Source organism: Natator depressus, chromosome 9 (genome assembly GCF_965152275.1).
Source record: "Natator depressus isolate rNatDep1 chromosome 9, rNatDep2.hap1, whole genome shotgun sequence".
Lineage (NCBI taxonomy): Eukaryota > Metazoa > Chordata > Testudines > Cheloniidae > Natator > Natator depressus.
The window spans coordinates 36,114,856-36,186,944 of NC_134242.1; the positions used below are offsets into that span (position 1 = coordinate 36,114,856).

Genomic DNA, 72,089 nt, shown 5'->3' on the forward strand with positions numbered 1-72,089 from the left:
TACAGCTTATAAATTGACTAAAAAATGTCCTTGATTTGGTTGCAATATTTTATTTCCCAGGTAGCTCCCCTGTCTCTTCCCCATGGGTAAGTCATACAAGCACCCTCCCACCTTTCCTGTTCTCTCCCTGCAGGTATCTGCAGCTGCTGTCCCAGACTCGGATTCATACTTCTCTGGGATGATCTCTGGACCAGGCTTCTAGCTAGCAGCTGCTGGCTAGGGCAGGGGAGGAGCAAGTGGAGAGGAGGGCGTGTGGTGCAGCAGGCTGAAGTGTGACTGGCAAGTCCAGGCGGGGGTAGTGAGGTTCTTGCTGGCTCAGAGCACTGCACCGAGAGCTGCTCTCTAGAGGCCATGCTGCTGTGAAAGAACATCCTCCTGCTGCAGCATGAGTGCCCGGGCTCCAGGGCAGATACTGCAGGGTAGGTGGGGGCTGCTGCTCTTGTGTCTGGGGAGGCTGTGGGGTGTAAGCTGGTTACTAATGGGTTTGTTGTTTGGTATCTAGGTGGCAGAGATCAGACAGTCCTTTCTCTTGGACACTCACTCCTGCTGCTGGCGCAGCTTTACATAACATACGAATGGCCATCTAGCCCAGTATTCTGCCTTCTGGCAGTGGCTGGTGCCAAGTACTTCAGAGGGACTGTACAGAACAGGGCAATTATCTAGTGATCCATCCCCTGTGGTCCAGTCCCAGCTTCTGGCAGGCAGAGGTTTGGAAGTGGGCAGAGATGAGTGTTGTGTACACAGTATTGTAGAACAAGGATTTCATGCCAGTGTGAGTTTAACTCTCTCTGTACTTAAATTTCTTTCTTTGCAGAGGGGTGGGTCTAGTGGGTGCTCGGTAGAACTAGGGAAGGGGGAATGGATGCAGGACTGGCTGTGGAGTGGAGTCCCTGAGTAGTGGAGCTGTCTTCCTAAAGCTTCACCAGCCTCTTTTATCTCTTTGCTACTAGACTGACAGACCTGGGAGCGGGTGTGGGGAATGGAGGCTCTGAGTCGGACAGTAAACTCTTCAGGACCGGACTCTTGCCTTGTTCTGTGAAGTGCCACGTTCACTTCTGGCGCTCTGTAAACAATGGTTATCAGGGGTTGGATCACTAAAACAGTTCTATTACTAAAACTGACAAGTATCTGGTGGCTGAAGCTGGCTCTGAACTGGTCACAAAATATTCACAGACCATGTCCTAGCCCAGCCCATGAATCTTGTGCGGTGGGGACTTGGAAAGCAAAGAATTTAAAATGTCAGACCCAATGCAGCAGGCATGCTATTGTATTTCTCCCAGGAAGGGGGCATTCAAATGGCTAGGTAGATTTGCTATGGGGATCGTGTTTCCTCTTTGCCACTCAGGAAGTTTATTTTAGTGTGTGTGTCTGTCTGTCTCCCACCCCAACCCCATTGGAACTACCTGGATGTGATCCCACTGTTGAGAGCCATCTGAGCACACATAGGATCTTTCCCAGCTTCTTCAGGTTTTACTTTTTAATCAATGAGAAATAATTGTCTTTATTTAAAAACACCTACTGTATCTGTTTCACCCCCTTCTCTAATACTTCAAAATGCAAGGACATTTTTGGCGTTGGGGAAAACTTTGTTCATGTGGGATCAACTAACTGGCTAAGAACATAAGAGGTTACCACGGTAACAAGCTTATTCATTTCCTTTCTGGGGTATTTGAGAAATGTGCCCTTTTGACTTGTGTTTAACTTCCCCTGCTCTAGCGCTTCTCTTCTCTCAGCCCTGCCCTGCAATCTGAGGGTTAATGTAAAAACAAGTGATAGGGCTCTTCACTGATTGTTTTGGCATTGCTCTTGATTGTGAGAATGAGATACATGTTGGAAGCCAGTGAAACCAATTAGTTCACCCGTTGCTGCTCTTGTTGATGTCAAATGCTTAGTGTGGTTTTGATGAATCCAATAGAAATACGGTCTATGCTGCTTGAAAGAGAAGTGAGCTTTATAGTTAAACAACAAAACCAGCATGTGGGGAGAGGACTTTATTAACCATGTGTTAAATTAACAAATTATAAAGCACAGTTTGCAACGTAAGCATGTAGCTGACGCTGTATGTACAAAATATCATTGCAAAACTAGTGTGATACTTAATTGCATGCAGTTGTAGAATGGGCTATTTATGGGGCTAAACCATGTCATGATCTATAGAATCACAGACCTTCTTATACAGGAGGCGTTTATTAAAGAAAGCAGCTAAAACTAAAGACCCAAACAGGCTTCCACTAAGCTTGAGTTCCCACTTTGTTGACCAACTACCACACTTTGGAACTCTGTCCAGCACACAGAGACATCTAGTGGCTGAATAATATACTGCAAATAGACATTGTATTTAAAGCCCTCTCCTCCATAAGTACAGGAAGCCCTGTCTGCAGTAGAATCCCTGTTGAGGAAGAGGGAGAGGAAGGATTTCAGGAGCTTGTGCAGGGACTGCAGAACCCAGCTCCCAAGGGACTATCACCGAGGCTGACCATAGCTCCTCAGGGACGAGGCCAGTGTATCCAGTCCTCAGGCTGGAGTAGTGGCTACAGAGACGTTCCCATTCTGTTCGTGCTCTGAGGACTGTTGAGAAGATCTCTAAGCCAGGTGTTTGGGCTGGTGTCTGGAAACAGGATTTGCCCCTAAAATTAATTAACTAAAAAAAAATGCCATCCCCCACTCCTACACCTACCTGTGCACATGGACTTAGTGTTGCTCAGAGTAATATGGACTCAATTGTGAGTCTCAGCCGCTTACAGAGTAGGACCCTAACCGTCCTAAGGGTGGTGCCCAGAATATGTGCTGAGGGAGCCAAGGACACATTTGTTTAACTGATTCCAGAGGAAGCAAGTAATTACTTCAGAGCTACATGTTAACTCTGCAATAATGGGCTCTTCCTCTGAGGAAGGCATTTGCCTATGAAGGATGTATACTTTTGTGGGGTTATTTCTCAGTGACGGGAAATGTTTCCCAATGGGCTTTTATTAAAATGCTCGTATTTCAGCTCATTTCCCCCCTCACATAGACCCTGTGCCCTAAGACAAGGATGTCAAGACAAGGTGAACAGGATGACCACACGGGTGGCTCTCTTCAGTGGGAAAATGTTGCTAGTGCTGGGGACCTTGTCTATGTTATGCTGGCTTGTCTCCGTCCCTTAAAGAAAAGGTATATCTTCCTGTTGGGAGCAGATGATCAGCCTTTGTTTCCTCCTATCCATGCAAGTTTAACATGTTTTTCTTCTTGCTAAAACCCATTGTAATGTCCAGTCGTATCCACTGTGAATACCTCGGACACCTTTTGAGGGGCTTAACGTACTTCACCTCAGTTATGATGACGACGACAGTTTTTCATTATTTGTATTACAGTGCCTAAAGGGCCCAATCAGGGACCAAGGCCCCACTGTGCTAGGCACAGTCCACACATGTAATAACAAGAGGATCCTGGCCCCATAGAGCTTATAATCTTAGCATATGATAAGACACAGAGAGGCTACAACTAAATGGGGGTAAGGACAAGCTAACAGTGAAATGTTCATGCTTAATATAACTAGCAGCACTTGGAGCACACCACCAGCAGGCTCAGATTCCCCTGCTCTGATTTACGGGACAAGTGTGCTGGCCTCCGAGCTACTCTACATGTGCTTACCGATAGAATTCAAGAGTGAAACTGAGTTGCTCACATGAATCAGTTGTTTTTTCATTAGTTCATGTTATTTTTTCTTGAGCCTGTCAATCAGGACAGTGAGTAATCAGACACGTGCTCTTCAGTAATAATTATTTTAACAGAATCGGCAAGCCGCCAAGCTGCATTCTCTGTGTTTATATCAGGCTTATTAATCACATCAGCTGAAGCATTTGGTTCCTGCATACTGACGTTCCATGACTTTTCGCAATGCTTCCAGAGTTTCTGTGCTGTCCTGTAATTTGTTGCGAGGCGCTGAGGCCAGTTCTGCCTTCAGATACATGAGCACATCTCTCATTAACTCCAGCGGAAGCAGTGCCCAGGTAGCTTAAGTATGTGAGTCTGAGATGTTAGAATGGGCTTCTCCAAAGAAATTGCCCGCCTGCCTGCCTGAAAATTCTCTTGTGTGAAGAGAAACATGTTTCAGAGGATCAGTCTGATGACTAGATTAGGGCTAGGCCTCCCCGTAATGTGTTAGAACTTGTAAGAAGGTAGAAAAGGTACAGAAGGGGTTTCTTTGGGGGACTGGGCATGCGCCAAGCTCTGCAAATACATCCCTATCCCTCAGTTCAAAGGAGGCCACCACAATCACATCTGAGCATTGTTCTTCCCTGCCAACTGTGGGGCCACTGCTGTCTACAGTGCCCTGGCAACATGACTCCAATGGAGTCGTGCTTTCAGGGTTTCTTTCGTTTACAGCAGCCCATGGTCCCATCCATTTGGGGACATTCCAATGGGAAGGGACGGTGGTTGCCGAAAGTTAACACAGCTTGTGGAGGAAGGATGGTCTTGTGTTTAAGACATTCAACTGAGTCTGGGAATCCATTCCCGTCTCTGCCACAGATTTCCTATGTGACCTTATGCAAGTCACTTAATTTATTTCAGCTTGCTATCTGTAAACAGGGTTAGTTGTACTTCCATAGCTCCCAGGGGTGTTGGGAGATTAATGTTTGTGAGGTGCTCAGCTCACTGCGGGGGCAGTATAAGTACTTTGATGGAATATTTTGCCGTGGAGTTCCTCCTGGGTGCCATGCTGTGGTCAAGGGAGGGAGGTGCCACTGAGATATCTGTCTGCCTCTCTCCTTATTCTTAAATCCATACATGGAGGAATGGTTCTGGGAGAATGATCTCCCAGTAACAGTTCTCTGGAAGTGCTTTGGGTTAACTGCCAATCTAAGGTAGTGTCCTTTCTCTGCTTTCAATCATAAGGTAGGGGGGTGTGTGTGTGTGTGTGTGTGTGTGTGTGTGTGTGTGAGAGAGAGCGCGCCTCATGAATGTTGGTGAGGAGAAATGTAGGTAGATATTTTGTATATCACCACAAAAACTGTAAAATGTGCATTCCCAAATGCCATCCCCTGGGAATCTGTTTTACTGATCCCACTTGTTTAATATTAAAGATTTTAATATTGGGAAATGAGTAGTATGAAGGGTCAAGTTACTTAAACTTAAAATGTCAGAGCAAGTTGGTGGTAGATTGGAAATAGAACCCAGGAGTCCTAAAACTCAATCCCTTGCTCTCACTACAGGACATGCTACCCTGATTAATTATTATGATATTGTATTCATTCACTGACCTTATTTCTTACCCTTCCATAGCTAGTAATGGGTGAGAAATTTTGAAACTCCATTAAAAGTGTTCACATTAATTGATTTTAATTGGTAAAGATTTTTTTGCACCTGCTGTGACCTTCTTCCCTTGATGAAATTGCAGGGGCTTGGTAACCTTTCTGAGACAAAGTACATAGCTGTATTGGCAGAAAATGCTATTTCCAAGGTGCATAAGGAACTTGGACCAGGATTAGGGAATTGAAAGCAAGAGGTGAGAACAGACATTGAAAATGGAGTCAGACCAAAAACAAAGTGTTTCGAGCTCAGTGCATTCCAACAGTTCATCTGCAGCTGTGTGACGTGACTGCAGTTGGGAAGCTTCCCACTGTAGAAGGCTTCAGAAGGGAGCATTTGACACTGAGCGCAGATTTTACTTTCCAAAACTGCGTGAAAAATTGAAAGCAAGCAAAAACAGTGGTATCTCAAGAGTGTATAATGTAAGTGATCAATTTTAATAGTGAAGATAGCTATTGACTCATGCAGCTATAATTCATAGTTTGTAGAAGCTTTTAATTTCAAACACAGTTTTGGTCAAAATAGCATTGACCCTGAATTTTGTTTTCACAGATCTCACTGCAGTGGAGTGTGATCAACCAGCAGTAAGTAACTTCCCCCTCTAGATAACGCACTTGTTTATTACATAAATTTAAAAACAGTGGGGGGCAGGCAAGGAGGATAATGCTAATTCAATTCTTCCAAGATTAACTTTCTAAGAACCTTGCTGTACTTACTTGGGCTTTTTCCCTGCTCAGGACTGCACCTTACCAAAAGTAATACCATTAAAGTCTTCTGATGTGCTTCAATTTATGGGTCCAATCCTCAACTGCGTGAAACACCTATTGGAAACAATGGGAATTCAGCACAAGTCAGAACTGCAGGATTCAGCTGTGGATTCTTTGCAGAGAGATGTGTGTTAATAATTCCTAAGCTGGAATGTGTTATGAGGGGCGCTGTAATTACAGTAGTCAGAAAACTGGCAAAACTTTACTAAAAAGTGAATAGAAAAAACAACCCTAAACCAAGGCCATCTTGATCCAAATTAGGGCATGTCTACACGGCGGAGTTACAGCCCCACTCAGAGAGCGTTGAAGGGAAACCGCTGTTGTGTGTTCACACTGTCAGCTGCCCGCTCAATAGCATGTTCACAGTTGTGGCACTTGCAGCAGTATTTGGAGCGGTGCACTCTGGGCAGTTATCCCACAGAGCACCTCTTTCTCTTCTGCTGCTAAGAGTTGTGGGAAGGTGGAGGGGGTTGCGGGGCACACTGGCTCCTGTCCCAATGCCCCATGATGCATTGCTTCACATCCCCGCAATCCCTGTGCTTCTGTCTGCATTTGGAGCCCTCTTTCAAGGGTTTGTGTACTGTGCTGTCTGCCTCTTTGGGCTGCAGGAATGGATCCCGAATCGTTGACCAGTATGCTGCTCGCTCTGACCAACATGTCACGAGTCGCAGTGGAGTTATTCCTTTAACTACAAAGGCAAGAGGAGTGCGACATTGATCTCGCCACACGTACTAGTTAAGACACGAGATTGCTTGTGGCATTCACGGAGGTGCTGACCACAGTGGAACGCCGCTTTTGGGCTTGGGAAACAAGCACTGAGTGGTGGGATCACATTGTGATGCACGTCTGGGATGACGAGCAGCAGCTGCAGAACTTTTGGATGAGGAAAGCAATGTTTATGGGACTGTGTGATGAGCTCGCCCCAGCCCTGCGGCGAAAGGACACGAGAATGAGAGGTGCCCTGCTGTTGGAGAAGCATGTGACAATTGCACTGTGGAAGCTGGCTACTCCAGACTGCTACCAATCAGTCGCTAATCAGTTTGTAGTGGGAAAGTCAACCGTTGGAGTTGTGTCGACGGAAGTCTGCAGGGCCATTAATCGCATCCTGCTCTGAAAGACAGTGACTCTGGGCCATTGTGGATGGCTTTTCACAAATGGGCTTTCCTAACTGCGTAGGGGTGATAGATAGCACGCATATTCCAATTCTGGCAGCAGACCACCTAGCCACCAAGTACATTAATTGCCAGAGGTATTTCTCAATGGTTCTCCAGGCGCTTATGGATCACCATGGGCATTTCACAGAAATTAACGCAGGCTGGTCCGGAAAGATGCATGACGCACGCATCTTTCGGAACACTGGCCTGTTCTGGAAGCTGCAAGCAGGGACTTTCGTCCCAGACCAGAAGATCACCGTAGGGGAAGTCGAAATGCCTATTGTGATCCTGGGAGACCTCGCATACCTCTTAATGCCATGGCTTATGAAGCCATACATGGGCAAATTGAGAGCAGCAAGGAGCTGTTCAACAACAGGCTGAGCAAGTGCAGAATGACTGTTGAGTGTGCTTTTTGCTGTTTAAAAGCCTGCTGGCGCTGCCTCAGTGGGAAGCTGGACCTGGCTGCTTACAATATTCCTATGCTTATAGTCGCGTGCTGTACGCTCCATAATATTTGTGAAGGGAAGGGTGAAAGCTTCACTCAGGACTGGACCACAGAGGCTCAGTGCCTGGAGGCTGAGTCTGAACAGCCAGAGACCAGGGCTATTAGAGGGGTGCAGCACGGGGCCATAAGGATCAGGGATGCCTTGAGGCAGCAATTTGAAGCTGAAAGCCACTAATATTCTTTATGATGTTTGGGAGTGCAGTGCTTGTAATGCTAGGAAGTGATTGGTGCAGACGATGCAATATGTGGATTTAACATAATTGTATGTTGCTTTGCAGTGCTCTTTTTGCTTTCAATTAATAGAAAAAAGATTGCTTTTAAACCAACACAATTATTTCATTAAAAGGCAACAACCAGAGGAGAGAGTCAAACCAAAAAAACCATTTGCACTGAGGGGGAAGGGAAGGTCCCAGGAGGAGGAGGGGTCCTGGGATGGCTAAAGATTTGTGTATGTCCGGGGATCATATCCAACCTCCTTTGGAGTACAATGCAGCGGGTACTGTACTTCAGCAGGGCCAAACTGCACAGCGATGGGTGTTGAGTGCAGTGGGTACTGCGAGTCCGCAGTGCTGGACTGTGAGGGGGGAGGAGTGGAATGCCATGGGTATAGACTGGAACCAGGAGGTTGATAAGAGTGTGTTGGCAGTCTCTGCAGGGCACATGGGAAAGTGTTTTGCGACAGTGGCTGCAGGGGAAGGCGGGTGCAGAGCTGCTTGGTTTGAAGAGCTAGTATTGCCCGGAGCATGTCTGCTTGGTGCTCCATAACCTTTAAGAGCCGCTCCGTGGCTTCGTTCTGGAGTGCCGCGTGCTCCTTTTGATCCCTCTTGTCACTGTCCCACCACTCCTTCAATTCCTGTTTCTGCATCATAACATCACACAGAAAGTCCTCCTTAGTTCTTCTTGGCTGTTTTCTAATTCTGCGCAGCCGTTCAGTCACCAACAACAAAGAATGAGCCTGGGCTCCCAGTGTCATCTCTGTGAAGTTTAAATGCAACATTTTACAGAAGCAGTATTGTTTGCAACACAGAGAACACTGATTCAGTGATTTAAATCAGAGCCAGTACTCTCACACCTCTCACTAACTGGCTGACCCCAGGCAAGCACACATGAGCCACAAGACCCGCAAAATGGTGAGTAGCCGCAGGGTCAGGGTAAATCACTCTTCCCGGACTCTGCTGTACACTGGGAACATGGCTCTTGGGGAGTGCCAGCACTGTAGTCGGGGGCTGATAATCATTCCTGTCCCCACACTTTCCACAGGATGTGATCATCATGGAAGATATTTCGCTGCTGAGGGTGAGCAGGGAATCAAGGGAGGATCTTCTCCCAGCCTGCAGCTTCCACCCCGGCCCTTATGCAGCTCGCCTGTGTGCAGCAATGGTTCCCCCGCCCCCCGTGACATCACAGTGGCATGGGAAAGTTACTGTTAATGGGGCAAGAAACAAAGCAGCTCTGCCAAAGAACCTGCAGCAGTGGATTGCCCAGTATCTCCAGGAGAGTTTCCTGGAGATCTGAGGGATATTCCCGTGAAGTGAGAGAGTCAATCAAACAGCCTGTTTTGCTGCTGAGACTAGGCATACGGTGGGAGACAAGCCTGGTTTCTGCAACCCTCCTGCCCCCAACAACTCACTTCAGCGATTCCCAAAATCAGATCCACTTACCAGGGGCCTCCTCTCCTGTTTGCACTTCACCATTCTGTGACAGCTGTGACTGGCTACCCTCCTCTGGGGTAGAAAAGAGCTCCTGGCTGCATGCATCTCTGGCCTCCAAGTCATCCTCTGCCTCTGGGTCTCCCTCCCGCTCCACATTCTCATCCAAGATTTCCTCCTCCTGGCTCAGTCCACTTTCGACTGGCACTTGAGCCACCGTGGAGGTGGGGTCACCACCGAGTATCGCGTCCAACTCTTTGTAGAACCGGCAGCTCGTGGGCACAGCACCAGAGTGGCGGTTTGCCTTCTACGCCTTGTGGTAGGCGTTCCGCAGCGCCTTCGCTTTGACCCTGAACTGCAATGTGTCCCAGTCATGGCCCCTTTCTGTCACGCATTGCGAAATCTGTCTGTAGGTATCATAATTCCTAGAGCTGGAGCGCAGCTGGGACTGCACAGCTTCCTCTCCCCAAATGCTGATGAGGTCCAGCAGCTCAGCAGTGCTCCAGGTGCGTGGAGCAGGCATGGCCACCTGGCAAGATGCGCTGAGAGCACTGCACACAGCACCAAGCAAACAGGAAGGGGATTTTCAAAATGCCCAAGGAATTTACGGGGTGGGGATGATGGTTGGTCACCTGAGCGCAGGGCAGTAGAATTCAAACCGATGAGCAGAGAGGTGAGAACAGGCATTGTGGGACCTCCTGGAGTCCAATCGCAGCGCTGTAATCCACCAGGGTGTCTACACCGGCACCGCAGCGCAGTAGCCCTGGCGCAGAAAGCTCAACGCCTCTCGTTGGGGTGGGGTTTTTTTACAGCGCTGCAACTGCGGAGTTTCTGTGCACTAAGTGGCTTTGCAGTGTGTACACCTCAGGAGTTACAGCTCAGAAAAACGTAGACTGGACCTTAGAGCGCTGCTGTGCTTTGAGCATTCAGCTCATGAGCTGTAACAGGAATTGTGCAGAACTCAGCCTATACCCCAGGAATGGTAATGCCTTCTCTTTGCCATTATCTTCACTATAGTAGTTTCTTCCTCTTTTTAATCATAATGATATAATATTCACATTACAGGAGCAGCCAAAGGCCCCATCCATGACCCCATGGTGTTAGGTGCTCTATGAAGAGAGAGGTGTAGCCATGATTCCTGCTCGGAGCAGTTTTCTGCCTGCTATTGTGCTGGCCATACAATGTGAATTTCTTTGGTTTTATGGCATTTTACATTAGGCCAACTCTTAAAGGGTCAGCAAACTACTAAAGCATCAGGAAATAGAGAGACAGAGGGAATAACACAGTGCCAGCTGTGTTGTAAATTATCTATTGGACAGGCTGCCAGACCCTCCTTTCCACTTGGACAAAAAGTGGATTTAGTTATGCACAGTCACAAGTACAGCATAAAGAAAGATCTGGGTGCTTTTTGCATACGTTTTCTAATGCGTGGAGTGCCTAAAGCTTGCACAGGGCTCCCAGGATTAGGCCAATCATCCTGTGTCATGAGCCCAATTGCTAAAAATGGCTATTTCTCACATGGTCTGTTGGCAGAGGTGGTGAACTACAGGCTTCTGAGTTTGAAACTTCTACCTAGTGTGGAACAAGTCACCCCAAACATTCTACACAGTAGTATAATATATTGTACCAGTTCCACCATCTAAAGCTGGAAGATCCCTGTCCCTGTTTTTATGTAATTCTGTCCTCTGCCCAAACCTTTCTTTAATGTCATACACTAAAGAATCCCAGGGGTTTTGCTGTGTCTGCTGCAGAAGCCATTCTAGGACCCTGCAAGTCACTCCCCCAGATGCTAATTTTCAGGGTTTTTCTTGTGTTTTCTGGTTAGAAGCTGCCCCTTTTAAAATTCCCCTCGAAGGGGTTAATAATCTCTACAGCTTCTCTATCATGATGTTGGCTTCAAGTTAATCAGTGACAAGATCTTAAACTTCCACATAATGTAGGATCCATGCCTGTGTTTTTAAATTAGAATTATAGTCTGGAGGAGTTGACCTGAGGAAGGGCAGTAATCTGGAGTCTCACATAGCATGGATCTCAATTGTTTCTTAAAGTGAAGGCTAGATTGACTGGCGAGCATGCCGTCTCCTGGTGACTTGCTCTTATTAACACTTTTTAGGGTGCTGCAGATTTCAGCATCAGTTTATTGGCCTCTTCCAGACCTGAGGGAAAACTCTGTGTGGCTCGAAAGCTGGTCCCTTCCACCCACAGAAGTTGGGCCAATAAAAGATATTACCTCATCCACCTTTTCTCTCTCGCTGGCTTTTTAAGCATTTCTCTGTAAATCGCCTTCAATGTAATTAAATTTAGTGTTTGTTTTTTCCCCTCCTGATTCTAATTTACTTTGTTTACATTTAGCTATTGAATATAAGAGAATTTTCACTTTAGTTTGGAGTCTTTTCTCCCTGCCAGGTCCCTGTGGATTAGCCCAGTCTGCAGATACCTCAAAGGAACATTGATTTGTTTGTTTAAAAAAAAAAAAAAAAAAAAACCAACAACCCACTGTTTCCACTAGAATTTGGAGAAGTTCCTGGAGCCGTTTCTGTTGGCCTCAGGGTCTGGAGAAGCTCGTTTTAGGGTAGACCTGGCCTTTTACATTTGTCTTCTAGGTGGCCATTCATTCAATGCTGCTTGTCAGTACTCTCCTAACGTCCCCCACTGTCCAGCCCCCCCTGCTTTCATAAAATCCCAAATGGCAGGCCAGAGCATGGCCTGCCCCTGCATGGGTGCTCTGGAGAACAGGGCACAGGAAGCACGTGCCATGGTGTCAGCTGCTGTCACACTCCTGGCAAGTTCTTGCCCCCATCTCTGCACCAGCCAGCAAAGTTAGCAAACCCTGGTGCATTCCTGTTAGGGTATAGCAGCAGCTGCACTGTCCCTGCACATCAGGAAGATACAGGGATATTTTCAATTTTTTCCTTCTACCCTGACATCTTAGTTTTTCACTGATGTAAAGATATTTTTCTAATGGTACCATTTTATTTTTTTAAATTTATTTTTCTTTTCTTAGGAACAAAAATCTTTAGTCCCCAAGTCAACGAGCAGGAGCTGGACACAAAGTCCTACTCCATCCTATTACCCCCCGCAATAGTAGATCTGGAACTGATATGGTAGTTCCCTTACAGATGTCCTCCATTTGTACTAAAGATATTATAATGTATAATACCCAGCTATGACATAGCACTTTTCATGTGTAGATCTCAAAGCACATTACAAAGAAGGTTACTACCATTTTACAGATGGGAAATTGAGGCATAGAGAATGGACACGATAGGCCCACGGTCACTCAGCAGGTCAGTGGCAGAACTGGGAATAGAAATCCTGGTTTCTCAAATCACCATCAGTTGCTCTATTTGCTACACCACTTTGCCTCTTATATTATTTCACAAGTAGAAGTAGAAATGGTTGAAATTTTTTGAACAAGAATTTTCACTGAAGAATGTGGGGTCTTATTTAAACAAAATGTTGTGGAAAACTGTTGACTTTTTTGAGGTGTTTCTTTTTTGTGATTTTAGTGAAAAATATTGATTAAAAGTTGTGAATATTTTAATAAAAAGGAAAAAAAGACCTCATTGGAACCATGTAAAATAGGAAAAATCTGAAATTTCAAATTTTTGGGAGATTTTTTTTTTTAAATTGAACCAGCTCTAGATAGAAGGTGTTTTTCCCCCAGAGTTTTACTGAGCCTCCACAAGGCTGATTTGTACATTATAGGTTTTAGGTACTTAACCTTTCATAAAAAACAGTTAAGAAGAAATCTTGGAGCTGGTTTAAGACTATCTTTTGGAAATGCCACCCATTTTGCTGAGGTAATATAAACCAGAATTCTTTGGAGTTGGTATGTGAAAAGGGAGGGAAAACTACCTTGATCAGTCTTCTAACCATTTGCCTATTTTCAGCTATAATCAGGTTAGCACGTACTTTAGTTACCCCTGTTTTATGTTACTCATCAGAGGTTAAAATGGGCAAGCTATATTTCAGAGCTTTAAAAAGGCATAGAGTGTGACTACTCAGAGCTGAGAGTTGGGATTTTGAGTCGCCAGAAGCTGGGGCACACAACCGTTAGCATTTAGTCAGGAAATCCCAACTTGCTGGGGCTTGAGAGTGCAGGATTTTCTGCAGAGTGCTCTGTGCATCTTTGGTTACAGCAGTTCCCTTGATGGCTCTCCACCATTCTTGTCTCTGGATTGTTTGGAAAGCACACATCAGGAAAGTAGTTCATCTGAAGGACTGCAGAGATTTCCTTCTTCACTTGATCCTTTCATGAAATTTTCACTTGGATATAGTTGTGGTTGACTTCCTCTGTGTAATCGAGAGGGGCAAGTTTATGGCTGTGGCATCTGTAAAATCACACACCACGTCCCTGCCAAGGCTGTCTGAAAATGTCTAAGAGTGGGGAGACTGATTTATTCACTGAGTTCTTTGTTCCTTTACCCCTCTTCGATCTAGCTACTGCGTCTCATGCATTTAATAATAATAGGAGCTGGCAGGGGTGGGAGAGCATAGCAGCCTGGTTTATCAAAGTTGCGGAAGCTCACAAATCCAGTCCTCCAGAGTGTAGATTTGAGGCCAACATCTTTCATGTCTCTCTTCAATGACCCACTCCTTTATTTATATATAATTAGGGTTTGTTCTTGATGGGCCTGATACAATGATGTCAACAGAAAGACTCCCACTGACTAGAGTGGGCTTTGGCTCAGGCCCCAAAAGATCATTGTGAAATCTGAACCTACCAAGCCCTCAGTCTGGAAATTGGGTTCTTCTTTTCTTGTACTGATCACCCATGCAGAACCCATCCATCCAGGCCATACAGGTGGAAATATTGGTCCCCCTGAGGTCAATGGAAATTTTGTCTATAGAGTTTTTATGTCAATGCATAGTCTCATTCCATTCTCTTTTGTGCCTTTTCAGTTGCCTTTGCTGCTGGTGGTCTTTGTCTATTTTGGTGTTATACAGTGTGATTGGATGGGAGAGGAAATACTCTGACTATTCTGCAGGTTTTATAGTCTGAGAGACCAGAATCTGTATGTGCAGCTCCCATTGACTTCCAGGGATATGCCCGCACTTTGTGGAGAACTGGGAAACTGTTTTATGACTCAATTTCTCCTCTCCTTGCATGGTTACCTGCCAGGTGTGAAGATTTTTTTTTCTTGAAATAAGACAGGGCATGCAGTCTCTGGGGGGGAAATCACTATCTGTAAATGAACCATCAAGAATTAAAATCACTGGGTGATGGTGATTAATGCAAATCCTTAGACATGGAAACATGTCCCCAGAAGTACCACCCCGGGGGAAATTCCATATCTTGGGTTTGCCCAGGTTCAAGAGGCCCAGCAAACAAAGAACTGGGAATTGTATAAAGTGATAAACCCAGCAAGGGGTCATTCACTTGATGAAAGAACTGAAATGACAGCGTGGCCAAGAGGTTCGAGATCCTGCCGAAGGGGTTTGAAGGACTTTGAAACTCACCAGGAACTCCATGTAGAAGGTGGGTGACGCCTGGTAAAACAGGATGCACATAAGCTGTTCATTGTTTTCAAGATGTGTTTTTTCTGTAATGCTGGTGTTCTGAATAAATGTTTTTGCTTTATGAAGGCTGGCTGCTCACTGGCTAACCCTGTCGTCGTCCCTGGGAGCGAACAGGATGGCAGGTACTAAACTGAAGTCAGACTTGCTAAGGTGATCACAGTGAGTTGCAGGAGGAAATAGCAGCCTTAAATCCCTGATCTGGAGGAAGAGGAATGCAGGGGGTGCACATTCCCCAAGCTGTCTTTTAGAGTTAGCAAGAAGCTGCCTATCATCTTAGCCAGCAAGGGAACATTGTCTGGCCAAAGATCTTGTGAGCCGTGAAACTCTATCTTGTCTGTCGACCTCTTAGAATACTGTTTCTTAAGGAAAGCGTCTCAAGTCACTGGGACTGTTTGTGAGAGCTTGTCCGAAGCTTGTTTTCAAAGGCAGCCTTTTGCTAATTTTTGAATCTTCATTCCTGATGAAAGCTTGCAGAGGTGACTTGGAGCCAGCAGCCTAAGGTGCAGCCTCCTCATTAGCTCCCTCAGGTAAGATAATCAGGGGGATGCTGAGGTTCCACTTCATTCTCTTGTTGTTGTCTGGTATGATCTCATTGTCTTATGAAATCAGACCCTTTTGCATCCTAGCATAGGTCTGCATTTTCTGTACCTCTTCGATCATAGACCTTTGTTAGTTTCCTTTTCTGCATTGGTTAGTTGTGGATAAGAAACTGGAAACACCAAAAGAGAAGCCTGTGTTAATACATTTAATGTTCGAGGGATGAGGGAGTTTTGGGGGTTTTTTTTCCCCTTTCTTCCAGTCGTGGTTTTACTTTCCTGGAAAGAAGACATGTTCCTGAGCTGCAAAATTTGGATCCATAGCCAGACAGTGTGTTCTTTAATTTCAGGCATGTTTAAATCTGAGTCTGACCACAATGAATAAATGGTTTGCTCAGTGTCTGTTATGAAAATGCTTTGTGTTTGATCAGATGGACCTTTTCCAATTGGTGGGTCCAAAAATCAATTTAACCAGGATCTAGAAGGGTGGGGATGAGTCAAAAATCAGAATTCCAGGTCGACAATCAGCATGTAGATTTGTGCTCTACATGTTTCTTCTTTCTCTACTGGAAAGTGCTGAAAACCTGGTGTGTTGGAATGAATTTTACAGTAAAAAGGATGCAAGAAGTGTTGGTAAAATCACCTATGCTTTACAGTCGTCGTTGTAGCCTCTTGATTACGTGAGGCCCTGCCCAGAAACGCTTAGGCAATTCTTGCTCAAGCTAAACTCTTTTATTGACTTCAGTGGTAGCTCTGTCTGTGCCCATGGGGGTTCTGAAAGGTATTGTGTTTAAGTTCGGAGCCATAGTTCCGTTAGAGCTGAGAATTCATTGACCATGCTATAGCTAAGAGGGACTTTAAGGGAACATCAGTGCTGCAGCTGGGTATGAGCCTCCCAGCCCAAGTAGAGATACATGCACTAGCTAGTGCGCTAACAGTAACAATGTGGATGTTAGGCCGGGGGGCCAGCTGCCTGAGTACAAGCCTGCCCAGCCCACCGGCTCCATGTTCAGGTGGCAAGCCCGTGCATCTGGCTGCATTGCTATTTTTAGTGTGCTAATTCGAGTAGAGCTAGTGCATGGTCTGTCTAGCTGGGCGGGGAGGCTGAGTCCCAGCTGCAGTGTGTTCATACTCGAAGAACCTACTTTTTTACCTGATTAAAACCACTTGCCGATTTTCACATTAGCACCTTATTTTGGATTTGTATAACCCGGCATGTACTGCTGCATCCTTTGAGACATCAGTAGCTGATTTTCTTCTCCACCGTATGCTGGGAGAATATGACAGGAGCCATGAACACCAGAAGTGGAGCTGGATTTTTTGCAAACTTGATCGATCACATATGTTTTTTTCCTTCATTTGCTCTCTGATGTATTAAGTACATTGTATAGACCTGTTGGTATGAATATACAAGGGCACTAAACACTTGTAGGCTACTTTATCATGGCATTATCCTCGTGCTGATGCTGACCCCTCTGAAATCAATGGAAAGACTCTCACTGACTTCATTGGAAGTTTGATGAAGACTTAATGCCTATATTTTTTTAATTTTAATAACTCCCCTGCCCCCCCACCATGCTAGCTTGTAAAATTTCAGTTTTAAAATACTCTATTTTTTGTGTTGCATTCAAGAATGTGTCTCCTTCCTGAATATATTTTTACATCCACGGGGTTTTTACTCAGCCAGGCTGTCATAGTGATCTGAACAGAGGTGGAAAAGCTGTTTGTTTCCAGACGTATTGCAGTGAGGTTGATGTGACTCACAACAAGGAAACTAGGGCAAACCATGCTCTCTGTTCACACCTATGAAAACTAAGGGCTTGCCAACAAGCTAGTATATCAGCTCCTTCCCTCCTGAGTGTACATGCTGTACTGGAGAAAGGGAAGGAGATGACAATTACTTGTAATCGGATTATTACTGCACTGATCTCTTCTCATGTGTTCCCCCCCTCCCCAATATAGGGGCTTGCTGGGACATAGGAAGGGAATAGGTTTTTTTCCAGCTCTAAGCAGGAGGGATGCTCCGATGCTCCTTTTTCAGTGCTACTCGTGTACTCAGTATGTTGAAACTGAACGTGACCATGCCACTTTCTCTTTGGTGCTCTTGCTAGCACCCTGGGGAAAACGGCGTGTTTAGAAGTAGCAGCACAATGGTGATCCTGGGGAGAGCAAGTGTGGACTAAGGAGGGAGAAAGATGCACACACAAACACACACAATCGGAGTGAAGAGAGAGAGACACCCGATGGGACTGGAGGGGGAGGGGGACACGGGGGCACACAGCGTGGGGAGGAAACCCACAAATGGGATGGCGGAATGGGATGACTGCTTAGTCAGGAAGGTATACAAAGTAGTGGCTGATGATTCAGGTGTTGGTAGAATGGTTGTATCAATAAACACGTGGTCCTGAATATATTTTACGCTCTGTTCAGCTACAGTGGGGTTTGTTTTTTGTTTCCTGGCTTATATCATCTTCTTCATCCTTCATCATCCTCTATATAGTAGGTTTGATCAGAAAACAACCACAATAATGGGGTTTTTTTTTTACATATGAGCACAGTAGTGACCCGATAGCCTAGGATGCCCCTTCCAAGCTGCTTGGCTCAGCTGCAGCCTGCCTAAGAGCATGGGTACCATTTGCACTAGTATTACTTACTGAAGGCCAAACCCTGAAGTTCCTCCTTAGTTCTAATCAGTCCTCCTCACTCAGGCAAACACCCCATTCATCTCAAACACAGAGGAAGCCAGCTGACTTTGCTTTCCCATTCACTGGTATATGAGGTTCAGCACACAGTTAATCAAATATTCCCTTCCCTTTGGGCTGACAAAGGTGCCTTAGAAAAAATGTTGTTCAGAATTCATTTACAGTGTTTCATCTGAAGCCTTAAACACTTACATTGCTTGAAGTGCTATAATTGGTTTCTGTTCTCTTCATTGAATTCCTGTAATTGTCGCCAGGGTAGTTCTGCCCCCACCACTCCCAGCATTTCACTGCAGTTACTGTCAAGTAGCCAGGGCTATAAAACAGATTTTTGTATAAAACTTCCCCAGATCTTATCTATATCTAAACTATAATTCAGTAATTTAAATTGGGATTATCACCATGGTAAAAACCTAGATTAATTAAAATAAGAGTGATTCTCTCTCTATGTATGTATATAAAATATATATTTTAAAGTCAATTAAAAGTGGTCTTTTATAATGAGACACATAAGGCCACAACATTCAGACATGGAACTTTCCAAACTTCAAGGTTGTTCAAACCTGGTGTTTCAGTTCAGTCCGTTATGGTTCAGTCCATAACATTTGGATTAAAATACAAACTTTAATGAACGAGGCTGCTGTCTGTACTGCAGTTTCAAAGTTATTCACTGCTGGATCAAAGTTTGGATAACACAATCCCTTCAAAAACAGAGTTTTATTAATGCCCGGGTTTGGAAACACCGTTGTTGAACAATAATAGCTGTCATTTTGTGCACTCTGCTTGTTTGGAAAGAGGAAAAGCAAAGAGAGCTGTGGTTCCTAAACATACGTAGTCAGATACATCACCAGAAATTATAACCCTTGACCTAAATACATGCAGAAGTAAAGAAAGTTCTGTCTGAAGAATTGAGGTTAACTTGCTCTGTGTAAATTGCTTCTGAATTGGCAACATGATGGAGAACCCAGGGCCAATATTGTTTAGTTGTCCAGGGTCCCTAGAGAAAAGCTGAAAGGAGTAATGTTTTCAGCATTCTTTTTGTAGCTGGGTAGAAACTATATTCATCTGTAAAGGCAAATAATAATGGTCATGATCTGTTTACATGCACAAGTAGCAATAGAAATGCACCAAAAAAAGGGGGAGGGAGGGGAAACCCGGCACTGGGATTACTTTGGAATAAATGTAATAAACAGGGCACTGAAATATTTCGATTAGAACCGAAGGGCAGCATGCTCTCTCTGCTGTGTAAAATGACACAATGGGAAAACTAGGATTTAAGGCATCTCCCTAAACTCTTGTCTTTCCTTAGATTGATTCACATCTGCACTAATTGTTATCTGCACAGTTCACATTTGTTTTTCTTTTGTTAGCCTGTTTCCCTTTCTCATTTTAAAGAACAGTTTATCCGCACACCCTGGAAGGGTGTTACTCATAAAGATCACAAGCTTTAGATCTAGCAAAAACATTGGCACGTTGACTAAAAAAACGATGCATGCTGAGGCTTTAAAACACAAGTGCCGCATTGCATTTGCACTGAGGCAGTAACTGCGTCTCTTGTTGTCCGTTGCCAGGGTTCTGCTAGATCTCAAAGTTTGCATTTCCATGGTCAACTGGCAAGTATATTTTAAAAGAATCTATGCATTTGAGAATAACTGCACTAGTATTTCAGTGTTCTTAATCCCCACTGTATTTCACTATGAAGGACAAAAATGTTAGGGCTTGGGTTTTTTGTTTTTGAGGGGGAATGTCAGATGGTTTCTATTTGTATTAGTTGTTGGTTAAAGATCAGGACTGGGAGAGACTTATTCACAGTGAGAGATTTATTCACAGCTCTGTCACTGTTCCTCTGTATGACCTTGGGCAAATCTCTTAACCTCTTTGCGCTTCGTCTTTTATCCGTAAAATATAGATACAGCTACAAGTCTTTACTTCACAGGGATGTTGTGAGGCATGTAAAGCATGCTGAGATCTTCAGATGGGAAGCAAAAGAGAAATCCAAAGTATAATTGTTTATGATTATTCAGTGTATACAGAAGCACTCATCTGTCTTTATTTTTATTCTCAAGGTGATTTTACAATGGATGGAAGAGCAGACTCGTTGGTGATGACTGTGCATCTTCTTGCCACCTCTGGACATTCATTACTTTTGCAGCAAACTCTTGATCGGCTTCTGGGGTGGATCTGCCTGGATGTTCGCCTCTTCCTTGTATCTGAACGTGTTACTCCAGTGAAGTATTATGAGAAATATCGCCGGAAAAGCTCTGGATTTCCTGGGATGTCCATTCTCCTTTTCCTGCATGAGGACTTTGGGGAAGAACGGATTTTTCGGGTCCATGATTTTTTCCAGCACCCTCCATGGCAGGATCACCACATGCAACATGCTAATGGGAAACTGTACCCTTATGCACCTGCTTGTCAGGAATTTTATGGTCTGGATGAGCATATGCCTGTATGGGGTTTGCGGCAAGTTCATTATGGCACTGAAATTCTGCGTGTGACCCTCTACTGTAGCTTTGATAACTATGATGATGCAGTCAGACTTTACGAGATGATTCTGCAGAAAGAAGCATCTATGCAGAAGAGTAACTTCTGTGTCTTTGTGCTGTATGCAACAGAAACCATTGCTGTTCAGCTCTGCTTGAAGCAGCTTCCTCCTGGGGTCTCTGTTGAACTGAAAGAATCTTCTGTGTTGCAATTCAAGGTGCATGAAATTGGGAAGCTGGTACCTCTTTTGCCTAATCCATGTATTCCTATCAGTAGCACCCGATGGCAAACTCAGGATTACGAAGGAAACAAAATCTTGCTTCAGGTACTGGGTTTTTTATGTGTTTTCTCTTTAATTCAATAGGTGACTTGCTAGCAAGGAAGAGCACAGGGTCTGATTGGAAGATAGTTGTTTTACTATTATTTATTTATTTCTTTCAAATTTATAAAATATTTATAGCTGTCCATCCCATACTCTGGGTGCTTTCCCCATTAATAAAACCACACAAAGTAACATAAAAAGATTGCCAGATATTTTTGTAATATCTCCCCCTGGGCTGATACGACATTGCACAGTTAGACTTGATAAATGATCACCTGAAATGCAAGGCCTTTGCAGGCTGGTCTGTAGACAAAGTTTCACCCTCCGATCAAATTACTGTAAGTGCCTGAATTATTTCTTTGATAAGGGTTTAGAGTGGAAAAGCTTTCAGAAGCTGATTTTTAGCTCTGCTATTGGGTGCCACCCGAGGAAGGGTATATTTGGGTGTATGGTATCCTTCAATTTTTGTGAATGTTTAGTTCAACTGAGCTGTGAAACTGTACTGCCTAGGCTGGAGTGAATAAATCATAGTGAATAAAGGCTTGTTTCCATGGGTAGGTTTTTTCATGTTAACTTTTGGTTTTTCAGCTTAAACTGACTTGTGTTCACATGGCACAATTCTTTTTAGAATAATCTTGTGTCCTTTTGCAAATTAGATAATCCATTTTGAAAGTGGATTTAGTTCATTTCAGGATGAATTAGTCTGGAAAATGGTTCAAGTGGACCTGTCTGTATTTTGGATGAACTTTTCCACCTCTGGCAGTCCTCCTATTGCTATCCCACACTGCATTGCTTTACATCTGATTTGATCTGTCTGCCTACTTATGTGCACTTTACTAGTCTGGAAGTTGGGAATTTGCATTCGCCTCCCCCTTGATATTTGCCAGGAAATCCACTTCAAACATATTGTCCCAAAAGTCCATTCTTGTTTGGCACGTTGTTCAGTATAGTTCTGTGATCCTTCAGGCCTTACATTACATCTCCTGCCTAGAGGTTACATATGATCCCAGCCCACAATGACACACAAACCTTTCATTTAGTACAACGGACCCCAAGGACACTTAATTCAGTAAGGTTTCTTCAAGGCTACGGCAGGCTAACATGCCTATCAGATATTGTGCATATCTGTCACAGGTAGCATCCCCATTGTACGGATGGGGAAATGGAGGCAGAAAGATTAAAAGCTTGATATGTTTGAGGGTATTGTGAGAAGCTGGAGATAAGCATTACACACCTAACAGGAAGCACCCAGCACTTGGTGTTATTGGGCAGTAAATGAGTCACCCAGAGCTAGAAATGAAAAAAATGAATTCAGTGGCTCTGATTCTCCACGCACTTTAAATCAGTTTAACTCCCTTGACTTTAATGAACTAAGTCCTGATTAGCACCAGTGTGAGGGAAAGAATCAGGCCCAATAGCTTTTATAGCTATTTGAGGCAGGAACTTTCATTTAGTATATGGATGTATAGCACCTAACACAACGGGGCCTTGATCTGGTTGTAGGCTCTTGGCATTGCTGTAATACAGTAATAATTACTAAGAGTTAACTTTAAAATGGCTTCATCTTCAAATGGTGGACAGGAGTAAGAGCTATGGGAACAGGCCCAGTATTTGTAACATGCTTTTGAATCAATCTACCTGAATATTTTAGAAATGTCAATTTTGGGGTTGAAAATTTTCCACAAAAAAGTTTGTTTTCCAACTAGTTTATAGATTTAATAGATTTTTTTGAAAATTCAAATTTTCAATGAAAACATATCAACTAAGTGTATTGCTGAACTATTATTCCTTTGGATCTAAATTACTCAGCATTTTCCATTTAAACATTTTTATGTCCACATATTTTCATCCATTTTCTCATACTCCTGTGTACAGTATAATTTGGATTATTTCAATAATTTGTAGCAATCCTGTGTAGTTTTAATTTTTCTCTGATTCTTTGGCAGAGGGATTTCGCCTTCATTTTTATTTTTTCTCTTTCTATTCCTTCTAGAGATTATTTGGTACAATTCCTGCTAATCCATCTGCATGGCTAATTTCTACACTGATCTCTCACTGTTAATTCTCAATGCAGCTTTTGCTTTTAAGTGTTTGCACTTTTCATCCTGTCTCTCTGCAAATTAGGTGGCTACCCATTTGATGTAGGCAAGGGCTTCACTTTGACAGATGCATTTGAATTCCCTGGCAGGAGAGCGTTAGGATTTGTTTTTTAGCTGTGACTCATCCGCCTCCCGTCAAGGGAACTGGGAGCCAATCTGGACTTGGGGTTTGTTTTGTTTTGTTGCGTCAAGAAGCACATTGATATGCTGATACTTTGGCATGAAGAGCCTGATCCTGTGATCCGGGGACTCTCAGATCCCACGAGAGGTAATGGCAGTCGAGGGCTCTCAGCACCTCCCAGGATTGCATCCTTCATGCTGAAGAAAAGACAGTATCCCTGGTTTGTCAATTAAGAAAAGGAGCTAATCCTACTTACGTCACAAAGGTTCCATGTGATCCCTTGCTAATGACCAGTTAGCATTAGTTAGGGCATCTCCATGTTGAATGACTTTTTGGAAACCAATTTAATATTATTTAATAGTTTGTCTCTGTTAAGGGATCACCTTCCTGCTTTTCAGTCTGTCCTCCCTGTTGCAGAACTTATCTTGGATGGCGGTTGATCAATTACAAGTATAAAATGTCCTTGGCTTACTTGTCCACACTTACTAGTCCAGGGGTGGGCAAACTTTTTGGCCGTAGGTCCCCCACAGCCTTCTTTTCTCAACACTAAACGTGCCCAGTATTTTTAACCTTTCCACATAGATCAGCTTTTCTAAACCTTTTCTCTTTTTTGTTCCTTTCCTCGGAGTTCTCTCCAGTTTGTCCACATCTTTCCTGAAGTGTGGTGCCCAGAACTGGACACAATACTCCAGCTGAGGCCTGACTAGTACCATGCAGAATGGGACAATTACCTCCTGTATCTTCCACATGACCCTTGTATTATAATACACCCCAAAATGATAGTGCACCTTTTCTGCACCTACATCACACTGTTGGTTTGTATTCAATTTGTGATCCATTATAACTCCCAGTAGTACTGCAGTACAACTGTCTAGCCAGTCATTCTCTGTTATGTAGTTGTGCATTTGACTTTTTTCCTTCCTAAGTGTAGTACTTTGCACCTGCCTTTATTGAATTTCATCTTAAGAACATAAGAAATGCCATACTGGGTCACACCAATGATCTATCTAGCCCAATATCCTGTCTCCAACAATGGCTAGTACCAGAGCTTCAAGGGGAGTGTACAGCACAGGGCAATTGGAGAAATCTACCCCTGTTTTCTCCTCCTGTCTTCTGGCAGTCAAAGGTTTAGGACTGCCCCAAGAGTGGGGTTGCATCCCTGACCATCTTGGCTAGAAGCTATTGATGGTCCTTTCATCCATGAACTTATCTAGTTATTTTTTGAACCCAGTTATAGGTATGGCCAGCACAACATCCAATGGCAATGGGTTCCCCAGGTTAATTGTGTGTTGTGTGAAAAAGTTACTTCCTCTTCTTCGTATTAAATCTGCCTGTAAATTTTTTTTTGTATTGTGGGAAAAGGTAAATAACACTTCTTTATTCACTTTTTCCACATCATTCATGACTTTTAGACCTGTATCCTATCCCCCCTGACTTGTCAATTTTTTTTGAAGCCAAGCACCCCTAATCTTTTTAGTCTCTCCTCTTATGGAAGCCATTCCTTTATCATCTCTGTTGCCCTTCTCTGAACTTTTTCCAGTTCCGCTATGTCCTTTTTGAGATGGGGGGACCAGAACTGTGGGCACATCATGGATTTACAGAGAGATTATATTATTTACTGTCTTGCAGTCCATGGTTTGGGCATCTTCTTCACATTTGCATATCATGCTGTCCATTTGTGTAGTAGGAAATTGCGTTGTGAGGTTCTGAGGCATTTCACTGTGATCCTTATCTTACATAGCCTGGCAAAGCCAGGTAGCCGATCTGTAGGATCCATAATAAGATCTTGATTCTTGACCTGGCTGTTTATCCACAGCCTCTGCCATTTGTCTTTTGGTGATGGTCCCAAGGTTTTGAGAGCTTTGGTCGTTAAGGGATTTCAGGATTTAAGGGCATCATCTTGGGGGCATATGGAGGTCTTCACAAAAAAGTTAGTCTGGATTTGTTATCACACAGTTGTATTCTCATATTATTGCAAACCACTGATAACTACTCAGAGTATGGTTTTTTAACTAGTTGTGCACCAACCTTATAGTAATTTAATCTAGATCACATTTCCTTAGTTTGCTTATGAGAATATCATGTGGGATTATGTCAAAAGCCTTATTATATCACATCTACAGCTTTTCCTTGATCCAATAATCCAGTAACCCTGTCAAAGAAGGAAATTAGGTTGGTTTGGCATGATTTGTTCTTGAAAAATCCATGTTGGCTATTACTTATCACTCTATTATTCTGTTGGTGCTTACAAATTGATTGTTTAAAAATTTGTTCCAGCATCTTTCCATGTATCGACGGTAGGCTGAATGGTTTATAATTCTCTAGGTTCTCTTTGTTTCCTCTTTTAAAGATAGGTACTATGTTTGTCCTTCTCCAGTCCTCTGGGACCTCGCCCATCATCCATGAGCTCTTGAAGGTAATCGCTATTGATTCCAAGATTTCTTCAGCTAATTCCTTAAGTAGCATAGAATGAATTTAATTAGGGCCTGTCGACTAGAATACATCTAACCTATCTAAATATTCTTTAGCTTGTTCTTCCCATGTTCTGGCTTGTGTTCCTTCCCCCTTATTAATATTAATTGTGTTAAGCATCTGGTTGCAAGTTACGTTTTTAGAGAAGACTGAAGCAAAAAAGGCATCAAACACCTCTGCCTTCATGATGTCATCCATTAGTAGCTCCCCTTCCCCGCTAAGTAGTTGACCTAGCCTTCCTTTCTTCTTTCTCTGATTCCTAATGTATTTATAGAACCCTTCTTATTTCCTTTCATGTCCCTTGCTAGGTGTAACTGTTTTTGTGCCTTAGCTTTCTGGTTTTTGTCCCTACATGCTTGTGCTAGTCTTTTGAACTCATCCTTAGCAATTTGTCCATGTTTTCACTTTTTGTAGGATTCCCTTTTGATTCTCAGGTCATTAATGAGCTCCTCATGGAGCCAAATTGGCCTCTTCCTATTCTTGCTATTTTTCCTTTGTGTCAGGATAGTTTGCTGTTGTGCCTTTAATATTGTCTCTTTGAGAAACTGCCACATCTCCTGAACAATTTTTCCCTTCTGTTCTTCCCCTCCCTACCTGTCAATTGTCTAAGATTGTTAAAGTCTGGTTTTTTTTAAGTCCATTGTCCTTATTCCGCTGCTCTCACTCCTTCCTTTCCTTAGAATCATGAAATCTATCATTTCATGGTCACTTTCCTCCAAGTTGCCTTCAACCTTCAGATTCACAACCAATTTCTCCCTGTTAGTCAGAACCAAGCCTAACGTGGCCACCCCCATGGTTACTACTTCTGCCTTCTGAAACTAGAAGTTGTTCCCAACGCACTCCAAGAACTCACTAGACACTTTGTGTTCTGAAGTATTACTTTTTCCAACAGATTTTAATCTTAAAACTCATATGAAAAATGTTAGTTATTTTAACACAAATCAGACTGGATTTTTGGAATCTCTTAGAACTAAATCAACAAACTAATTTCTCATTTGTATGAGACCATAAAATTCAGTGCATGTGTGACTTAAAATAAGATTAGAAATGATGACTCTAATGGTACCACTGAATCTTTGTTTTTGTTTTGTTTTTCTTTATCAAAAGAGTGAAATTTGTGAACTGTGATTAGTTTCAAAGTAAAATGAAAAATTTATGCATTGAAATGAATGTATTCATAAATTCTTTAGCATGGGTTTCCACATCCGAGTTGTGTAACTGCAGAAGATACTAATGGGACCCTTAATCATTAAGTTGTAGATGATTTCAGCATGATAGCTGCAGTTGAGGACACAGTAGTCACTTCATTGCTGTTCAAGCAATGGTTTAATAGTGTTCTCATCAATCTTTCTTTAACAGGTGCAAGGCAACTCAAAACACACTGAAAAAAATGATGGACTTTCCAATCAGCACAATAATGCAGGTGAAGAAAAGATCCTACAGAATTCCACTCTAGCCCCTTTTCCCACAAAGTGGGTTAATTCAGAGCAGAAAAGCCGGAAGGTCAGAATGATGAAGTGTAAAATCAAATCAGAACACGGAATTATTTCTGGGAGTGTTAGCAGCACCCCACAGAGTAACGCCTGCTCTGCATCCCAGGCCAGCAGTCCAGCAGCTACTTCACAGTCTGATACCACCTCTTTCAATGTAAGTGCAGGCACTACGCTGAACACCTCCAGCCAAGAAATCCGGTTTCGAAGGCAAGAAGCAGAGACCAATGTTGACACAGGATTCACGGTAGTAAATTCTGAATGCACTCCATCTCCCCTTAACAGGTTTTCAAGGGACTTGCAGGACAGCCTTCCTCAACCACAAGCACCAAATTATTCATTAGCTGCTGCTGGCTCCAGAATCAACTTGCCTTCTGAGGCTAGAACCCATCTGCCGTCATTTGCTGTCAAAAGAAATGAAGGCGCAGGACAGACAGCTTCAGACTTTCACTTGCGAATATCAAGAGCAAACTATGGGAATGGAAATGAAGAGGAGGAGGAATTCTTTATTTGACTCGAAACAAATGTGCCTGACAGACTGACTTTAAAACTGATAGCTAAATGCTTTATTCTGGAAACGGAGAGAAAGCAATCTGCATGCTGTTTAACTCTGTGTTTAGACCTAGGCTACCTGCTCTGTGATGGAAAAAGACTTCAGTGGGGTTTTATTGCAATAGAGTGGCTAATGGGACGGAGGGCAAAACCACAAAAAATAATCATGTGCAGTTACACAGTGAGTTTGATTCTTTTCAATACAGAGCACCCAACAGCCTAATTGTGCAATGAATGGGAATAAGCTATGTGAGTCCTATTGCTGTTTGTAAATGTTAATCAGTAGCCTGTGACCCGTTCTGTCTTGTGTAGTTGCATTAGAGGGCTTTGGCAGTGGGGAGGCAGTGGAATGCTGCACTGCGAGAAATAGCACTGCGGACACGGGAGGCGCTGCGCGAGTGCGCAGAGAGCTGTGCAGGGTACACAGAGTTCAGGTGTGTAGGGCACTCTACTCACCTAAAACAGTGCCTCACCGTCTACTCTGCTATTTATAGCTGGGCGTGCAGTGTCTGTACCCTACATGCTGCCATACGTGTACATGTACCTTAGGTGGTGGCATGGTCACAAGGTGTGGGCAGGCTTGCAATGTTTTTCTCCTTCTAGGTGCCCTCTCGTTTCTCCCTCTGCCATCAGTCAGACTTGAAAACTGTGAATGTGATCATTCATATGCATTTAAATGAGACCAAATCACGCCCTCATACTGCTCCTTTTCAAATTTTTGAAGAAAACTATTTAAAATCAATCGTTTGACCTCTTTTTTTTTTTTCTCCCCATGAAGCACATTCCCCCTGCCCTCACAGTGCTCCATGGAATAAAGTTAGAAACAATATGCATGATCTTTATTAGACCTCTGTGCAATTATCAACATAGTGAAAATCCCAATTGAATTTTAAATGACAGGAGACCAACAGGAACCATTGGAGCTGAGAGAGCTACCAGAATGGTAAAAGCTAAACAGTCAGTAAGCCATGCTCACCAAATGACAAATGAAGCCATTCATTTAAAAGAAATAAAATGTTTATTACCAAGATTGGGTTTATTTAAAGTTTGCCTACTCAAGAACGGTTCCCTAGGCCTGAAAGGAGGAGAGTTAGAGGGGGCTTGACTGAGGGGTCAAAAATTACAAAGAGCATGGCAAAAATCTTTTCATCCCTTTTTACTCTTGTCCAGAATACGAGGAACACATGGACCCTCACTGCCAAAAAAGGGTAAATTTGGAGTCATGACAAGGAGATGCTACTTTACACTGTGTCTGCTGAAAGTGTCTGCTCTGTCCTGGCTGATGGAATGTTTCAGAACAGAGGATTAGGGCTTGACTAGGTTTACATTGGTCATGCTCTTGCCTGCTCTGAGGAGGAACAGACTAGGGAGGGGATGACCAGTGCTGCACCCCATTCATTTCAGATTTAGCCACATCACCATCCCTAGCCAGTGACCGGCCCACCTGAGACTTGTGAACTCAGGCAACCTGGTTTAAGCTTTGCACAGAGTATGCATTATACCAGAGTGCCTGAGGACCCAAGAATCCTGCAGCAGAATTAAGGTCCTGCTTACTGCTGAGTACCAGGGCTGTGCATATAACACTCCTGCTGCTGCTGCACCAGGACATTGAGACGCCCACTGCAGCTTGCCTATTAGAAAGGGCTGGAAAATGTTATGATCATTAACAACATTTGCATCTATGCTAGCTAAAATAAGGAGAGTAAACACACTTTATGCTTCAGTGTGTGACCTTGATTACCCATGCAGGTCCAAAAGGGTTAATTTCCCCTTTGTGAACAGCCTAGCCTAATTAGCTAGGGGGGCGCAGTGGTTTGTTGGTGTTTTGGCTTGGGGCAGGCTAACTCCCACTTTCATTCCATCCACTTTCTCTTGAATAAATCTGCAAAAGGCTCCTGCTTAGACCTTGAAGTGTGGGTCTTCTCTGAAAAATAACTGTGTAATAGCACAGCATCCTCTCACTCAGCAGATCTGCTCTGCTCCTGTTGTCTCCGAATCCTATCTGTGTATTTCAGTGACAAAACAAGCTGGGTCAGCTCATATCTTTGTTGCCTTTGCGTTGTTTCAGTAGGAGTTCTTTCTTTATGGGATTAAATTCCGGATTCTGAGCAGTGCTGAACACCCTCAGTGGCCATTCAAATGAAAGGGACCTGTGGGTTTTCAGGATCAGGCCCTAATACTGCCAAGATGGAATCAGATGAGTGAGAGCAACTGAGGCTGTTGTTCTCCAGCAGCAACTGTGTGTGTGCTGGGAGAACGAGTTCTGATGTGTAGAATGACACATGTTCCTAACATTATTTTCATCTGCTACATATTGTCATACCGTGCCAGGCTGTCCTGAAAACAGATTCTTATTTTCCTGTGTCCTGTGCAAAGGAAACCACACTGTGTGGCTTGACATGCAGAGTTATAGATCCGAGGTAGAACGTCCATTGTCAGAGATAACTGATCTTCCATTTTATACCTGTACCATGATACACTTACTTTTTTAAAAGATGTTTCATCCTACAGTCTGTAGTAGTTTTAATCGTTTTCAATAAAACATAATAAGACATTTTACTGCATATAAGCTGATTATTAACAACAACATCGAGTGGTATAAATTTACCCAGCACTTCACAAACCCAGAGCAAGGTGATTTACCACCACTGGAGACATGCTAATATGAAGAAGCCAAACGAACACAGGACAAGGGACAACAGTTCAGGAAAGGATTGGTGGTGGTGAATTACTGGAGAGGAGAATGACGTAGGGGATGGATTCCTGGAATAAGAGGTTTTAAGAAGGGATTTAATGGCTTGTGCCCTAAAAATAGAAGTGTAGCTGTGATGGCATGAGTGCCGGCAGGGTTAGCCACCCAAGTATGTGTCTAGAGTCTGGAATGGGCTTGCACTTGGGGCCACTAACTTCTTCTGTCACTTGCATTGCTGTGCTTGCACTTCTATTTTGAGCACACTAGCTTGATCACCTTCCAGCTTCAGTGAAAACAGACCCTGAGTTGGGTGGAGCTAGTCCTAATTTGCCCTAAGAGAATCAGGCCTTGCGGGAAGTGGGGACAAAGGGTGCCTTATGGACAAAAAAGCCAATTCTCTAGCACATAGAAAAGAATGAATGATGGTTCAAATTTAACATAGGGAGGAGGCGACACTATGCTGTTGAGTGAGGTTTAAATGACTAGACAGGTAAGAGCAGTGAGGAGAGAACTGGGAGGCGCATAGAGACTGAATAATGAGATCTACACAGGCCCAAGATCACATAGGACTTTGATGCAGAGGGTTAGGAGCTATACTCTGATTTCTCTTCAGAGCAGTTTTTCCTAGTCGATAGAGCACTGGATTAGGACTCAGAATCCCTGGGTTCTATTTCCAGCTCTGCCACTGGTCTGCAGGGTGACCTTGGATAAAGTCACGTTCAGTCCCCGGGCCTCAGTTTCCCCTTCTGTAAAATGGGGACAATGATCCTGACCTCCTTTGTAAAGTGCTTTGAGTTACACTGATGAAAAGTGCTAGATAAGAGCTTGATGCTGGTATAACTTAATGTATTGGTACTTATAAAAGATGACGTTCTGTTAAAAGGTGTCTCCTACAACACTCTCCCCACAAGTCAAAGTCACAGTCTTGTATCGCCATTTGAAACAACAAATAATAAACTTATTATGCCATTACAGGCTGCTAAATAGCTAAACCTCTTCACCCTTGAATGCTCCAAGCAATGGATAGAACAACTTCCATTTCCACAAGTACCTGGGAGCCAAGGTAGGCCTTGCAACATGTGCAGAAAGTAAATGTATCCAGTGTCTCAGTTCTCACTCACCACATGGAGGGCACGTTGGTGGTATGTCCAGAGCTCACAGTTATGCTCTGCTTACCAGGTTCATGAAAAGCAGAGTGTAATTTAGAGCAGTCCAGAGGCTGCTCTAACTGACAGCAGGGGCTGGGTAGGCTCCTGGTTGCCCCAAAATATGAATGCAGAGGTATCTAAAAGGCACTTCCATGGCCCCCACCACCCTGTTCCTATCCCAAATGCAGGAATAGAATCATACAGAATTGGGGCCAATATTTTCCCCTAGAAGAAAGAATTCACGATTTCAGCAACACACATATAAAAGGAAAATTCCAGTGTCAAAATCTGAGTGACTAAATCTAATCACATATAAATGTAGTCTTCCTCTAGCATTGGTCCTATTCCCATCTATATGGGGTCAGTGCCTCATGTCTTCTATTCCAATTTGTCTTGAAGCAGTTGCTCAGAAATTCTGCAGCAAATACAATCCTTTTGTATGGTATCCATCTTTCTGCTTTTGGGTCTTCCAACCCTTTTCAGACCCTCCACTTCTAAGTTTAACACCCAGTTTCCTATATATTCTTCTGATCTTCTTTTAGATGTCCAAACCATCTAAGCCTGTATTCCCTCAGCTTTTCCATAATTAGTACCACCTTTGCACTTCCCCTAATTCATTTGTTCTAAACATGATCCATCTGTGTAACTCCAAACATCCATCTTAACATTTTCATTTCCACTGTATTCAAGACCTGTTCTTGTTTAATCACATATAAAAGTAAATAAAAAATTCAATGCATTTAAAAGAATAATTGACACTTAATGATCAAAGTGGCAGCTTGCTATTTTTCAGGCTGGATCTACTGCAAAGTATCCTTACAATGGTACTTTCCATTGAGACCATTCACAGCTATGGAGATAAGAGGGAGTGACAGGTATTCTAAGAATGGTTCTGAATGATCACATGCAATGGACATAGCAGTAAATAACCATTTCTATAACAAATCACTGCTCTTTTCCTTAGCCTTATTGCTCTATCTTTCTTGGAACTAAAGGTTCAAATCCCAGCAGGTTCATATCCTTTGTGCTTCAAGACAGATGAACAAGAATGTGAGCCTTCCTAATACGATCCCTTAACAAACAAGGCTATATCTGCCCAGTGAGGGCCTCTGTCCAGCCATTTTCTGTCAGAGTAGAGATTTGGCTCACGTTTCACAGCTGAAATGTCCTTCCTCTCTGTAGGATACTGCATGCTCATTGGCCCATCACTCCCCAGCCTGAAGCATTTCACTAGTGCTGTTTGTCTTCATTAGTGCTGTGAAGTACTTGTGGGTCTTTCGGGACAAAATGCCCTCAATAAATGTTTGTATCCCAAGCTCCTGGAGCCTTCGATCAATGGTTCCAGTTAAAGGCTGTCTCCAGTATAAATGGGAATTGCTATTTCTTTTCAAAATGAGCAACAGTATCTTTAAAGTTATGTTCAAAGTGTCCTGAAGAGAGAGACGCAAGATAACGGCCCAATCCTGTTTCCATTGAAGTCCAAGGCAAAATTCTCGTGGACTTCAGTGGAAACAGAATTAGGGCCTTAGACCCTCTGAGCAAATTTAGGTTTAAAAAAAAAATACTTCCATAGTAATCCCACAAGCAGATTAAGGTGAAACAGAGCAATGTTCAGTTCCTAAAGAAAGCACATGTACCTATCCAAACTCTGTGCCTAACACATTGTACAGAAATGGAAAAGCGATGGCTTGTTAGAGAAAACAATGTGATGGTCAGAGGTTGTCCCTGCACCCTCCTGGAGCCTTGTAGCCTTGTTTTGTGGATCCACACTGGTGGACTCCTGTCCCTACATGGAGCCCTGCCTAAGGGTTCACACACATTCATCACACTGCAAAACTGGGTCCAGAATCAGGAGATAATGCTTCAAAGCAATTAGGAAGTTTTTCTGAGCTGTTCAGAGTGCTGGAGTTTTTGCCCAGGGTTTTAGGGTTAAACTGAAGGACACTAGGACCATGGCAGTTCCTTAGTTTGGTTCTTTAAATACCATGCAGCTTAGTATAAGACAAAATCAGCCATATGAGATCTGCTTGCCTTACATTCATATTTAATGGTATTACACTGAATAATTTAAAGCTCTGGTTTTCTATCGCAAGTTAAATTCTGTAGCTCACTTTAAGTTTCACCTTGCTTGAATACTGGGCCACTTTGTCTCCAGTTTGCTAGTTTGTGTATCTCGCTGACTTCAGTGGAGTTATCTGAGGGGTGAGTTTGGGCTCCCACTGTATATTCTCTCTGCGTCTTCCAGTTCAGAGGCATGAGTTGTTTCCGGTGTGAGTTAGTCTGAGGTGCTAAATGTGAGCTCAGCACTGCACAAGGCATGGACTGAAGACCGTGCTTTCCCCAAGGAGCTTCCAAAGACGATGGGGCAAAGCTGCAAGGCCAGCAATTTAACTGTAGTTATTTTGATCCCTTCTTGTGAACATCACAAATGAATCTTTAGGATGGACTTGAATGTTGGAGGTTGATAGTGTGGCAAATCAGAAAGGGGGAGCATTGTATGAATAGTGGGTGTGTTGGGTAAAAAGAGAGAGGTGGGATGGGATTGGATGAGGTATACTACCCCTGTAGGTCTTCGAAAGGCCCCAGGCATGTTAGCCAGAATCACCCAGAGGTAGAGCTAAACTCCAGACAGGTCATGCCTTCTCAGCCAGGTCTGCAGAGTTATGGGAACAGACTGCCAAGGTGTGTCTAGAGAGTAGATGTAGCTTATTAAACGCTGCAGCCCAGATGCCATACATAAAGGGGAAGCAGAAGAAAGGAGTGACTTAGCAGTGGGCTTTGCCTGAGCAACCTGGTCAAGCTTGCTAGGGCCTTCTAGAGCCCACACAAGTCATGTATCCCAGGACATTTGTGGGTGAAGTCGATAAAGAGTATCTAGGTTAGCACAGCTGGCTGAAGAGAAGAAAAGCTTTTATCCATTATTTTTTTACATAATATTTGTTCTAAAGTCTTAGTTATAGCGAAACAAGTAAGACTAAACATGCCTCCATAGAGAGCTGAATAATGATGCACAGTATTATGCCCAGAGGTGCTATGGGGATTACAACTGAGAATAAAAAGCAGGAGAGGAAGAAGTAAATCACTTCCTATGTTTATATAGAGCCTGAAATGATGCAGTTCCAGTCTGGTTGGCCCCTAGCCCCTTGCACTGTAGAAATGTTAAATAAGAAGTATCAGCAAAAGAAAAGTAGGTGAGAAATAGAGTGATAAGAAAAGAATACTGTACAATAAAGAATTCCTATAGAAGTAGGACAACTGCTATTACAGGCTTTTCGTTTTCAAAGCATTAGGCCAAATTCATTCCTGGTGTAATTTATTGGCTTCTTTGCATTCACATCAGAAATGAATTTGGCCCAAGGGACATGATTTTAACCTAACCCTGATTTTAGATTGAAATTGGGTCTAATTGCTGTGGAGTTACTCATCAATAATACTGTTAAGTTATATGTCTATAAATCGTGTCTTTATCTAGTGGTGCGGGATACTCTTCAATGTGATGCCATACTTTGTGCTATAGATCAAGCAACCCAGAATCCCCAGCAAACTATCTAGGCATATTGGGCCTGATTCAAGGCTTGCCTGGACTGCTACAAATCAGGAATTATGACACTGAAATTTCTGTATGTCCATTTATTTCTATTGCTACTTTCTTACAACACCGATGTTGGTGAGCTACAGCGCATTAGTCTGCAGGTGGGGTAGCCCTGGCACTACTTTGAGTAGAACAACCAGAAGTGTGAAAGTGAATGAGGATGGTTTACAGAACAGCATGGACTTAGGCTACAGTCTGACTGGCTGAAGGGGTGCAAAGACATGTAATTAATTTCCCAACAAACGTACATTCAATGGGAGGGTTATAGTCAGTCTTCAGATTGCACTGCCCTTCACGCAGTGTTGATGATGGAAGCAGGACTGTGACCCAGTGACTTAGGTGAAATGAATTTGTTTCTCTCAATCCAATTCTCTATAGGCAATTATCCACACTGTAACTGACAAACTTGTTAGCATTCTCAGCAGAGAGGCCCGGGATTGACTTGGCGTGGGGAATGAAATAGCCCTTGACCTCTACGGTTGGTCCCTTTAGATTAAGTCTGAGGAAATATCGGCAGTTTAGTGGTCAAGGTGCGGGGGCTAAATAGAAGATTCGAGTCTATAGAGCTCTCAATCAGGAGCTCTTTGTGAGCACTACATTCACAAACACGCTATCAAACATTTCCAAGACAAATAGATCAGATTTCAGTTTCACCAGACCAAAAAGAAATCTAATAGGAAGGACGAATTCATTCCCCAACCCAGGCCAATAGCAGTATAATCTCTGAGGGGAAAATGCTAGGACTATATTTTCTTTCTGTTATATCACATTAATCTGCATCTGCTCTCATCCACCCTGCCTATTGAGCAAATCACCCATTTAACTTTTTTAAATGCTCTTCTCATTTTGATGGCTTTTGTAATTACTAACTTTGTAGAACCATTCTTGCCAAGCCATGCTGGAACTAACTCAAAAGATCGCTTTAAATGATGCTTAAATAATTAATTGGCCAGCCTTGCTGAATACAAAAATGCTGCAATGGCTTCATTTAGCAGGAGACTCAACCAAACATTTTTAGCCTAAAATAAAAGGTTATTCTCTCATTTGCTCAAGTCAGATGGTGTCAGTAATGGGGAGGGGGCAATGCTGGAGATGAAAGAGCCTGTCAGTCTGAGAGAAGAGCAAAATAAAGGTGGCAGTTTGGAAAAGAGGGGAGTGCTCCGTGGATTCTACTTAATGCTGGATTCTACTTAAACGGGCACTATTGATGCTGTTGCTTTAATTCTTCTAGCCTCTGGCTACAGTAACAGTGCCTTTTGTCTAGCCTGAAAGTAGCAGAATAGTATTTTCTGAAGCTCAGGGGATGAGTTGCCAGGGAGAGAGAGAGAGCGAGAGAGCAGCGTTCCGTAGCATCCTAGATACAGAATATAAAAAGCACTGGGCTTAATGCCCAGCACATATTGGCCTTGGGCCCAGGAATAAGGTAGATACTGTGGGCTAAATTAACCCCTGGTGTAACTCCACTGAAGTTAAGTTCTGCCATGGATCACCGTGGCCTCTTATATTGAAAAAAACATTGGAATGGAGGCTTAGAAGACTTGGGTGGAGAAACAAATGCTGGATGAAGTTCCTCTGTAGGGACTAAGGCTCATGTCTCAACATTTTGGGTCAAATTCAGCTCTCATTTACACCTCTGTGAATCTGGAGTGACCTCAGTGAAGTTGGTCCAGATTTATACTGCTGAGGCTGACACAGGAGTCGGTCTTTCTCCCTTGTCTTAGCATTGGCAGGATAGATGTCATCTGTGTATGTTTCTTGTTTGCTCCCTTCCTCATGTGCTGACACCCAAGACCATTAGGACCTGGCTGCAGTTTGTGTGGTGTGCAGCTCATGGGAAATCCAGAAAAGAGGATTAGCAGAAAGACAGGAAGAAACCTGTCACTTTAGATGAGCCCAGACAAAGAGCACTGGGCAAATTTGTATTGCAACCAGCTGCAGTTTTTATCCTCATGATGATCAATAAACTGGCTTATGACATAAGATTCCTGTTGGCATTTTAGCATATGTTGCATTTAGACCCAATGGGTTATGTATTTAACTAGTATCATTAAATGCACTATTACAGTTTCATTTAAATGCATTACATTGCTAGTAGAGTGCGAACTGGAAGACATGAACAACGGAGCCCTCAGTTTTATCCACAGGCAGGTACAGCATATGAGCTTCCCCATGTTGCTTTGACTCTGCCCTGACCTGCCTCTCCTGTGTAAGTCAAGCTTCATTTCTATTCAGTCCTTGGGCTTTGCTGAGTCTGGCAGACAATTTTTTTTGCTTTTATTACCAGTCTATTGTGACCAGTCCACATGTCAATTTACTTCATACGGGTCATTGAAGAGCCTTTCAGTCTCTGTTGAACTGGATCAAATTACTACTAGTGACCTAGATGTGAAAGGCTACACAGCCCATTACCAATCTTCTGTAGAATCTGGCTGACATTCACTTGATGAAATAGACAAGGTGTTATATTCCACTCTGGTGCAAAGTGACATCATTTACATTAGGGCCAAACTGGAGTGGCCAGGAAAGAAGCTGTTATGGAGTGGCTCATGACTGAGACTGCCGACCTCAGGACAGACTGTCAAAAAGCAGACACCCCAAACAGGCGGTATGTTCTATAATTAGATTTCACCAACCCAGTAACAAAGGTGAACTTCCAAAGTACCACAGTAGTCTTATAATGGAGTCACAGACAGTCCTGTTAGACATTCCAGTCTATTTTGCCACCAGGGCAAGTTGGTCTATGTGATAAATGGTCACTTACACCAAAAATCACAAAATATTCAGGTTACTCCGAGTCCCAAGAGATCTGTCACTTATCCCAGATCAATTTGTACTGTAGGTCTCACACCAAAGCCAGCGCTGGTAACCAATCCTTTAACTAACTAAAGGTTTATTAAGTAGGAAAAAGAAATGAGTTATTTACAGGTTAAAGCAGGCAATGTATACACACAAGTGATTTTAGTCTATGGTTTCAAAAGGTGACAGATATAAGCACTGAGTGTCTTTTCAGTGCTAACCCATGCCAAGAAGCATGGGGATCTCCAGGAGTATGTTGAGGACCCCCTGCCCCTCAGAATCCAGACAGCATAAAAGGGAGTTTGTTTCTCCTTGTCAGGGATTTTTATCCCAAAACTGCTGGGATGAATTCACATGAAAATCTCTCCTGCCTGGAGGGAGTTAGGAATACAATCAACAAAGTCTCTGCCCTCTGATGCTACACAATATGTCATTTGCCTTGGGTGCCAGACAAGCACTTTACCTCAGTCAATGCTTCTTTTCCTGTTTGTTGAGTTACACAATTAGAGAGGTTTACAGTGCGAACACTCGATATAACTTTATATCATGGGCTACCAAGATTATAAGTGGGATTAATACATGCAGCATCCTTCAAGCGTTTTATAAAGTCTAAGCACATTCTTATCAACTTATCTAACATCTATTTTGATGATGCCAACTCACAGGTAAGCCAGACTAGTTTCCAGCTATACATTTTTAAGTGTTCAGTAAGGCCTTTGCATGAGCTGGCACCTGGTCTGTCAGCATTACAGTGTGTAGGGAGATGGTTAAATGTAGGTGGCACCGTAATTATGAAGTGCTTTGGAAGTGAAGAGAACCTTGAATTTAATGTGGAATAAAATGGGAAATGGGTGCAGAGAGTCAACAATGAGTGAGACAGACTTGACTCTCTGGAAAGGAAGGAGACATTGTAGCTGTGATTTGAAAGTGCGGGGCGGGCGGGGGAGAAGAAGTGGAGGTTGCAATCATCAGTACTGAAAATCAGCATAGTATGGCTTAAGGTTTTGGCAACAGGGATGGAGAGAAAGGGATGAATCTGGAAAATGTAGAAGAAATGACCCTGCAAGAGCCTGGATGTAAGAGAAGGAAAGAGAAGAAGGAAAGGTGATATCAGGTAGTGAGTTTGCAAACTTGAAAGGGTGGGGCCAAGGATGACAGAATGAGGGGAAAGGAGAAGGTCTAGGGTAAAGAGAAGCTGGATTTAACCTATGTTAAGTCTGAGGCAAAGGTGAGTGAGTTAGCAGCCTGTTCTGCAGGGGGCTGAGGTGAAAAGAGATGCAGAAGTGGATGGCAGGAAAGAAGCCAGGGGATGAACTGTAGCATTGGGAATCACCAGGGGACATCTGAAATTATGGGAGTGGATGAGAAGGCAGGGAGAAGAGGAGGTGACTAAGGACAGAGCTCTGGGGCACTCCAGCCAGGAGGGAGAAGGAGTGATGAAAGGTAAGAGAAGAACCAGCAAAACACTCATTGGTACCTCGCCTTCTAAAACACTGTATGAAAGTTACATTACATGAGACCAACCTTGCTTTTATTTGTTACTTGGCCTTTAAGATGTTATTTACATTGCAAATGAGCCTTTTATTCATCTCCCCTGCCTTCTTCTGTTCCTGGTCCCAGAGAGAAGAATCCCCAGTTCATAGAATCATAGACTTTAAGGTCAGAAGGGACCATTATGATTGTCTAGTCTGACCTCCTGCACAACGCAGGCCACAGAATCTCACCCACCCACTCTTGTAACAAACCCCTAACCTATGTCTGAGCTATGGAAGTCCTCAAATTGTGGTTTGAAGACTTCAAGATGCAGATAATCCTCCAGCAAGTGACCCGTGCCCCACGCTGCAGAGGAAGGCAAAACCCCCCAGGGTCTCTGCCAATCTGCCCTGGAGGAAAATTCCTTCCTGACCCCAAATATGGCGATCAGCTAAACCCTGAGCATGTGGGCAAGACTCACCAGCCAAACACCCAGGAAAGAATTCTCTGCTGTAACTCAGATCCCACCACATCTAACATCCCATCACAGGCCATTGGGCCTATTTACCACTAATAGTCAAAGATCAATTCATTGCCAATTGCCAAAATTAGGCTATCCCATCGTACCATCCCCCCCCCATAAACTTATCAGGCTTAGTCTTGAAGCCAGATATGTCTTTTGCCCCTTGGAAGGCTGTTTCAGAACTTCACTCCTTTGATAGTTAGAAACAGTCATCTAATTTCAAGTCTCAACTTCCTGGTGGCCAGTTTATATCCATTTGTTCTTGTGTCCACATTGGCACTGAGCTTAAATAATTCCTCTCCCTCTCCGGTATTTATCCCTCTGATATATTTATAGAGAGCAATCATATCTCCCCTCAGCCTTCTTTTGGTTAGGCTAAACAAGCCCAGCTCTTTGAGTCTCCTTTCATAAAACAGGTTTTCCATTCCTCGGATCATCCTAGTAGCCCTTCTCTGTACCTGTTCCAGTTTGAATTAATCCTTCTTAAACATGGGAGACCAGAACTGCACACAATATTCCAGATGAGGTCTCACCAGTGCCTTGTATAATGGTACTAACACCTCCTTATCTCTACTGGAAATACCTCCTGATGCATCCCAAGACCGCATTAGCTTTTTTCACAGCCATATCACATTGGCGGCTCATAGTTATCCTGTGATCAACCAATACTCTGAGGTCTTTCTCCTCTTCTGTTACTTCCAAGTGATGCGTCCCCAGCTTATAACTAAAATTCTTGTTGTTTATCCCTAAATGCATGACCTTGCACTTTTCACTATTAAATTTCATCCTATTACTATTACTCCAGTTTACAAGGTCATCCAGATCTTCCTGTATCATATCCCAGTCCTTCTCTGTATTGGCAATACCTCCCAGCTTTGTGTCATCTGCAAACTTTATTAGCACATTCCCACTTTTTGTGCCAAGGTCAGTAATAAAAAGATTGATTAAGATTGGTCCCCAAACCGATCCCTGAGGAACTCCACTGGTAACCTCCCTGCAGCCTGACAGTTCACCTTTCAGTGTGACCCATTGTAGTCTCCCCTTTAACCAGTTCCTTATCCACCTTTCAATTTTCATGTTGATCCCCATCTGAAGACAGATTTGCTGGAAAGAGAAGACACACAGTGCACTAGAACAATAATCCACAGCCTTGCAGTGACCTAGGAGGCAATTTAGAGGATTGATAACCAGCACCCAGAGTCCCCAAAAGCTCCATAACTAATTGAGAATTAAGGATGAGCTCACCTGCCCTACAGGATGCTTGCAGCTAGCTGGATAAATATGTATTTGTACAGCATAAGCCTGAAAGTCAAGATTCTAAAGCAGACGCAGAGCAAGAGACAGTCTTGTGTCATTCGGTTAATATATTCTTCTACACCAAGAGCAATGGATAATAGAAGAAAGTATCAAGGACACATGGTATGCTGCCTACACCAGATGTTCCCTGTGCAGATTATTATTGTATTGTTGCTTTATTACTTGTATTATGATAATGGCTCCAATCAGGAATACAGGCCTCATTGTGCAAGGACCAGTAAAAATAGATCACAAAAGATGGTGCCTGCTGCCAAGGAGCTTGCACTCTCAGTTTAGGCTATGTTTCTTTGCGTTGCAGAGCCTGCATCCCAGTTGCTCATGCAATGGGTAAGGAATGTGACTTGTCTCAAAAGAAAAGGGAGAGTTCCTGCACTGTTTGGTACTTGTAACGTCACATAACATCAGAACAACACAGGTGGAGATGTCAGAGGCAGGCTCAGGTCCCAAGAATATGTTGTGCTATATGTATGTTTGTTTCTAAATGTTAGGTCATTGCTGTGGAGAAGACAATATACTCACACCTTGCTGGAAAAGTCAGAGATCTGATCTGATCTAACCTATCATAGCATTGTGTGCATGTGTATGGAAAAAGGGAAGGCGTTGGCTATCATTATTATTAGATGGCTGGCTTTTCCAGCATGGTACCACAACTATTCATCCTATCACTAATGCACCAGCTCCATCTTGTGACCAGAAATGGCAGCATTTTCAGAGCATTTCAAGTCCCTTTTGTGACCTAGTTTTCTCTCATGGGGGGTTGATAATAACTGCACTTTACGGTTTCTCTTAAACTTGCTTGTTTTTTTCAAAGAACGTAACATTCAGCAACAAGCATAGGAGTGAGAATGGAATTGTGGCAGGAGAGCACTTAGATGCTAATGGTCTCGTCTGAAAGGTCTATGGTGGACGGCAAGCAGGGAGCCCCTTTCTGTCTCTTCTATCTGGCCTGTATCTCTACAGGCAAGGGATATGCTGAGAAATCTTCTTCTCTGTATGCAACACCTCTCATCTCTTTCAACTGACATGTTATCTGCCATCTTGCTGCCCAATCCACGCACTTGATTAGGTCCTTGGGGAGTCTCTCAGATGCCTCTTTAGTTATCTCTGTCTCCAGTTTGGGCTTTCAGCCCTCACCTTCATCCACACTAAATTCACCCTGAAAGTAAGGAAATAATAAAGAATTTAATAACAAAAGGAGACCAATTTACCCTTAATTCATGCATTTTCACTGCTAAGAAACCATCCAGGCATTAAAGAGGATTGTCATGTAGACGCTAGGAAAAAATGCCGTCCTTCCTCAGCAGATTTTTACCTTTTCCTGTCGTCTCAGATACGGATCCCATGCAATGTAATATGCTGTTTCTAATTCTATCCGCTAGGGGTGTGGCTGAGTGTGCGCGCGCACACATGGTTAGAAGATACGGAGCTGCAATGTCTAAAACACTGACGCTTTGCTAAAAACCCTGGAGCAGCAGCAGCACTTTTTCTACCAGTTACAGCAAAAATCATTAATTATGTTCAAACCAACTAGCAGTAACATCCTTGCAAAACAGTCCGGGGGTTTAAAAGAAGGGCCTGCTCCTGTTAGAAGCGATAAGAGCCACAGACCCCTTCTGCTGGGGTTCCAAGTTCCCTTCATCCCCATTTAGGTAAACGAGTGTTGCTAATTAGCATCCCACAGTCTCGAGCCTCAGAGCTGGCTTAGCCCTGGAGTCAGCATTCCAGTGTGCACATCACAAACTGCATAGGAAGGATGAGACCCAACATCTTTGACTCATGGATAAACTGGGGGAGAAAAATCTGTGGAGCTCTAGATTGTCCGGGAGTTTGGCTTGTGACTAAATGGGTCTCCTCCCAAAGATTTCTCCAAGGGAATTATGGAGCTAAATGCATATTTGACTGGTTCAGAATTTGATAAAACACACACAGGAACCGTGTAGATTACAGCCATGTGTTGTTTTGTTTACTGCACAAGAATGAGAGCTCTCCTAACCATTAGGGGAGAGCCAGCCCTAATAATTACCCAGTCTCCTGTTGGACAGGACAATCTTCGTTGGTTGTCTTGCCCTAAAGTACACAATATCTGGGACCGGGCCTGGAATGCCTTTAAAGAGACAATAACTCTTGGAACTGAAGGGTCTTCTAGTAGTAATATTACCAAACCTTCATAAAGAAGTCAAACCCTTGTGATGAAATCATGAGGGTTGGCCATGCTGTATTGGATGGGATGCTAGAAGAAAGGTCCATTAAATCAAACAAGTGAGCTGATTATCCAGCTTCTTTATACACATGATAGCCATAGTTGCCTTCTGAAAGTCTGAGACAAAGAAGCTGTGACTGGGGTCCCAGTGGGGGCCAGCTGAGGTTACCCAATTAGGGTGAACTGCAAAGAATGGGGCAGACAAACCCCAAAGTTGGTGGATAATTCAATACATAGATCTACCAAGCTAGCATAAAACAGCTTCTTTATTACCTCACTGGTTGTCCGGAAACCAACAACACTTAAAGCAACCCAGCCTCAGGTATCCAAGTCAAATATGATGATTTCTGAAAATCTTATTTCATCATATAAAAGAAAAGGTTCTACCAATCCCAAAGGATCAAACACTTTACCTCCCTGGTTATTGAATACTCCAGATCTTACCCAAATACATGCATACAGCCAATTCTTATTAACTAAACTAAAATTTATTAAAAAATGAGAGGGAGAGTATGATGAAAAGATCAGTATACATACAGACATGAGTTTGATTCTTGAGGTTTAGATGCATAGCAGAGATGGTGAGCGTTGTAGTTGCAAAGAGTTCTTTTAGAATTTAATTCATAGGTTATACTCCAATGTCCAATATCATATCCAGGATGTACCAGCATAACTGGGATCTCATCTTGCCACTCAAACTTCCCCTGATGAAGCTTAAGCAGATCTGAGATAAGAAGGATCAGGACCCAAGGACCTTTCATATAATTTCAGGTCTTCTTTGAAAAGTTGGAGTCCCTCCGAGAACAATAGGCCCTTATTTCCTAAGCATAGTCATTAATTATTCACAGACTGACATAAGGCAGTTTATCCATCAGGCAGTCTATCACCAGTACTTAGCTTTACGAATTAACATAAGACAATCACCTATTCCTTCACCATTCGCAGGGAGGGATTACCCAATAGGCAGACTAAGCACGTGCTTAGGGCACCAGCAAAGCAGGGGGCATTAAAAAAAAGTTTGTGTTTTTTTAAAAAATCATATTTGATATTTCAAAAAAAGCATCGAAGTAGTCATCCTGGGAAAAATCAGAACTTTGTTAGACTTTCTTACACTCCACTACACACTCTTCCCCCATTTTTCTGTTCTCTTTTTATTACTTATCCCCACCTAAACCAGGGGGGCGTCCTCGAACTAATGTGAGGAAATCAGATCCTGTCATGTATTGCAATAAATTTGTTTTATTATTGATATATTCTTCTGAGGTATATGTACTTGTATCATACTTATTCAAGACGATATGTGATGAACTCATTGGTCTAATGAGTGACAAAGTTCGTTCAGCTATTGTGGATGAAATAAGAAACTGAAGTACCCAGCAGTAATCTGTCGACTCTACACCTGATCTTTCACATATTGATCAATTGATTATTGTACTAAGATATGTGTCTCCCACAGATGGAAAACCAGTTGAACGATTTATAACATTCCTCAATTTGAAAAGCCACACTGGCGAAGAAATGGAAAATCAAGTACTGCATTATCTGTGCCAAGTTTGCAAAATAGATTTCTCAAAGCGCAGAAGTCAGTCTTATGACAACGCTGCCAACATGTCAGGGCATTTTCAAGGAATGCAGAAGAAGCTTTTAGAACAGAACACATATGCCATATTCATACCATGTGCTGCACACTCTCTCAATCTTGTTGGCCGCAGTACTGTTGATTGTTGTCTGGTGGCAGTAAGTTTTTTCTCAACAGTCCAGTAACTTTATACATTTTTCTTAGCCTCAACACACCAATGGGCAGTTCTTAAAACATATTTGGGCCATGATCGTGTGTTGAAATCTCTTTCTAATACTTGCTGGGAGGCACATGCAGTGGCAACAAGTGTAATTCTGGAGTCCTACTCAAAGATTGTGGATGCATAAGAAAGTATAGCTGAAGACCAATCACAAAAGGGAGAAACTATACGAGAGGCAGAAAACATTGCAAACAAGATGCAAGAACTAGAGTTTGTATTCATGTTGACCATGTGGAATGAAATTTTACCACACAAGTCAAGCTCTCTAAGAAAAAGAATTGGATTTGAAAATATGTGCAGGCCTCTGTCAATCATTAGCAGAACACTTACACACTTTGAGGAATGATTTTGAAAGATTTGAAGACATATCAAAAGATATCTTGCCTGATACTAACTACAAAGAAGCCCAGTCCCGCAAGCGAATCAGGAAAAGACAAGCAAATGATAGCAGTGCAACAGAAACAGCATTGAATCCTAGAGACAAATTTCGCGTATCTACTTACTATACTATAATTGATATACATGAAGCTCATATGAAGAGGAGAGGTGACGTGTACAAAGAGTACAAGTAGATCAAGTAGATTTTCTTTTCTAAACGATATGGACTTATCTGATGAACAATATTCACAAGGTTCCCAAAAGCTAGTTGACTCATACCCTGTTGACTTGAACATGAATCTCTGTGGAGAAGTACGGCAGTTCCACTGTTATGCATGTGCAAAGTTTAATGAAACAGGAAAAATGAAATTCAGTCACATTGATCTTCATGACACAATACTGAAAGATGGAATACAATGTGCATTTCCAAATGTAGAGATCGCACTACATATTTTTCTAACATTGATGATTACTAACTGCTCCACAGAACGCTCTTTTTCTCAGCTGAAAAGAATAAAAAACCCTCAGAGAACAGCAATGTGTCAGGACTGACTTGATTCAATTTCCCTATTGTGTATGGAAGCGGACATGCTACTTCGAGTCAGCTTCAATGAATTTACCCAGAATTTTGAAATCAGAAAATCTAGAAAGAAGCTATTTTAATTTCAGCATACATGTAAGTTCTGTGTCATTTCAAAAAATAAAATTTTATTTTAAGGTATAGTATTGTTTTTATTTTGAAATACATATGGGGGGGGCACCATAATCTTTTCAGTGCTTAGAGTCTCTAAAGGTCTTAATCCAGCCCTGACCATTCGCTGTACATTTCAAAGAGAGATGAATAGGGAGATATCCTGTGTTTACAATTCATTTAAATGCTAGAATGTTCTTTTGATCTCTCAATTATCAGAATACAGCATAGACAGGGACTGTTGATTACATTGTTGACCCTATTATATATATATATATATAATATCTCTAAATACACAAACATTATCTCCCCACATGTCTTTAAGGGTTGAATTTGAGTCATTTATTTTGCAGGATGTTTAACCCTTTCTGGCCATGCATCACAGGAGCTTGTTATACAAATACTGTTGATGGGAAAATGCTAATGTTTTAATTAAAGATGTGGGACTAGATTTCCAAAAAAGCTCAGCAACTCACCTACAACATTGTGAGGCTCAGTCTGGCTTTGCATGAAGTCAGCATTCTGGTGGTCCAGATATTTGAAAGAGCTCAACACATAGGCTTTTTGAAAACCTGGCCATTTATTGTGTTGCTTAACCAGTTCTGGGTTGTCTTGAAAATCTGACCCACTGTCTCCTTTCTTTTAAAATAACTAAACTTCCCTGGGCTATAATGTCAGGCTCCAAACACAGATGTGGACATTCAGAAATGAAATGACTAATTTGCATTAGCTCATAAGTGTCCAATGCAGTGTAGCTGTAGCCATGTCAGTCCCAGAATATTTGAGAGACAAGGTGGGTGAGGTAATGTCTTTTCTTGGACCAACTTCTGTTGATGCCCCCCTCGCCCTCCAGGTATCCCCTCTGGGCGAGAGAGACAAGCTTTCTAGCTCTAGCTCTCTGTGGCTTGAAATCTAGTCTCTCACCAACAGAAGTTGGTCCAAGAAAAGATATTACCTCACCCACCTTGTCTCTAAGTGTACAAAGCATTTGTAGTATTAAATATAAACACCTGTCCCCTCAGCCCCATCATCTTTAACCTCGCCATGGAGCCGTTGCTGCGAGCGATCTCCAATGGCACAGATGGCTTCAATCTCCACGGTGAGAGGGTGAGCGTCCTGGCTTACGCGGATGACCTGGTCCTGACCACAGACGACCCAGAGAACCTCCAACGTATGCTAGATGCCACCAGTCGAGCTGCCGATTGGATGGGGCTCCGCTTCAATGCAAAGAAGTGCGCAACTCTTCACATCGACGGCAGCAAAAGGGACTCGGTGCAGATGACAGGGTTCCAGATCCAGGGCGAGCCTGTCATCCCCCTGGTAGAGGGGCAGGCGTACCAGCACCTTGGCAAGCCGATGGGTTTCCGTGTCCGGCAGACACCAGATGAAACCATCCAGGAGATCTTGCAGGATGCTGCCAAGATCGACGCCTCCCTGCTAGCACCGTGGCAGAAGATAAACGCCCTGAACACCTTCCTGATCCCCCGCATCTTGTTCGTCCTAAGGGGATCTGTCGTGGCGAAGGTACCCCTCAACAAGGCAGACAAGATCGTCCGGCAGCTGGTGAAGAAGTGGCTGTTCCTTCCCCAGAGAGCCAGCGACGAGCTGGTCTATGTCGCTCGCAGGCATAGTGGTGCCAGTGTCCCCCGCATGGGTGACCTGTGTGACATCGTGGTGATCACCCACGCTTTCCGCCTGCTAACATGTCCTGACGCCATGGTAAGGAACATCGCAGCAAACGCCCTCCATGACGCAACAAAGAAGCGGATCAGCAGAGCCCCCTCCAACCAAGACATCGCCAGCTTCCCGAGCGGTTCCCTGGATGGCGAATTCGGACGGGACGGGCGCGACATCACTTCACTGTGGTCTTGTGCTCACAATGCTACTCGCCTGGGGAAGAGCATCAGCTGCCGCTGGGAGTGGTGCGAGGAGCGCCAGGAGCTGGGAGTCCTGGTGCAGTAGGTCAGGTCCGACGACAACACCATCATCACCCCGAGCGCCAGGGGCATGCTGGCGAGGACCCTGAAGGCAGCCATCCACTCACTGTACATGGAAACCCTGAAGCATAAACCGGACCAGGGTAAAGCCTTTGAACTGACCAGCAAGTGGGACGCCAGCAACCACTTCCTCGCTGGGGGCGGCTTCGCCCGTTTCGCCGACTGGCAGTTCATCCACCGTGCCTGGCTCAACTGCGTCCTGCTCAACGGAGCCATCCGGCACGGGAACCCAGACAAGCATTGCAGGAAGTGCGGCTACTCCGAGACCCTGCCCCACGTCCTGTGCAGCTGCAAGCCCCACTCCAGAGCCTGGCAGCTGCGCCACAACGCCATCCAGAACCGCCTGGTGAAAGCCATCGCACCGCGCCTGGGGGAGGTCGCCGTGAACTGCGCCATCCCCGGTACTGACAGCCAGTTGCAACCTGACGTGGTCGTCACCTACAAGGCCCAGAAAAAGATCATCCTTGTCAATGTCACGGTCTCCTTTGAGAACAGGACCCCGGCCTTCCACGAAGCCTGAGCTCATAAGCTGGAAGAATACGCCCCCCTGGCCGACACCTTGAGAGCCAAGGGCTACGAGGTGCAGATGGATGCCCTGATCGTCGGAGCCCTGGCGCTTGGGACCCCTGCAACAAGCATGTGCTGCGGACCTGTGGGATCAGTCGACACTACGCACAGCTCATGCGGCGCCTCATGGTCTCGGACACCATCCAATGGTCCAGAGACATCTACATCCAACACATCACTGGTCACCGACAGTACCAGGAGGTGTGAGCCGGTATGACATCGTGCATCCACTATGGGAAAGGGACAGAGAGACTTTTTCCATTGGACATATGAACTGGAACCATAAACTCACTGAACATTAAATCCCACCAAATGAGGGTAAATCCATCCTTATCACTGTATCCACTCATTATACTCCACACCTGAACATAGCCATTATATGGACAACATATTGCCATATCTCAATGTCTGTACTTTGACCCTTAAACTTTTACCCCCAATCGGGGAGATGGCAGATTATGTATTCCTTAGGCCAGCCATTCCTAAACCAAATTTCGCACCCCTTGATAATCTGTACCTTATTCCCTGATAACCAGAAACTTCTATGCTTAAACTCTGTACCGGTTTCTTTTTACTTCAACATCGTCTTAATAAAATTATTAAATATAAACACCTCTCCCACTACACCCCACTACCTAATGTATTTTAGGGGCCTGGATTCTTCAGTTGGGCTGTTATTGACTTGCTCATGTCAGGTCAATGCCTGGCAACAGGATCTGAGGTGATAGAGGAGTGGTGTGAAAGCATAGTGCCTCCCAGGTTGTTGAGGCTGCTACCTAATGCATGTCATCCTATACCCAGTAACAACTTCAGAGTACGAGATAATTTACCCAGTGCTCTAAGGAGTCAGTGAACCAGTCAGGGGTCAAACAGCAAGAGCCCCAGCACAGGACACTAGGAGAGAGTTTACTGGTGAAAGGGACTGTGACAGTTTTGGGAGTGTATCTGTGTCACTATTTATGACTATAACCTTTAGTGTGGATTAGAATTTCCATTCTGTGGCAAAAACCCAGGCTGTCTGGGGAACTGAAACAGGGCTTTCTAGGAGTCATCAACATTGGATAGCTCTGACTTGGTGGGACAGTGGGAGATACCAACAGAACCATTAGCTGTTAGCAGTCCTCTCTGCCCAGCAGCCCATGGGGAAAAGGTGCGTGTTGGAGAATGGACTATCCCAGTACAAGAAGAGAAGCAGAAAAAGGTGACAAACTTTTTAAAATGACATGTTGTCAAGCAAAGAGGGCCAGGCCCTTGCCAGAACCAGACTCAGCAGGAGGAGAGGTGAGGGGGACAAAAGGGGCTGTTCCTCCCCCCCCACCCCCCCAAGGACAATGACCAGAACACAAAGTCAGGAGTGGGAAGGACTCTGAGGGAGGGAATGGTGTTCAAGAATTTGTTGTCTTCCATAGATCTGTAACTGTTCTGTGCTCTCTAACAGTTCAGTGTGTGTGTAAGATGTGTGCATTTCTTTAACTATCTTAGTGTGTAACTAGAGAACCCAAGAGCTCACCTAGCCAGCTGGATACTGCAGGAAATGGATTGGGGCTTGGGAGAGTCAAGGTTCTGGCTCCACGGTCTAGGTGGCTGGACTGCCAGTAAGGTGTCAGACAGTAGGGTGCCTGAGTGATCCAGAGCGAGAACCAGTCATCAGTCCCTACTCAGACCAAAGGAGCTTAGCAGCTCATGGGATTCAGCAGTTGGATCCCTTTACAACAAACTGGTGTCCATCCAGAGGGTGGGCCTGGATGAGGGTATGACACAGACAAAAGCTGAAACAAAGCAATCATTCATGAAGCAAATAAACCTAATCAATCCATCCATCAGCACTCTTCATCTCCCAGCCAGCCATTCTCCCAGAGGGCCCGAGACTGTGACTCTGTTGGTCTCACTGGGACATGTTTACACAATTAACATTTACTTGAGCTCTGATCTCTTTCAGGGCATTGTTGGCAGACATATGGCTGGAAGGTGCAGTCAGTAGCAAGGAAACAGTCTTATACAACCTCAGGAATTTAATCCCACTGGTCGCAGCAGACTGGGTGCATCTCCTGAACATGCAGCCCAGCACAGTATAGAGCTGGGTGAACTTTTTCAGACTTGAACCTGGGTCTCCTACATGCTAGGTGACTGCACTAACCACTGGGCTACAGAGCATATGGGGGCCGGGGGAAAGAGGTCCTGCCACCCCCACCTCCTCCTGTTTGCTTCTAATGAAATTGTAATTAAAAATGCCCCAAATCTAAACAAAACATTGTTAAACCCCAAACTTTTTTTTCATTTTTGTTTCACCAAGAAAAATGAAACATTGTTTGTTTCGGGTGAACCCCAAAGGGGTTTTTTTGCTTTGTTTTGTGCAGCCAGTGAACTGGAAAAGTCAGGTGTTTTGCACAGCTCCAATCCTATGGTGTAACAGCAAGATCCTAGCCCCCACCTGGGTTGTCCTTCCACCAAGGGTTCTTTGGCCATACGGTCCTGATCCAAATGCCACTGAAGTCAGTGGGATCCTGCATACTGATTTCAGAAGACTTTGGCTCAAACAGCTTGATCCTGCCCCTGCTGAAGTCAGTGCCATTATTGCCATTAACTTCAATGTGTCCAGAATCAGGCCCTGACTAGATAATGACCCGAAGGGCATCCTCTGTGGTTCCCACAAACCCAGCCACCGTGAAGGTGTGGAGCAATGAGGCACTTCAGAAATGGAGGCATGTGAGGAACAGGAGCAGGCTCCTCAGGCCTCAGCAAGCAGCTCACTTCAGCTCTTCTCAGGAGTTAAACTGGAGCTTGCTGTCTGAGCAGTGAGTCTCTCTCAGCAGGCCAGGCAAACCTCCATGGACTGGCAGTCAGGGGAAAGCATAGCAGGCAGTTTGTGCTGTGGAACCCATCCTAGGCTCTTCCTTCCCTTCACTCCCCTCCCTGTGGGGAGAAAGCACTGGCAGCAGGACGAACAGCATGAGCTGAGGGGCCGCAAAGAGTTTGGACCCCCTGCTCCACACCTGGCCTGAGAAGGGGCAGAGTGGAATGATGAGCTCCTGGAGCTGCCACCCCCAGCCTGGTAAGGTAGGAGAGGGGGATCCTGCTGTGTGCCTCCCACCCTCTGGTCTGGGAGAGGGAGGTAAAGAACCCCAGGAGGAGCAGAGATGAGGCTGGGGGCCTGAACTGAGGCAAGGGGAACAGAACTGAGGAGTGGGGGATGGGGAGTGGAGAACAGGATTAATTGCTTGGCAGGGGATGGGCAGATGTGGGAGATGAGAGCCCCTGTAGCAAGGGCTAGAATCCCCTTTCCCAATAAATGTGGGAGAGTGGGCAACACTGACTGTCAAACATATGCTGGGGATGAGCATGGGGAGTTCAGAAATCACTGACAGACCCTGTGACGCTGGCAGACCAAGGTGTCCTACTCATGAACACTGACTAATGCATAGCTGGAAACCAGGCTGGCTTACCTGTACGTTAGTATAGTTACAATAGATATTCATGTTAGAAGAATGTGTTTAGTGTTTAGACTTTATGGAATGCTTGCAGGATGCTACTTATAATATCTGTGTCCCACGCTATAATGTAATACTCAAGTGTTTGCTCCATAACTGAAGCTATGTAAATCACCAAACAAGAAAAAAAAACTTCACCATATGCAAAATTCTGGGTTCCTACCAAAGGGGTCATCTCCTTCCCATCAGGAAGGACTATTGAATCCAAATGGGCCATTGTGGAACAAAGATTTTGTCAATTTCTGCCCTCTCCCATCCATGACAAGGTAACACGGAAGTGCTTGTATCATCAGCTTGGATGCTAGTGAGGTGGGGATAAAAATCCCTGTCCAGGAGGAATTAGGGTCTCTATTCTGTCTGAACTCTGAGGGGCAAAGATTCCTAAACATAAGCAAGAGCTCCCCAAGCTGCTTGGCTTGGGTTAGCCCTAAAGGGGAGACAGTTCTGCTTATCATAGAAGCTGTTATTACCTTTTGAACTTAAGACTGTATCTCATTTATGTATGTTTATCTACTTTACCCTTGTAAATAGCGCTCATTTCTTTTTCCTAGTCAATAAACGTTTAGTTAGTTTATTGCAGGATTGGCTACAAATATTGTCTTTGGTTTGAGATATGAATACATATGACCTGGGGTAAGTGACTGGCCCTTTGGGACTGAGAGTAACCTGAATATTGTTGTGAGTTTTGGCATAAGGAACCATCTGTCACTAAGTCTAGCTTGCCTGGGTGGCAAATAGACTGGAATGCCCAAGGGGACTGTGTGTGACTCCATGGTGAGACTGTTACAGTGCTTTAGGAGTTCACACTTGTTAGAAGGCTAGTGAAATATAATTCTAATACATACAATCAGTTTGGGATTTTTGCTCTGCTTCTTGACAGTTTGCCTGGAGGTTGGCACTCATGGTTGTGAGCCCCTCAAGACAGCATGACAGACCCCAAAAGCACAATATATTTTTTAAAAAGATTGTGATTTTTTGGCCCAATCTCATGATTTTTGGGACATCTGATTTATGATTTTTAATCCCTTGAGGTTGGCAATACTGAGAACTAAAATATGTATGTGCTGTGTGTGTTGACATGAAGACCAATGTGAAGTCATTGCTTTAAAAGGGTACAGGATAGTGCTTCGAGCCCAGGGATCTCACTAAATACTAATGATATAATTTTAAAAAACACTCATTACTGATTTTCTTGACTATTTTGCCTGTTTTTACAGAGATTTCACTAATGCTGTTTTATAAATCTGGGGGCCCAGTTTTCCTCCTGAGCATGGGAGAATCCTGCAAATATAGCACAGCTGTGTTATGGTGCATGGAAGCTCAGAGCACTGGTACAGTTTTCTGGTGAATCCTGAGTAACTTTTACAGAATGCCATTCATATAAAATCTGGATGGCACTAAAATGTTCTGAAGCAATACTCAACAGCACATACAGAATAGTTTATAACTCAGTAAGTAGTCAAATCGCTCCACCAACTAAGAACGGCCATGCATCACCACCCACAGAATCAAGAAAGAGCTATCAATCTGCCAATCCTTTCCGTGTCCGGGCTGAGTGAGGTTTCCCGTGTTGAGTCAAATTACGAGACTCTGGCATGCTACTCAGTATGTAGTGTAAGCCTTTGACCACTAGGAGGAAGCAACCCTAATGTGCAACTGTGAACTCCGAAGTGTAAATTTGGCTTTTCAGTATTTGTTTCATTATCGCTGTAGGAAAATGGAGATTTCAATAAACAGGGCTATTCATTTAATCTTACTTGTTTTTTCTTGTCCTCCAATGGCCCATCTAGCTCCTATGTTAGGGATGTCAGGGGACGGTCCTTTCTCTCAGAGGTATGTCTACACTGCAGCTGGGAGGTGTCATTTCCAGCTGCAGGAGATATACACACACAGCTTTGATCGAGCTAGTGTGCTAATTGCAGTGTGGCCATGGTGCTGGTGGTGGGATGGACTAGCCACCTGAGTATGTACCTAAGATGGGACCGTATTCTGGCAGCTAGCCTGAGCTGCTGCCTGCCCCACCACTACACAGCTATTTTTAGTGCAGTGCTCAATCAAAACTAGAACACATGTGTCTACCTGAGCTGGAAATTACAGCTGTAGTGTAGACATAGCCAGAGTTTCTGGGTGAAAACTTAGTCTCTCTATTTCACTCATTAAGACCCTGATCCAGCAAGGTACTTAAGCACATGCCTACCTTAAAGCATGTGAATAGTCTCAGTGACTTCAGAGGGACTACTCACACTTACAGATAGGCATGTGCTTAAGAACTTTGGTAGATGGGAGGCCTCAATGATGAGATCTTTGAGACTCCTGGTTAGGCAATACAATGGCATATCTAAATTTAAGGAAGTGCTGTCACCCTGCCTTCAATAGGAAACCAGGTAGATGCAGGGATCCATTTTTGTTCAGCTAAGCTCTATAAATACTATATATTTTCAAGGATTCATATCAGTCACAAAACTCTCTGTTGGTCACTGATCTATTAATTTGCCATATGTTGTGATTATATAGGTTATTGTTGGCTAAACACAGTCCAGCTGGTTCTATTTATTCAAATCCTCTTTTTAATCAATAATTTGCTCAACTTAAAAATATAAATTAACAAGAGGTGAATTTTATATCGGTGCAGTCAGATACTTTACAATACAGCTAATTTTGTATTCTAGGAAGTGGTAGCATACCGACTCACCTTTCCCTCCCAAGAGGTATTCAGTACCTGTATGCAGCCTATCTTTTCAGAAGTGACAAGTGATATTGTATTTCAGTTATTGAGTGTCCAACTTTTGAGATACTTGAAAGGGGCCTGATTTTCAGAAAGTGCTCATCACCTTTAAATGTCTCAAGCTGGGTCCCCCAAATCACCAGTGACTCTTAACTAGGGGATTCCAATATCTCCCCTTAGATCTCATCATTCCCCTCCTCCTCCCTTACAAACATGGTTAATCTCTAAGGTGCCACAAGTACTCCTTTTCTTTTTGCGAATACAGACTTACACGGCTGCTACTCTGAAATCTGTAGACTATAAAGCCCAATTTCCCCAAGGAAGGAGGTGGCCCATTTAGCCACGTAGAAGGTTCCATGAGGCAGATTTGGTTGATCAGCTTCATCCAGTCTTAAAATTCCATTGCACAACATTTTAAATGGGGAAACTGAAGGCTAAAGGACTTGGGTGAGGTCAAAAAGCAAGTGGGTGCTCGGGTGGTCCAAACCCAGATCTCCTATTCCTGATCCTGTGGCTTAACCAGTAGACTCTGCTGCTTCCCCTGAATTTCTGTAGAATATTCTCTACCTAGTCTTCTAGCAGGCATCTCCAGAACATGAAATTCTTTCCTTAATTCTTGCTTGCATTGGCTGCAATGCCATCCTGATTTTTAATTCTCACAATTTGAAAATGGATTTGACAGCTTTCCATCTTCTCTGGAGCACTTGCATTAACATTCCAGTTCAGAATTCCAGCTCTAGTGCTAGTTATGGTACAGGTCTCATTTCCACAAGCTTGTGTTAATGTTCTTTAAAAGTCCCAAAGGCTTTCTTTTCCCTCATCACCCTAATTCAGGAGCTGGCAGTCTGGTTATGCTGGGAGATAATTACGTATATAAATTTGCTCTAGCAGACATGATAGCAGCAGCTTCCTCATCTCAAAGGAGTAACAAAAATTGTGGCAGCCTAAGTTTTTAATCACATCCTAACATCAGTAAATGCCTTGCCCAGAGTAGGTTTGACAGGAAGGAAGAGGGCTTTTCTAGCTATATGTATTTATAAAGAATCTATCACTCTGGCATCTGATCACTGTGCAAGGTTTAAAAATATCCTGACAGCTACAGGGTGGAAGGAAAATACTTCTGGTCTAATACTAACCTCACTCTGTTCTACAGCTGTGATTGAGCATATTGAAATGGAGTGGGAAAATGTCCCCTGCTGCCCCCCTGTCCCTTTTTTGTCTTTCATGCATTCTCTCCTAGCCCAGTTTGGATTCTTGGTTGCTTAAGAGTCTGGCATGTAGGTAGTCTTCATTTGACCAGCAGAGGGAGCTATGTCCTTGTGTTCCATCTCTAAAATGACAAGAGGGTTACCTACCCCATCAGATGTATGAGAGACACACAGCCCTTGTCATTACATGGGAGCACGCTGCCCATGTGAGCGATGCTTTGCTACCTCACCACTTGGCTGCTGGAGTCCTTTCCAGACAATCAAATTACTTCTTTCTACACCATCTGTGTCACAATGGATCTCTTCAGCCACATTAGCAGTGACATCACTTTAACGAACAATGGTGAATTATGCGTAGTGACCGTTGAGGTGTAAAAGGAATGAGAAATTAGTTCCCCAGGCTGCTACTGAGCACTCTGTTCTGGGGGCAGGGAGCATCTTATGCCTCTTCTCCTTTTTGCACTCTGACCTGGCCAAAGCACACGCTAGTATTCAGAGGAAGCTGCATCCAGCTATCATTGCACAAAGGGAATGTATTGAGCATATGGGTGAGTGTAGAGCTGGGAGTTAGCATCTGGCAATGAGGAAGTCTAAAGGATCCCTCACATCCTTCCAGAAGAACTGGCATAAAGTAGCTGTAAACAGCCAGGAGCCGCCATCTATGTGAGGGAATATCCCTGGCAGATGCAGAACTGACATAACTAACTCTATATCCTGCCCCTCCCCACCAACACAGAGTGCATAACAGTGTCCTGTGGATGTTCAGAGAGTGAGTGGGTTAGGGCAGCCCTTGGGGCTGCACTAATCTGTTTCAGAGGCCTAAGTGGTCCCTAGCAGCCCAGGCTTGGAGAGGCACAAGTTGCCCTGTCTTGGACCTTGTACTGGGACCAAGCTCAGAACCCCTGGAGGGCTCAGTTCCCTCTTCTGTCTCCAGTTAGTGCCTCTTTTCTCAGGCTGGCTGCACTCTTGTTTTTTCCTAGTGCTTACGCTGCACCAAAAGCCTAATCTGGATTGAAGAGGCCAAAGTTCTCTGGTTGAGGCTCCACGCAGCTCTGATTCAACCCGTTCCCTGATGTAATTGCACAACGTAAAATGGCATTTAGTCACCTTGCCAGAGCTATGGACCAATCCTATGCAATAGACTGGCACTTCACTGAACAACCCCAAGAGCAGCCTGTTAGTAAGAGGATGGGGGCTTGACATAAGATGTTGTCATCTTTACAGCACATAAAACCAAATGAAGACAAATCTTATCAGGTTATCTTACTTGCATCTTAGCTTCCTGTTCCAACATCACCATTCCCCTATTCTGTGCCCTGCTCTCTGCCCTGTCACTCCATGCGTAGTAATAGTTATTGCACTTTTCAACATATTAACCATTGTGACAAAGTTCTTCCTCTGCCTTGGTGGGTTCTCTGTTTATTGACAGATTTGCTTGCCTCAGAGATTCACAGCAGCCCTCAGTTTGGCCACTTTTGCTAGTGGCTCAAACCTGCCATTCACTCAGCTAACCTCGTCACTGGCCAGCATGGGGAAAGGGGGAAGGACAATCTCTGCAGTCTCTGTGGACCCACCTAGTGGATCAGGGTACAGGCCAGGGACCTCCGCCTCTGGTGGGACCCACAGTCTAGGTCAACTCCTCTTGTATCAAATAGGGAGTTGCGGGGATAGGGGGAACCCGGGCCAACCCTCTACTAAAGGTTCCAGCCCAGGGCCCTGTGGATCGCAGTGTTTCCTGTAACAGCTGCGTGACAGCTACAACTCCCTGGGCTACTTCCCCATGGCCTCCTCCCAACACCTTCTTTGTCCTCACAGCAGGACCTTCCTCCTGATGACACTTGTAGTCCTCAGTCCTCCAGCAGTACGTCTTCTCACTCTCAGCTTCTTGCGCGCCTCTTGCTCTAAGCTCCTTGCACACACCTCACTAACTGAAGTAAGGTCCTTTTTAAACCAGGTGCCCTGATTAGCCTGCCTGTCCTAATTGAGTCTAGCAGCTTCTTAATTGGCTCCCGGTGTCCTAATTAGCCTGTCTGCCATAATTGGTTCCAGCAACTTCCTGATTGATCTGGAACAGCCCATTATCTTACTCAGGGGAAAGGGACTTGCTTAATCTGGGGCTAATGTATCTACCTTCTATCACTCTCCTGTAGCCATCTGACCTGACCCTGTCACACCATATAAAAGGAGACCTAGCTTGACAAGCACTAAATGTTAGTGTACAGACAGAGAGGTGTGTGTGTGTACAATGAAGCCTTTTAATAGCCACCAAAGGGATCTTTTCCTGGCCAATGTACTGCAATTAGCGCTGATGAACATCCACAGCCACTGAGATTTGACTGGCTGTTAGCGAAGGAACAATCTGTACTGGTGACACATCCATGAAAAAAAAATGTATCAACTGTGCTTCCTCCTTTCTTTCTCAGATATGGTCACCTCATTTGCTGTTAAAAATCACAAAGCTGAAAGAGCTATGCTATTTACATATATCTAATATCCACAATTCTGCTGGTTGTTAATGGAGCAACTGACTCGGGCTCCAAACCTGTACATGATGGCATGCAGGAGATCACTGCATGCACAGTGAAGCTGCTTTAACTTCGGTGGGGCTCTGTGCTGCTGCAGCAATCCATCTACATGCTACATATTTAAGGCCCTTTATTTTTCTTTTTAATTCTATTTAAGATTTCCTGGGCATTTTTAATGTCAGCAGTAGTCAAAGCCAGGAAAGCAAAGCAGCTACTGTTTATTATTTCTTTGTGTTTAGGAAGTGCCCAAAGGTCCACATCAGGATCAGGGTCCTCTATGCTAGCTAGTATATAAACACATAGGTTGACATGGTCTGGCCCAAAGGGCTTAAAATCTAATTTAAAGCAAGATCCATAAAAGTCAATGGATGCACTGCAGACTGGATGAAATCAATAGATCCATTCGTAGGACCTAGCACTCATACTTCATTCTTGGCATCAATATCTATAGCTCAACCTTATCATTTATACTTTTTCAATTCCACTCTTGCCGCACACAACTTCATTTCCCGTCTCTGGCAGTACACAGCGATTCTTTGGCTGAACACGCTGAAACTTATAATTAAGCATTTGTCTAGTCTTGTGGGTTGATCTATCATGTAGATGTGAACAAATAGGTTTATTCATCTTGCTTACTGCAATTGAAAACTCAAATTCAGAAAAAAGTACCAACATTAAAAATGGTATGAAAGTAACACAAGGTATCTCCTGTCTCATTTTTGGCCATCATGTCAGATTGGGAGAGGCATGAGTGGTACAATACTAGACATCCTTCTTCATCTGAAAAAGGTTAGCCTTGTTTAGCAAAAGTTTCTAGGCTCTCTAGGCATTGATGTTTCTTAGCCTGACATACTCTTCACCAATACACAAAGGCTAGGATTGTCAAAGGATCCGACAGGAGGCAGGCACCCAAAACCCAATGAAGCTGGACATCTAACTCAGTCAGGCTGCTCTGAATATTCCAGTTAAGTTTGTTTGGGTTTCTTTGTTACAGGAAGTGAAATTGCAACATTTGTTTATTTTCTGGCTACTTTAAAGTGAGCTTTAGAGCTCTACTTAGCTTTAGAACTGCCACATTTTTGACCTGAAAACAAATCTGCATATTTATTGCTGTTCAAGGATTGGTTTAAATCACCCCCTGATGCTGAGTCAAACTGGTGGTATTTGTTCAAAAGCAAACAAAAGGGATTATATTCAGGAAAACTCCTAAAACGTTCTTTCCCCGGCACTACTTATAATGTAATGGTCGTTTTAACAGTTCTGTCCAAATGAAATAAACTGATCTTCTTGGCCACTCCTCAGATTGCGAGTTCTGTTTTACAGCCTGGTACTGAATATAAAAACTAGAGATAGTTTTGTTGTATTCCTTTTCTCACCCCATGTGTTGTATTGCCATTTTAGATTGGAAATGCTTGAAGGCAGGGACCATATGTTTGAATTGTACCTAATACAACGGGAACCCTGTTCTGAAACCAAGGCCTTTGGTCACTACTGCAAGAGAAATCAATCACAATAATTGGGCAAACCCTCGGGCGGGGAGACATGAATTCTAGAGCAGTCAGCGAGCATTACAAAATGTATCATTCCCAGGGTCTGTTTTAGTGCCCAGTAAAGTCAGCAGGAGCCTTTTCATTGACTTCAATAGGCATCGAATCAAGACCTGCATGTAGAAAGTATGTAATTCTATCATCAAACTGGCTGTTAAGGATGTAAGGTAATTTTTTCAAATGTGCCAGTGACTTAGGAGCCTAGGATTTCAGTGGGAGTTAGGCACCTAATCTGCTTAGATGCTTTTAAAAATCCTACTATCTGAATCTTTAGGTGCCTAAATACTTTTAAAATCTGGCCTAAAGTCACTTTGAAAATTGGACTTTGGCTCCAAAGTCACTTAAGTGCTTTTGAAAATGCTACCCATGAGCTCCTTGGGATAGGGACTCTTTCTTCAGCTGTTTTGTACATTGCCAAGCACACTGTCAGGGCGCTCTAATGATCATAATGGACTATAAGGATGGAGATTTTCCAGAAGGCTTAGCATTCGCCCAACTCTGCTCCCAGTCAAGCCAATAGGTTTTTTACTATAGACTTTAATAGGTTTAGTCCAGTGCTGAATGCTTGTGAAAATTCCATGTTTAGTCTTCTTCCCATGCCCTATTTCTCTTCTTTCCCCAGCTGTCCTCACTGATTTATTTTAAATCCTTTTATTTTAACTCCTGCCTTTTCTGGTGTAGCTTTTGGAAAGTTCACTCTAAATAAATAGTTTATAATTATTCATAATCATTAAGTAACTAGCTGCCAAAGCTGAATCAATCAGTCTTGCGACTATGTGGTAAAAGCCTAAAAGGTCTAAAAACTATCTTACTACATGCCTTGTTATGGGAGCCCTAGTGTTTATATAGAAACTTTGCCTTATGTAGTTTTCCTGACTTTGCAAATCACTTTCTCAGAGAAGACCTTTTTTTGGTCTGAATCTGATAATAAACACTGATAATAATCACTGATCTGATAATAAACACTGTTCCATATGGGCACGTCATTGTTTTGAACCCATAAATAAATCCCTAATGTTCCGTTTCTTCCTGTTTTATTGTGTTGCAATTGCTTCTACATTACCCAGCACCTTGGGTTTTTTCTGTCATGCCCTGTTTCACATGGTGGGTTGGCACTGTCTTGTACTGTCCTTGCATATGATATATAATGTGTACGTTTTATTAAACAGGAAATATCTTTCGATAACTCTAGTTCAAAGAGATTAAATTGGCTGTGCAATGTGTCAGAATCACTAGTACAGTCACATCTGTACCAGATGCTGTTCTCTTTATTGCATCTTTTGTATTTGGTACCATGTTTTGTGGGAGGAGAGACTGCTTGTGCTCAGCACTGTTGATAAACAGCCTCTTTATTTATCTGCCTAACTGTAGACTTAAGGGTCAGATCTTTAGGCCCCCCCTCCCCGCCCCCTTTATTGTTGGCAGGGCCAGCTCCAGGCACCCGTGTTCCAAGCAGGGGCTTGGGGCAGCAGTGTGACGGGGCGGCTGCTTTTCCGCCGCGGCGGCAATTCGGCGGCAGCTGCTCTCTTTTGCCGTCCATGGCGACAGTTTTTTTCACTGCTTGGGGTGGCAAAAACTGTAGAGCCGGCCCTGATTGTTGGTAATCTTGGCCTTAACACCCAGCATCATGGTTCCAACTTTTCTGATGTCAATTTGCAGCACTTTAAGAAATGCTGCAAGATTATTGTGGGCTGGAAGCCCATCTGAACCTAAAACAAGGCAGAATTGCTAGGGGTGCTATGAGGTATTGTCTACCCTTTATTATGAGAGATGGACTGTTAGAATCAGAGTTTCCGGGAGGACTGGGAAACATGGTGCTGTGAGAATCTAGCAGAAGTTGAGTCAGTATCGCCCAAATATGCCTATGAACTACTGGCTGTGATTGTGCCAGTAAAGACTCTCCCTTTCTGTCTGTGCATGATCCTAACAAAGCCTGTCTCTGTAGAATCCGGCTGGGGGAGTACAACATAAACAAAGTGAAGCAAGAGTGAACTGTAACCAACAGGCAGCATATGGTAGCTGTGAAAAATTAGCAGGTCCTTGGAATCCTATTTAGGGGTGGGAGCTCCTTAGTCACTGTAATGACACCATCTCATTCTGATAAGTGTTGAAAATTTCCAGACAGCGAGTGTCACTGGAAGGCCTTGTAATTCTGAATGTTTTCTTAAAGGGCGGTCTACACAAGCATAACTTCTGTGGGCTGTGAATTACACAGAGAGCAATGTTGCAATGAAAGTCCCACACGTTTAGAAAAAGTCTGATTTTTTTAACATATTGCAGTTGTAAAGTATTGTACCAGCTGACTGAGTGTTAGAAATTTTTTCTTTCAATTATTTGATTTATGATAACTTGTCCAAAACCCACTTTAAATTGCAAGAATTTACATTCCACCCAACTGAGTCATGCACTTACTATTTTGTGGTTAACGAGGTAACATTTAAGAGTCTAACTGAAACCATAAAAGCAAGGAAAGTCTTTGAGTTAAGCCTGAAACTCTATCCCTGACCCACCCAGTCACATCTCGGTGTGGAAGCTTGCCTGCTAGAACTCTGCAGTACCTGGGTACTGTAGGGATCCAACTCTAACCCTTAACATGATTGTATTTGCTGGTTTAATTCAGTCCCTTATTGCTTCAGTGTAACTTTGAGATTTGACTAATTGTTTTGGTTTTTGTGGTGGGCCAAATTCTGCTGTGTTACACAGGGATAAATCTGGAAATGTTCCAGCAAATCAATGAAACTTGTGCCTATCGGATTGAGAGGAGAAACTGTTCCCAAGCTATTGATATAGGAAAGTGGACGGAGGATGAAAATGCTTATTTAACATGATGTGAAAACCACAGTTACATCACTGGGGGTGGATAGAGCCTTATAACTTCAGCACTGGAAACACAGGCCTCTATCAGCTAAGCTACAGGAGAATGTCCTTTATTTAATGAGTAGCAGGCTATGATGGGGACAGCCTCTAGAGGTGATACTGACACACTTGCTGAGCCAATGTATTATAATAACATGGGATTGGACTTGCCCTCTGGATGCTTTGTGTTTGAGTCTTTACTTTGGTTCTAATAATGGCTGATGAGCTATGTGCACAATTCCAAAAACTGTTAGTTCAGATTTAATTTGCAATGTGCAATCATTGCACATAATGTGGCTATTTTAGAGCTGCTGTAGTGTATATTTAATATTTATCTGTTTAATTTACTTCACATACAAACACAACAGCAGTTTCATACCCATAACACATTCTTATGAATAGTATGCTGTGTATTTTTATTATTGTGTATTAATAGTACATTGTGTAGTACTGACAGTGACAACATGAAAGTAGATACATATGTGCAACATCTACGTTTACATTCTTAAATGGCCAATTTTTAAAGTCAAAGTAAGTAGTCCCCTTTGCAGACTAACCGCTTACAAAAAGTAATCTTAAGGTACCTGCTAGTACAGAGTAGCTTTGGGAGGAGTGGTCCCTCATTAAAAGTTGCTCTGAGACATAGAAAGCTGAGATTGGAGTGAATTTCCCATTTCCACCGTGTGGTAAGAGGAGCAGCTGTAGCTTGTGTCAAAGCCAAACACAGTGCCATGCTTTGGCTCCAAGGTGGCTGTATCATATTTCCCATTGGAAAGCATGTGGGAGGACTCCAGTAAACAGTGCTGGTGTAACCCACACCAGGTGACCCTCTCCACTAGGGTGGCTGGGCTGAGTATAAAGGTTGATGAACCTCCTACAGCCTTGAGGAACAGTGTCTTTTGGCATAGGCAGTAGATGCTCATGGTTTCAGATCCAGAAGTCCTGGTTTCAGTATCCCAGGTCCAGAAGTCCCAGGCTGCCAATGACCCAGCCATAGGTGTTGTCTTACAAGTGGTGGTCTGTCTTTATGTGGCTCAGCCAACACTAGAGGGGTACAGAGCCTCATGCTGAGTTGGTGTGGGTTACGTAGACTACCATATTTGAGTTGCGGTTTTGAGTTGTGATTAAGCAGTCTCTTCTAAAACTAAAAAAGAGGTGTTAATTATAATGCAGTTCAACTGGAATCTCTTAATGAGAGCACATGTACTAAAACAATGCAGTGAAATGCAAGCTACCCCTCCTGCATTTATGTTAGAGGGAGGCCAATGGATTTCTGGAAACTATAGGGTAGATGACAATCTTAGCTCTTCCCCTTGCATGTCTCTTCCAGAATTGTACATTGTAGGAGCAAATCTTATTTAATATGAAGAAGATATCCGATCCCTCTGGGCATAATGTGGAGAGAATTTTTTATCTGCAGTGGTGGATCTCCTTCAAGAAATGGACACGTAAATAGTCCATGTTAATTTTTGACTGGTATCAGCAATATTATTGATGAGGGTTTGGTGACTCCTACATTAAGACTTGCAGTAGGGAATGGTCCTTCAGTGGGTTCATTGCTTTTTCTCAGAGAAAATGTTAATGAGAACAATTCCTCACTTAGCACTTAGCTTGAGGGTCCTTCTCGTCATTGCAACGGTGTCATTTTTTTGTGAGACATTTTTATTTGCTGTGTGCCACATTTATGTGCTCTGTCACCAAAATGCATTTTGGATGTACATTTCATTTTCAGCAGCCCCAGATGCTGATGGAGGGGGCAGGGACAAGACCCAGGGGAAGAGGATTTGTAAAGGCAATCTGGCGGAAACACAATTCAGCTAAGATAGAAAAGATGCTAACAAACCTGGTACTGGACTGTGTTTAGGTGAATAAATTGTGTGGGAGGGGTCATGATGGCTTCTTCTGTTGAGCAATATAATTTAAAGTATTGCAGTTTTATTGAATCAGTCACTGCATCTGGATTCTCAGATAGCAACTATGGCATATTGTGCAGGGGGGTTCATTTAATAGGAGATTATGATGCTGTGACTGCTCCACTAATGACTGCAGCCCCACCAGATTGACCCATATCTTCATAACTACAACACTGGATTACACCAATAAGGTCTGCTTGAGGCCGCCCTAGGAAAGGACATTGCAGCTTCAGCTAGTCCAGAATGGAGCAGCAAAATTCATGGGATGAGAGAAGCTTTTACAAGCATATAACTCATGCGCTGCACAGGCTGCCTGTTTATTTCTGGGTTGAGGTGTTGATTATGTTCTATAAAGTCCTAATTGCTCTGGAATCCTGTTATCTAAGATCTCCCTGATTCTCATGAACAGTATCCATTGGGTCACTTTCAGTGCTAGTTAATCTGTTCACAGCAGGGTATTCTCGGTGAAGGGCCCACAAAGCTGATAACTGTTCCTGTCAGTCGTCCATCAGACCAAGAGCTGTTGCTTCTTAGTTGTTTTCTGGGTTGTACCATTTTTCTTTCCTACTTTTATGCCAGTTCATAAGAACAGCCATACTGGGTCAGACCAATGGTCCAGCTAGCCCGGTATTATGTCTTCTGACAGTGGCCAATGCCAGGTGCTTCAGAGGGAATGAACAGAACAGGGAATCATCAAGTGATCCATCCCCTGTCACCTATTCCCAGCTTCTGGCCTACAGATGCTAGGGACACTTCAAAGTTCAGAACTTTTATTTAAAGATGGGGGTTGATTACCCTCCAGCTTTTAGATTTATTGCACAGTGAAGGAGTGCTTTAAAATTATTATATTCTGTTTACTTATTACACACATATATGCACACTAATGCGTCTGTATAGACATGTCTGTGTATTTAGATATATGCAGTATACATACACACACAAGTTAATGGTATTACATTAGATTCAGCCTTTCCTTTAAAAGGCTAATTCATTCATCTAATGTGGAGTTGGAAAGTTGCCTCATCTTGTTGTTAGGCAATAGGACGCCCTGGCTTAACCAAAAGGGACAATAGTTTTAACCTTCGTTACCCAGTTTGGGGGGGGGAGGGGAAGGAAGTGTGAGTTGTGCTAGAGGAATTTAATGCCTTAAAACCCAGATTGTGTCTAGGTTTGTAGCTCAAGACGGATCATCTGGTCTTGCAGTATTGCATAGCATATATCAGATCACAGCAGCTCCTGGGACACCATACAAACGATACAAACTTGCTTATAGTGTCACAGTAGCAATTGTCTGGTTATGGCTGAGAAGGCCCTTTCGTTTCAAGCCCATGTCTTCAGAGGCGTCCAACTTTTTGAGAAAATTACCCTGTGAGGTGAAATTTCTCATGCTTATTCTTAACTTGATGATGTGTGGTGAGTTTGGTTTTTGGAAGTTGGCTGAAAATCAATTCATCTGCATTAAGAAATTCAGTCAATCTGAAATGGTTTAGATGTGTTCTTTGTAACCTCATACTTTATAGACATTTCAGTGGCACACAATAGCATCAGAGCAGACATTAATGAATTAAACCTGACAACACCCCCATGAAGTGGGAAAGTATTAATCCCATTCTACAGAGAGGGAAACTAAGGTACAGAGAGATTATACAGCATGTCCCACATCTCACAGAGAATCTGTGAAGACCTGTAATAAAAACCTGATCTTCTGTCTCTTAATCTTGTTTATTAAGTATAATACCATCTTTCTTCCATATGCTTACTAGTTTAGTTAGTAAAGGGTAATAATTGATACCACAGAGGACAGCCTTGATCAATGGATCTCTTTCTCTTCGCAGGTCTAGTAGATATTGTCATGAAGCATATGATCTGATTCAACATTACTTCCTGCGCTGACATAATTTTACATCTAAATGGATTTCCAAAATTATAAAGCACACATTTAATGTTTTTTAAAAAAATCTCACACTGCTACCTAGGCACATACTGAATACTCAGGCCATTATATATCTTCAGCATCTGCACTCAAGGCCCCCTTCTCACTCCCTCCTGTTTTAGTCTTCCCTTTGTAAGTCACCTCTACATTTTGGTTGTAAGCACTCTGTGGCGATGGCACTCTTTAATTTTGTAATGTAAAGTTCCTAGCACGTTTGAGGTGCTGTAGAAATAAGAGATGATAACAAAGTAGGCCTGAATAGAAAGCAAGCTAGGATGGCATGTCAGAATAATGAGGGGAGAGGATGGGCTGCAGATGTCATGTTAATAGCAATGTAAAGAAGGAGATGAGGGCTAATAATGCCTTGCTGGGATAAGAATAATGGTTGGTTTAATTCATCCTTCTTCCATACAAAGTAGAAATGAAGTCATATGAGAATTCTTCAAAAGCATCCTTTGGAGAAATTGCAACTGACACAATCCATGCATCTGAAGAAGTGGGGTTTTTTACCCACGAAAGCTCATGCCCAAATAAATCTGTTAGTCTTTAAGGTGCCACCGGACTCCCTGTCACAATCAATAGTATACTTCAGAAGGATGGAAGTGGCGTGGTTGAAAGCAATCCATGAACAGCTCACATACTCATTCCTCATGTCTCTACACATAACTGGGGGAGATGTTCCCTGCTGCACTCCTGTCTTTGCAGGTGCTTGTTATCACAGACTGATAAAGGCTTCTCTGGATAATGGTTGTACTTCGGTAGCAAGATTGATCATGCTTGAAAACCAAGTCCTTGCACATTCTACATCACAGCTGTGAATTAACTTCATTCAAGAATTCCTCTAACCCACAGTCTGTTATATGCATATTTCAGTAACTCAAATGTTAGTTGGGTGTATTTTAAAATATCTTCATCTTACCTCTTCTCCCAAATGAGATCACATTAGTAGGGTAAGCAGGGTCAGAATGTGCTCTACCCTGACATCTGGTGGTGAGCTGTAGAAAAGGACTTCAGGGGCTGATCTAGTTTGCCTGGGCACACCCACCCTGCCTACCATGATGGACTGCTTGCCCAAATGGTCACTTTGGCTGCTGTGGGAGCCCCAGTCTCTTTGTTATTGGGGCAGGAGTAATAAAGGGTTGTTATCCTGGTTATGTGGATCAAGGACAGTAGAACTGTACTTGGTATTTTATGATGGAGGGACTCACCCTCAACTAAGTAGCACTTGCTAGGCAGGGGACATGGGTTCCAAAACCCAGTGAATTGAGAGAGGCTGGGGACAGGTATGTATACCTGGTAGTGTGGGCCCCTTCTGAGGGCCCTAAACACTACTTTGACCTCTCCACTGTGTAATAACAGAGCTAATTTTGGCTCCATTAGGAGTCTTGTTACATGCTGCAGACCTGAAATCACTGATACCTAGGTCTAGCATTAGACCTACTTTGGGCTAGTGGTGCACCAGCACTGAGGCTCCCCTACTACCAGCTAAAAATCATTGAGAGCTGAAGTTACTAAGAGCCGAGATCACTGAGAGCTGTGTTAAGTGGGGGTGGAGGGGGGCTGAAGACAAGTTGGTGAGCGGACAGCAGGATGGCTGGAGCGGAGAGCAGAGCAGATAGCCGGGTGGCTGGCAGAGAGGAGCAGACAGCAGGACGGCTGGCGGAGAGGTGCAGTTGGCGGTGAAGACTGCAGCAGAACCCCATTGAGAGGTGTGGCACTTGGTCGTCAACCCGAGCAGCGGAGCATGTAAGATGCACCCCATACCTCCCTCCACTTCCACCCAGGCTGGGAGGTAACTCTGCAGATGAACTTCTGAACTCTGGGGGCTGCACTGACAAAGGACAGAAACTGTGTGTGGTGGGGGGTGACTATTGGGTTGCTGGACTTAAGGCCCTGAGGGGAAAAGGACACTGCCAAACTTACTTGGGGGTGGGTCTTTTGCTCATGGTTGGTGTTATGAATCCTGTTTGTGGTGTTTCCCCAACATAATGCTGCATTGTTTCCCTCCTTTATTAACAGGCTTTTGCTACACTCAGACTCTGTGCTTGTGAGAGGGGAAGTATTGCCTCTTAGAGGTGCCCAAGGGGGTGGTATGTAATTGTCCCAGGTCACTGGGTGGGGGCTCGAGCCGGTTTTGCATTGTGTTATTTGAAACGGAACCCCTAGATACGGAACCTGGCCCTTGTTGCTGCCAACTCTGACGGGCAGACGGGTTACAGTAGTATCAAGATATACAAGATGACACAAGTTCCAGACTGACAGACCTGCTGATTACCTGATTCTACATTCATACCCAACACAGTGGAAGCCTGCATGCAGAACAGACCATTCACATCACTCTGTAAGCAAGGAGTTATGATGATCACCAGCTTCTTCTTTGTGAGTGGAAAATAATGCAAGAAGCAGATCCAGCACACAGTGTGTGCTTCCAGAAGCTTAAGAAATATCGTAATGGCTTCCAAAACCCATGTGCCCCTTGTGCAGCCGTGCGCTGTTTTGCTGATTTTGCAAAGGCATCATGTTGGCGAGTTTCATTTGCTTTGTGCAATATTATGCACTGGGGAATCCAGATTAGACATTACAATTTTTTTTACAGCTATTAACCTCTTTGTTGCTGGTTCTCCATTGCACTTCTTGTGTTGCTGTCATTCCACCACATCCTGAGTTCAGCAGAATACCAGAGTATACCTGATACCTTTGGCAGAAGCAGCAGCTGTTTTATCTAGGAATATGACAGCTGGTTCCCAACTTCATACAGAAAACATAGGAAGGTGCTCTGGTCTGAATTTTATATTTTTATCATGTCAATACCTGATTCAATTTTAAAGAGGCATAGTTTGTGCCACCATAATACAAACACAGGGGTACTTCCAGCATACTACTTGCTGTAGTAGCTTGTTAGTTGTGCATGTGATTATTTGAATTAAGTCCCCTTCAGTGATAGCTGAAGACTGTAAATCACTGTAATGTATTAGTTAGCTGTAACCTATTTAAAGACTTTTAACTTCTCCATATCAGTTTTGTGTTTGTTTGCTACACTGGGAACTGAGGCACCCTTGTTTTTCAAGATTCTGCTCATATGCCGTATCGCTTTCTCCCATCCTATATCTGGATCCTCTGTTTAGAACAGGGTTGGGCAAACTACGGCCCGGGGGCCACATCTGGCCCTCCAGAGGTATTAATCTGGCCCTCAAGCTCCCACCAGGGAGCGGGGTCGGGGGCTTGCCCCACTCCACGTGGCCCTTGGAAGCAGCAGCATGTCCCCCCTCTGGCTCCTACACATAGAGGAAGCCAGGGGACTCCGCATGCTGCCCCTGCCCCAATCACCACCCCTGCAGCTCCCATTGGCCAGGAACCACAGCCAATGGGAGCTGCAGGGGTGGCGCCTGTGGACGGGACAGCGCACAGAGCTGCCTGGTCGCACCTCCATGTAGGAGCTGGAGGGGTGACGTGCTGATGCTTCTGGGAGCTGCTTGAGGTAAGCGCCCCCCAGAGCCTGCACCCCTGACTCCCTCCCATACCCCAAGCTCTGATCCCCCTCCTGCCCTCTGAACCCCTCAGTCCCAGCCCGGAGCATGCTCCTGCATCCCCAACTCCTCATGCTCAGCCCCCCCTGCACCCCAACCCCCAATTTTGTGAGCATTCATGGCCTTCCAGACCCAGATGTGGCCCTCGAGCCAAAAATTTTGCCCTACCCCTGGTTTAGAATATAAGCTCTTTAGAAGAAGAATTGTCTCTAAGCACAGAGCTTGATGTGGGATCTAGGTGTAATACTACTCATAATTCAGCTTATGGCAAGGAACTGTGTGGTTTTCTCAACCTTCTTCTTACTTGTATAATGTTAAGCCTAATATAGTTAAAATAGTTTCTGTATCTCTTTAATTGTCTTCCATGTTCCTTCCTAGTTTGAAATAACTTTGTCTTGATGGAACAAATTCAGTAACGCCGGAGTTGTAGTTGGCCTAATGTCTTTAAAAAACCTCCCCTTTGGTCTTTGCTGCAGTGCTGCTTCCCATGGTGTTTGTTCTCAAGTAATGTAGCTGGAACGACGCCATCCATGGAGTCTCTAATTGAAAGCATGTGACCACAATTTTAAACCCGTAATGTGATTGCTCCTTTCAAGCCCTGCTGTCAGTCATGTGGAAGGTGAAATGTTTGTGTAAGGTAAATAAATATTCTGTTTCATTAGTCAGCATTTACAGGAGAGGGGTGGTATTGCCCACTGTAGCAAAAAGGGGTTGCTCAGAGCTGCCAGCTTCTTGCAACAGCTGCAATGCACAGTTATAATGATATGTAACAATGTGGTATTAGGACACTCTAACCATTCAGCATGGGCTAGCCTACAAACCATTCTATTCTTGATAAATATATTCACCATTTATGTTCCTAATATTAATTTGGGGATAGTACATACAGGCAGCTCATGGTTGGTGTTCTCCAAGAACAAGAAATCTTGTGGGATTATTCAAAGGATTGGGCATGTGCCAGAGAGTGGAATGATGTAGACAGTAACGTTTTAGAGCCAAATGAAGCAGTTCCATAACAACTTCCCATCCAAACACTTTGAGATGTAACTTTGATCTATGAACAGATTTGAAGAAATGGAAATTGACAGCAGATTGTAAGCTTTTCAGGGCAGGCCTGTCTTTGTTATATTTGTACAGTGCCTAGCACAATGGGGACCTGGCCTCTAGGTGCTACTGCAACGCATATAATAATAATAATTATAGCAGAAATTAATACTGAAATACTATCTTCTAATCGTAAGGAATGGTAAACTGCCCACTACTTGCTCTATCTGATCTAATACATTTATTTTAAAAATATCATTGAGAAAAGCCTGGTTTGGCTGGGCAAGGTCATCTTATATTGTACAACCTCACTGAATCATACCTACTGAATCAGACCTACACGGACCCAATGGTGAGTTTTAATGCAGGGTTTTTACTGAAGTGAGCAAAGGGGTGTGTGTGTGTGTATGTATGTATGTATTTATAACAAAGAGAAATGGGCATGTCCCTTTGTAAAACCCTGAAATGACTCGTCCGATCTCCCACCA

At 43.7% G+C, this 72,089-nt stretch overlaps 1 protein-coding gene across 7 annotated transcripts; it reads left to right on the forward strand.

Annotated features, from left to right (window-relative positions):
• Positions 1-273: 273 nt before the first annotated feature.
• Positions 274-30,216, forward strand: FAM124B (family with sequence similarity 124 member B). 7 transcript variants are annotated; one of them, XM_074963924.1, is made up of 5 exons: positions 274-419; positions 5,842-5,873; positions 14,954-15,009; positions 20,189-20,931; positions 26,980-30,216. In XM_074963924.1, exons 3-5 carry the CDS (start codon positions 15,003-15,005, stop codon positions 27,622-27,624), a joined length of 1,395 nt encoding a protein of 464 aa, XP_074820025.1. In that variant the 5' UTR covers positions 274-419; positions 5,842-5,873; positions 14,954-15,002; the 3' UTR covers positions 27,625-30,216. The 7 variants fall into 7 exon arrangements, 4 of the variants coding, with proteins under 4 accessions (XP_074820025.1, XP_074820026.1, XP_074820027.1 ...); XM_074963925.1 differs by lacking the exon at positions 14,954-15,009; XM_074963926.1 differs by lacking the exons at positions 274-419; positions 5,842-5,873 and adding an exon at positions 14,157-14,846 and having other exon boundaries at positions 14,954-15,414.
• Positions 30,217-72,089: the final 41,873 nt, after the last annotated feature.

Excerpts from the sequence above, each read along its gene's own strand:
- FAM124B (XM_074963923.1), top strand. The coding sequence starts at position 20,098 with ATGGGAAGCAAAAGAGAAATCCAAAGTATAATTGTTTATGATTATTCA. Across the intron at positions 20,932-26,979 it reads GAAACAAAATCTTGCTTCAG|GTGCAAGGCAACTCAAAACA; the intron begins GTACTGGGTTTT and ends TTTCTTTAACAG.